Genomic DNA, 72,089 nt, shown 5'->3' on the forward strand with positions numbered 1-72,089 from the left:
CACCTTTATTTAACCAGGTAGGCTAGTTGAGAACAAGTTCTCATTTACAACTGCGACCTGGCCAAGATAAAGCAAAGCAGTTTGACACATACAACAACAGAGTTACACATGAAATAAACAAACACACAGTCAATAACACAATAGGGAAAAAAAGTCTATATACAGTGTGTGCAAATGAGGTAAGATAAGGGAGGTAAGGCAATAAATAGGCCATAGTGGCGAAATAATTACAATTTAGCAATAAACACTGGAGTGATAGATGTGCAGAAGATGAATGTGCAAGTAGAGATACTGGGGTGCAAAGGAGAAGAAAAAATTATAATAACAGTATGGGGATGAGGTAGTTGGATGGGCTATTTACAGATGGGCTATGTACAGGTGCAGTGATCTGTGAGCTGCTCTGACAGCTGGAGCTTAAAGTTAGTGACGGAGATATGAGTCTCCAGCTTCAGTGATTTTTGAAATTCGTTACAGTCATTGGCAGCAAAGAACTGGAAGGAAAGGAGGCCAAATAGTTTCAAATAAGAGTTTCTATTGGACAAATTCAGGTATGTTTATCCCTGTTTCATTCTGTTTGATTCCTTTTAAGAAACATTTTTCAACAGAATCGGCGGAATTAATACTTTCATAGCAGCCACATACAAACACCATGATAATTTTGCTCGTTGTATAAATTCTTTCTCTCATCTACATTCTCTCCTCCTCTTACCGTTTCCCTTTGCTTGTGGACTTCAGTGCACAACACATCAGATCTCTATGACCAGGCAAAAAAACCTTTCCAAGCCAAACCTTCATATCATCATCGCTAACCGCTACACACAGCCTACATCGCTGTCACCATATTTGCTAACATCATAGTAAACCCGCTACAATCATGCAGTACAGTGTACAGTCAGCAAGCAGTTTAGCAGTTACACTGGCAAGCCAAGTGGCAATAAATTAATAAAAGCTTACCTTGACTTGGAAGAGTTCCAGTGTTGGATAGCCATAGCCATCTAGCTAACATAGCATCCCTCTGTGTTCAAGCCAGCTAGCTACATTTGGTAGCTAAGTGAAAGTGGAAGTTAAAAGAAATACTATGAAATATAGCTATCTCTCTCTCTCTCTCTTGCTTCCCCTTCATTTTTTAAGAAATGTATTTGTTCAAAACTGTTTCTTTGAGAGATTTGATGCACTGCAGGGCTAGCCAGCTGTAGCTTATGCTTTCAGTACTAGATTGATTCTCTGATCCTTTGATTGGGTGGACAACATGTCAGTTCATGCTGCAAGAGCTCTGATAGGTTGGAGGACGTCCTCTGGAAGTTGTCATAATTACTGTGTAAGTCTATGGAAGGGGGTGAGAACCATGAACCTCCTAGGTTTTGTATTGAAGTCAATGTACCAAGAAGTGGACGGAAGCTAGCTGTCCTCCGGCTACAACATTGTGCTACCCTACATACAGAGTGCTGTTAAGGCTACTGTAGACCTTCAATGCAAAGCAGCGTGTTTTAATCAGTTATTTGGTTACATTAATATATTTAGTACAGTTTTATCTAAAAAGGATATATTTTTTCATGTTTCACTATTTACATTTTTATGAAATTCACTGAGGAGGATGGTCCTCCCCTTCCTCCTCAGAGGAGCCTCCACTGACACACACACACACAAACACACACATACAGATTGAAATTGAATGTAAGTGAGGTAACACAGCTCATTTCGCTACATACTGTATGAAACACACCCCCGGAAAGAGGAGAATGTCAATTTTCTTGCTTATCCACCCATGACATCGTATTGTAATGACACCTTGCATTTCCAAGGTGTCACTGTAAATTCAAACCACAAAACATTACCAAGGACCTATTAGAGGACAGATTTAAAAAATGCAGTAAAACTAAACACGTTTCCTGACAGCTCAGTATGAGTTTGAACCTGAGGTACAGTTTGAAGCTTGGAGTTGTTTTTCTTCCCAACTCACCCATACCCAAGCCCTCTCTGTATGTCAGGCAGGCAGACTTCCTTCCCTAGTTGGCACACTGGGCAGTGTGGGCACAATGAACTCAGATGTCCTCACCCTGGGTGGCATGGTTGCGTGTGCTGGGTGCCCAGACAGTGCCTTGCATGCCCACGGCGTGTGCTGATTACTTCCTTGTCAAGAGCCAGTCACCCACAATGCCCTCTGATAGCATCAGGACTGATGGGAATCTGGTGAGATTTTTCCCGGCTCCATGCTCCTCTATGGCATTCCTCTTTCCTAAAGAAAAGGCTCTTTTTAGGTTTGTTTAAGAATTGTTCAACGCAGTTGTTCCATGAGCAATGTTTTCTTTGTCGTCAAAAACTTGTTTAGAATTGCTTTGTGATAATGACGTCTCTGTGTGTGTGTGTGTGTGTGTGTGTGTCCTCCCTCATTCTGTAGTATCTGTGTGTGTGTGAGTGTAGAATGCAGGGCCGTATAGAGAGCTGGGGAAAGGGGGGGGAGTCAGGAGAACCTGGGTGACTGCCAGACGACCTTGGAACGACCCCTGACTACATCAGACAGAGAGAGCAAGAGGGAGGAAGAGAGAGAGGCAATTCAGAGCTTCCATTCTACTCCCCTCTCCCTCGTCACCTTCTCTGTGCCACACACGTGTTGTAGCCTTGTAAGTCTGGCGCCTTGTGGGCCCGGGTATCAGGGCATTAGGGATGAAAGGGCAAGGGCCGCCACCCTGACTCCCTTTATTTGAGTCTGTGTGTCTCTCTATCATTGCCTCAATCCAGTCTGTCTGTCTGTCTGTTTGTCTGTACCTCTCTCTCGCTCCCTGTCTCTCTCTCCCTCTCTCTCTCTTTCTCTCTCAATTAATCAAATTCAATTCAAAAGGCTTTATTGTCATGGAAAGTATTACCACATACATTGCCAAAGCAAATATATAGAAACGTATCAAATAAATGAGTAACAACGATTAACAGGACAACACAGTAATATTGAATGTGGACAATAATTCAGTAATGATCGAGGCAAAGGCAGCAATGTTATTGCCCTGGCTGGTCGTTCCACTGGCTGTCCCTTCACTCACAGGGGAAAAAATGCTATCTAGAATCTAGAAAGAGAAGCCGTTGAAGAACACATGTTGGTTCAGGGTATAACTTTAGATTTTTTTGTAGAACATATGACCCAAAAGAGCTCTACCTGAAACCAAAAAGGGTTCTACCTGGAACCAAAAAGGGTTCTACCTGGAACCAAAAAGCGTTCTCCTATGGGGAGAGCAGCAGAACCCTTTTGGAACTTTTTTGTATTAGTGTACGATTGTGGCAGGAAGCTACTTATTTACATATACTCTCTCTGCTCTCTCTGTAACTCTTTCTGGCACCACTCCCCATATTGGGACAATACAGTTCTATCTGCAAAAAAAATATTCTAAGATAATTGGCTTTAATGTTCCGAACCCTCATTGGTTTGAGTAACGTCAGCAAATTCTATATCATATTCTTTTGAATTTAACAATATGAATTGGGGTATTTAGCGTACTTTATAGAACATTGAACAGAACAAGGTTATGTAAATAAAGCCTTCTTCAGACTGCAGGCCTTAATTCTCAAATCAGTTTTTCTTTTTTTATCCGTTTTGGAAAACGGACTGTCCAAAACAGCAAGTTAACAAGTGACCACATTGGATGTGTGTTCAGACATGGCTACGCTAGTTGTCATAGTAACGACTGGTGTGCGCGCAGTGGTGTAGGCTGATTGGTGGTGGTGCTCTGCTTCCTATCACTCAGCAGTTATGTAGCAAGCTAAGCTGAGAACAATGCCTGCCATAGACGTTTCCTAGTTGCTTTGCATGTTCAAAGTCATAGTGTAGGAACACTTTTAAAACCTCAAAGGATAAGATGATCCGTCTTTCAAAGTAGTTATTTTTGGCAAGCCACAGCGGTCACTTAGCTAGCTAGGTAGCTGATTACCTTTCGAGTACATTCACTAATTTGTCTGTAAATAAATAACAAGCTAGTTAGCTACCACATATCCTTGTCAAACTGTCAACAGAGTAGCTAGCAAGCAACAATCTATGCCAACAGTATAGAAACACCTTGAGGGCAAATAAATCAGATTTGACCTTTCAGACACAAGTCACATGGCCAAGAATCAGATTTGTATCTAACTTCAAACCACCTACGAAGGTGGTTTAAAATGTGGCTTGAAATAGCCAATTCCATGTGCTTTTTGACTGTTCAGACTGCAGGAAAAAGAACAGATTCGAATCAGATATGCAAAAATGTTCAATTTGAGTCAAACTGCCAATGTGAAGAAGGCAAAAAAAACAGATAGAACCGTATAGTCCCAAGCTCTTGCATTGGCTCTCACAGACTCTCATCTGTGATTCTGCCCCCTCGAACACCTACCCTGTGTGCTTTTGAAACCACTGTCCCACTGTCACATTCACTCACTGAAAGAACACCATCAGTCATAAATGACAGTAAATGGACAATTACGGGATGGACATAACCAGAAGTTCAGTTCCCTGCTTGTCAGCTGCTAGCTATCTATCGGCTCCATAGTTAGGGGTCTGTCTCTGGGGACACACTTGCTCTCTCCCCTCCCAAGGTGTTGACAGTCTGTTGTTAACACAGTGCACAGTGGGGTTCCTGGTAAGAGATCTCTCTCTCTCTCTCTCTCTCTCTCTCTCTCTCTCTCTCTCTCTCTCTCTGCCAGGCTGTGCTGGCTTGCCACACTGTCAGCTGAGCTAGACTATACCCCTTAGGTCTCTGGCTCCATGTCTAATGCAGCCAAAGTCTGTTTACATTGGTTGTGAGTTAGTCACATGATATGTGGCTTGTTCTCCTATTGGATAAAGTCTGTCTCGTTTTGATTACATAATATTCCAGATATGTAGAATGGCTGGTGTGTGTTTTCTACTCGGTGATGAGTATGCCTATGCCTGAGAACCACAGTAAAGTACACCACATCCGGTGTCTCTCTGTCTCTCTTAGGTTTTTACCGTTGTTACAGACTTCTAAATCCCTTTAAAGCTACCGGTTGAAGTGAACATGTGTAATAGTTTGGTAGTTGTGTAATCAGGTGGATTGTTTATGAGGAGAGATTTCTTGGAAGTATAAACAGTCATTAAAGTGCTAAGAACACACTGTAGAACTCAGAGCTGGCCAGTAGCAGACCACAGGACGTTTCATACCTGCTTCTGGTTCTGTGTTTCTTTTCTCCCATCAGAGATTCTAAGAGCTTCCATGTGAAGCGGCAATCCAGATAATTAGCCTTTGCCCAAGTGTGAGCTGAGAAAATAAAGTGTTACTCAGTGGAAGCTACTCAGAGGAGGAAGGGGAGGACCATCCTACTCCTCTAACATTAAAAAAAGTTATCCTTTTTAGATAAAACTATACTAAATACATTCATGTCACCAAATAACTGACTAAAACACACTGTTTTGCAATGAAGGTCTACAGTAGCCTCAACAGCACTCTGTAGGGTAGCACCATGGTGTAGCCGGAGGACAGCTAGCTTCCTTATTCCTCTTGCCGGTACATTGACTTCAATACAAAACCCAGGTGGCTTATAGTTCTAACCCCGTTCCATAGACTTACACAGTAATGATGACGACTTCCAGAGGACGTCCTCCGACCTATCAGAGCTCTTGCAGCATGAACTGACATGTTGTCCATCCAATCAAAGGATCGGAGTATGAATCTAGTACTGAAAGCATAAGCTACAGCTAGCTAGCAGGGGAGTGCATAACATGTGGTGAGTAGTTGACTCAGAGAGAAAGAAAGACAAAAGTTGAACAGTTTGGAACAAAATAATATCTTCAAAAATTAAGAGAGAGAGAGAGAGAGAGAGAGAGAGAGAGAGAGAGAGAGAGAGAGAGAGAGAGAGAGAGAGAGAGAGAGAGAGAGAGAGAGAGAGAGAGAGAGAGAGAGAGAGAGAGAGAGAGAGAGAGAGAGAGAGAGAGAGAGAGAGAGAGAGAGAGAGAGAGAGAGAGAGAGAGAGAGAGAGAGAGAGAGAGAGAGAGAGAGAGATTTTTTTTTTTATTTTCTTCTTCTTAGCCTGCTTGTTATTTACTTAGCTAGCTAATGCAGCTAATTTAGTCTACTCAACAACCTGAATCAAACAGAGGGGAATTCTATTTATGTTAGATAGCTGGCTAAGGCTATCCAACACTGCAACTCTTCCAACTCAAGGTAAGCTTTCGGTTTTATTCATTTAGTGCCACCGGAGCCCACCGGTGTAACTGCTAAACTGCTTGCTGTACACTGTACTGCGATTACTCCAATTTGTCTCTCGACCTGTGTGCACCTACGTTATAAACGTTCATTTGTAGGCTCGGTCGTAGCAACCTCATGATGGGTATAGGAAACATTTTAGCGTCATATAGTGGCATAAACCTATGGATGTTCCATTTCGCTGGGTGAATGGAATGTGAATGACTGTCATCCAATATGCTGTCATAGAAATGGTCATAAATGCTGTAACAGATCATGCTCATAAAGAATAGTCTTAAATGGCACCGACCGCCACTGGAGTTACTGGTTCTTGGAAGTGTGTGTGTGTACGGCGGGGGTGCAATGTGCGTGCACGCGCGTATGTATGACAGCGAAAGAGAGTAAGTAAGCGAGTTGAAAGACAGTGCAGGTAATACCACTTTCCTCTATATCCCTCTATCCCCACTCACCTCCAGGCCACTTGATGCCTAGATTGAATGTCATGTCCAGACGTTCACATGTAGTCACCACCAACAATTGCTGCCATTGTTGCCTCTCTCAACACGGCTAGAGAGAGACACAGGATAGCTGAGACAAAGGCAGGTTTTGAGAGCCCCTGTGACAGAGGACAATGCTGCTACTGTTGTCGGCCCTTAGGGCCACAGTTGGGCCTATGGGGCAAGTGCAGCCAGCAGCCACTGTGAGGTGCAAATCAGTGGAGGCTGCTGAGGGGAGGGCGGCTCATAATAATGGCTGGAACAGAGCAAATGGAATGGCGTCAAACACGTGGAAACCATGTGTTTGATGTAATTTATACCATTCCACTCCAGCTATTACTACAAGCCCGTTCTCCCCAATTAAGGTACCACCAGCCTCCTGACACACACATGCACACACATACATGCATGCAGGCACCCACAAACATATAACACACACACTCTGACTGATGTTCTGCATTGAAGTGTGATTCATATGGTGATCTGCAACAATACCATCGCCCAATGCCCAACTTGCCTCTAGCTCCAACCTGCCTATAGCTGCCATGTCCCTGTCTGTCTCTGACATATCTGTCTGTCTCTCGTTAGCAGCCTTTAGCCCCGAGGAGGCCCTCTGGCCCTCCCTGCCCCTGCCCCTCCAGCCCCACTCTAGTCCCCCCTGGCCCCCAGGCTCCACCCCAGGAAAGGCCCTTAATCCCCCAGGCCAATAAAACACAGATGCTGCACCTCTCTCTGGAGACACTCCCCTCGCTCTTCCTGTCCCTCACACAAAAGACGCTAGGCTAGGGATAAGTCTCTCTCTCGCTCTCCCTCCTTCTCTCGTTCCCTCTCTTTCTCTCTCCCTCTGTCTTTCACTCTATCCCTCTCCTTCTCCTCCCCCATTTTTAACTGGCACCAAAGCAACAAAAAAAAAATCACTCTAACATGAAATCAACCAATTTCAGACCTGTCCCTCTTGATATGAAGCACATGGCAGGTGTCTTCTTATTTGTTTTGTGTCCAGAAGAAAGAAAGCGGTCTTCCCACTAGCTTATAATAAACAGCAATCACACACATTCATGCATCAACAGCCGCATACAAGCTAACACATACAAGCCCAGATAGACAGACATTCTCTAAACAAACCGTTAGCGTCACCACACGCACACGCACACGCACACGCACACACACACACAAACACATGTACAGACACACAGTCTCTACACAGACACATTTCGTTACATATTATGCTGGTTGGTTTGTTTTGGAGCGATGGTTTTTGGGGATGGCTGGTCCTGGTTTACTGGACTCCCAGGCTGTCTGTTATATGGAGAACAGCTGCTGGTACACTGGAACACACCAGTCTATTAAACAGTACAACCAGTGGTTCCAGTCCAGGGGGGACTACATGCGTGACCACAGGGTCGGTGGGGAATGTGTGAGACCGTGAACGCATATGATTAATAATGTCTACCGTGTATCTACTCACACTTATTTACTCACATTGCTCCCCGGGAACAGGAGAGGTAGATGAAACAATAAGGCCCAAGGAGGTGTGGTATATGACCAATATACCACGGCTAAGGGCTGTTCTTAAGCACGACGCAACGCGGAGTGCCTGGATACAGTCCTTAGCCGTGGTATATTGGCCATATATCACAAACCCCCGAGGTGCCTTATCGCTATTATAAACTGGATACCAACGTAATTATAACATAATTTTTTTTAAATGTTTTGTTATACTCGTGGTATATGGTCTGATATGCCACGTCTGTCAGTCAATCAGAATTCAGGGCTCGACCCACCATGTTGTGTAACTCTGTCATTAACATGAGTAGACCTGCACATTCACTTTAGTGTGTTGTTTCAGTAGATCGCTCCATGCTTTATCAAGACTCCTCCCTGCCCCTCTTCTGAAAAGGTCCTCCACATTTTGTGTGTGTGTGTGTGTGTGTGTGTGTGTGTGTGTGTGTGTGTGTGTGTGTGAGTAAATGTGCATATGCTTGTCACTCCCTGTATTCCTGCCCCAGTTACCCTGTGACCAAAATCCCCACTGATTAAGTTGTAGAGAGTATGTGTGTGTTGACACAAGCAGCCTTTGAACACTCAATGGGAAAAAGGATTCCCCTCTATAGGATGCTCCCAGTCCCATGCCTCCCTCTCTCACTGTTTAACAGCCTTTCCCTTTGTCCTGCCCACTCTGAGGTGAAAAGGTCAGGGGCCAAAGGTCACACAGACTTATTTCCACTGGAACGTCAGACAAAGAGCCACACACACACACACACACACACACACACACACACACACACACACACACACACACACACACACACACACACACACAAACAGGCCCTCCCTACACGCACACTTCATGAAGAGTTGGGGGGAGTAAACCAAAGAGTGTGTTCTCTTCATTAAGATGTTGTTTTCTTTCCTGGGTGCTTGAAGGGCCCCTTCAGGACTTCCATTGGGGGCCCTTAGCCCCACAACCAGGCCCCCACTCCCCCAGCCCCTTGGCTCTCTGCAGCTCTTTAAGCCAGTGACCCAGGACCGGTCCAGATGGGCTGCAGGCACATGCCAGCTTCAAGGGCCTCTTTAACTCGCACTCCGTCCAAATAGTTCCATGATTGTAAAATGATGTTTGTTCTCAAAACACACACACTCTCTTACTCCTTTTTTTGCAGACTTTTTCCCTTGCATTATTCCCTCTTGCATTTTTCCGTCTCTAGAAGTGAAGAATGAGAAACACATCTCCATGTGTTTGTGTGGTTTTTTTGTTTTCACAATGGGCCAGTACTCTGGGGTGATTCCAGAGAAATGTGTCCTCAATCATTTCATCAGATGACAGGTACATTTCATCAGATGACATCAGATGACAGGTACATCAGATGGGATGGGCATTCACTAGGCCAATCAACACCATCACAGGCTGTACTGTACCCCTACAGTAATAACCTGTACTGTTTACTAAACAATTATCTACTATCTATATACAGTGCATTTGGAAAGTGTTTCCACATTTTGTTACGTTACAGCTTTATTCTAAAATGGATTCAATTGCCCCTTCATTTTCCCCCTTCATCAACCTACAAACAATACCCCATAATGACAAAGCGAAAACAGGTTTTTAGAAATGGTTGCAAATGTAAAAATAATATTATAATTAAATATCACATTTACATAAGTATTCAGACCCTTTACTCAGTACTTTGTTCAAGCACCTTCGGCAGCGGTTACAGACTCGAGTCTTCTTGGGTATGACGCTACAAGCTTGGCACACCTGTATTTGGGGAGTTTATCCCATTCTTCTCTGCAGATCCTCTCAAGCTCTGTCAGGTTGGATGGGGAGCGTTGCTGCACAGCTATTTTCAGGTCTCTCCAGAGATGTTCGATCAGGTTCAAGTCCGGGCTCTGGCTGGGCCACTCAACGACATTCAGAGATTTGTCCCGAAGCCACTCCTGCGTTGTCTTGGCTGTGTGCTTAGGGTCATTGTCCTGCTGGAAGGTGAACCTTCATCCCAGTCTCAGGTCCTGAGCACTCTGGAGCAGGTTTTCATTAAGGATCTCTCTGTACTTTGCTCCGTTCATCTTTCCCTCGATCCTGACTAGTCTCTCAGTCCCTGCCACTGAAAAATACCCCCACAGCATGATGCTGCCACAACCATGCATCAGTGCCAGGTTTCCTCCAGACGTGACTCTTGGCATTCAGGCCAAAGATTTCCATCTTGGCTTCATCTGACCAGAGAATCTTGTTTGTCATGGTCTGAGAGTCTTTAGGTGCCTTTTAGTAAACTCCAAGTGGGCTGTCATGTGCCTTTACTGAGGAGTGGCTTCTGTCTGGCCACTCTACAATAAAGGCCTGATTGGTGAAGTGCTGCAGAGATGGCTGTCCTTCTGGAAGGTTCTCCCATCTCCACAGAGGAACTCTGGAGCTCTGTCAGAGTGACCATCGGGTTCTTGTTCACCTCCCTGACCAAGGCCCTTCTTCCCCGATTGCTCAGTTTGGCCGGGCAGCCAGCTCTAGGAAGAGTCTTGGTGGTTCCAAACTTCTTCCATTTAAGAATGGTGGAGGCCACTGTGTTCTTGGGGACCTTCAATGTTGCAGAAATGTTTTGGTACCCTTCCCCAGATCTGTGCCTCAACACAATCCTGTCTCGGAGCTCTACGGACAATTACTTTGACCTCATGGCTTGGTTTTTGCTCTGACATGCACTGTCAACTGTGGGATCTTATATAGACAGGTGTGTGCCTTTACAAATCATGTCCAATCAATTGAATTTACCACAGGTCGACTCCAATCAAGTTGTAGAAACATCTCAAGGATGATCAATGGAAACAGGATGCACCTGATCTCAATTTTGAGTCTCATAGCAAAGGGTCTGAATACTGTAAATAAGGTATTTCAGTTTTCAATTTTTTATAACTTTGCTAACATAAAAAAATAAAGTTTTTGCTTTGTCATTATGGGGTATTGTGTGTAGATTGATGAGGGGAAAATCTATTTAATCAATTTTAGATAAGAATATAACGTGACAAAATGTTTTCCAAATGCACTGTATATACTACATAGGGTATTCTGTAATTAAATAAAAAGATCTGTAACTCAAATAATCACAGAGAGAGAGTGAGAGAGAGTGAGAGAGTGAGAGAGAGTGAGAGAGAGAGAGAGAGAGAGAGAGAGAGAGAGAGAGAGAGAGAGAGAGAGAGAGAGAGAGAGAGAGAGAGAGAGAGAGAGAGAGAGAGAGAGAGAGAGAGAGAGAGAGAGAGAGAGAGAGAGAGAGAGAGAGAGAGAGAGAGAGAGAGAGAGAGAGAGAGAGAGAGAGAGAGAGAGAGAGAGAGAGAGAGAGAGAGAGGTCTCATTTGCCACAAGTTTTGTATTTTTCCATATAAAAATAGCCATCTCATCATTATCATCATTATATACATCAATGAACAGCCTACACAGTGTTAAATGAACAGCCTACACAGTGTTAAAGCTTTTGTAAAATTCACTTTTGGTCATTTTTTTCCAGAATGTTCTGCTTTCACTGAAAGCAAGAGCTCTTTGATACTTGTCTGATTATTTATCTAAAGGTTCGTGTCACATTTCCTTAGGAAATTAGAATAGATGGAGATTACTTCCTGCTGTGTTTTCTCTAAACCTAGGGTCATATTCATTAGGGCAAAGCGTTTTGCAACAGAAAACGAAAATGAGAATTTCTTATTGGACAAGTTTGGGTAATCCCTTCCTGTTTTAGTCCCTTTTCTTCCGTTTGGTGCCTAATGAACGCGACCCAGGAGTGGGACAGGAACCAACACACACTGTCCTCAATAAATACAAAATGATCAAAAAAGTGACCCTCTCAAGGAGGTCACTACGCTACATTACATTTGGTCAACATGCAAAATCAACAATGACACAATATTCCAAATAAGTCCTTGATTTTCCCATACGAGAACAATTTCTTTGTTTTCATCAACATAGGATTGAAATAGAAGATATTTGATCTGATAACTCAGCTGTTACAATCCTCTGTTCTATAAGAACAGATTCTTCAGCCACCAAGACGTGGAAATCAATCACTTATTGAGTTGCTTTTTGAAAGCATAGAGAACCCCTGTTTGACTTAATCGAAAGTGCTGTGGATCTAACACAAGACAGAGAAAGGGAAAGGAAATAGAGAAAGAGAGACAGGGTCGGGAAGGAGGGAGGGAGAAAGTCTGAGCAGCACTCAGCGTCAGAGAATAAAAAAACAAGAGCTTATTCACTGACTAAGACGTCACAGTAACACTGGAACATCAGTCCTTTGCCAATACCTTTGTTTCCACCTAGAATAAAGCCTGAACATTGCATGAAGACGCACGATTGAACTAGTCCTAGGGCTCGATTCAGTCTGTATCGCTAAAACGTCACATTGCACAATCGAAATGTAAAGGTCATTTCCGATTCAGCCGACATACGCAGCCTTTACCGGGAATGCAATCTCCGCTCACGCGGGAACATTGCCTTTAAATTTAAATCACGCTATAACACTGACCTTCAGCGATACAGATTGAACCCAACCCTAATTTGGACATTTTTTGGGAATATGTTTGAGTACCTTTCCTATTGTTTGATGATTGGCTGATGGTTCATACTGAGGCCGCCTCGAAGCCTTCACAGAACAATGATTAAACACTCTACAGTACCAGAAGGAGATCCTTCTGACCAGATATGTGAAGGTAGTTTCGGGGGCACAGGAGGGGCATCTGACCAGAGGGATACATTCTCACCCCTCTTAGCTAGGAGGGTAACCTCAGCATACCCTGAGCTAAAAGCCTGCACAACCGAGAAATAGTCACGTTTAAACATTGAATGGAGGACAGATCATCAACATCTATGTTACGATAAATGTTCTCCTTGAGTTATTATTGCACTTCAGCGGGAGCTGGTTTGGGTTAGCCTTCTTTACGGCCCGTGGAGGTTCACACTGGAGGGTGTGGTCTAGGATCCATCTTACACTCCCTCTGCCCGACCCATCCAATGGGGTGGCTCACTATGCCGTGAGGGCATGCCCCAGGATCAGGTTAGCCAATCAGAGGAAGGTTTGGTAGTTAAGTCTCCTCCCTCTCCTTTGGTTCAGCTGCCCACTCTGACGTAGGTGACCCGTCCCTTGGCAGACTTTAGACTGGCAGGGCCCGTCTTGAAGAATACAAGCTGGTGACCTGTAGACAGAGAAGAAGAAAAAAAGTAAACACGTGAATAAAAAGTAGAAAAGTAGGAGAGACCGTAAAGTTGAAGACATTATGTTAAATGAGCGGAATGTACCCTATAGCACGTGCTTCCCTTCTACAATGTATTACTGGTTCATTGCATGAATGCAATGACAATCGTACAATGCCAGAGATGTACAAAATAATTGAAAAAGACTGAAAAGAAAGAACTGCGGTGAGAGATATACTGTATGACAGGGGAGGAGAGGATGAAGAGTGAAGAGAATGAATGTGAAAGTACTGGCCTGGTTCAATTACGATTAGTGATTGCCATGCTGATGTGCTCCCTTCAGACTGCGCTACAATTAAGTGTGTGTGTGTGTACAATACAATGATAACACTGTAGCGTGAACACATTAATTTAACTCTTACCTGTCCAGGTTGTCTGATTGGTCAGTACAAATGCTCGGCACTGGGCGTGGCTCTCACATACACCAATAGCCTCTGTGATGCTGTAGACTGACAGCAGACATCCATCGTGCTGATAGGATGGCCAGCAGCGGTAGTTCTCCCCAGGAATAGAGGCATCCACTACACGCTTATAGTCTGGAGAGGAGAAGGAATTTAGTTAGCAAGGAAGGGTGTGCGTGTGTGTGTCTGTCACTGGCAGGGTGTAGATGCACTGAGGGTCCTGCACGCGTGTAATGAGGTAGGTCATTGTGTGAGCGCGGGGGCTCTGTTTTGTCTGTCTGTCAGAGGGAGTGCCATGGAGCTATTTGGGAGTGAGAGGCTGACATGTCTTCTGTGATCCTCGACGCCACCCTCCCACTCACCACCCCCCCCCCCCCCCACACACACAGACACGGCACACACACACGGCACACACACACTCACACTCCCCTTTTCCTCTCTCACCCTCCCTTTGCCCCACTAACTGTCTGACACACATTGTAAAGGCCACTTTTCTACAATGGTTGCCACGGCAACCGTGACCCCAGGCAGACTGAACTCAGGATTGACAGAGAGGGCAGAAGAGAGAGAGAGGGGGGAGAGAGAGATAAAGGGAGAGTGATCTGAAGGGCCCAGGAATGAGGACCACACTAGAATACCTCCACAATTCTTTCTCTTCTCTCTATTTGTTTTCTCTGTTTTTATCATTCTAATCCTAAATCTTAAACGGGACCACTTTAAAATATTATTATATATACTGTATATAAATATTTTTTTACCTTTATTTAACTAGGCAAGTAAGTTAAAAGAACAAATTCTTATTTACAATGACGGCCTACCCCGGCCTAACCCAGACGACGCTGGGACAATTGTGCACCGACCTATGGGACTCCTGATCACGGCCGGTTGTGATACAGCCCGGGATCGAACCCGGGTCTGTAGTGACGCCTCTATCACTGCTATGCAGTGCCTTAGACCGCTGCGTTACTCAGGATCCCTAAAATAGAAAAGGGCGATTGATTTAAAACATACAAATCAAATGAGATTACATTTCGATGTAATACATGTGTAGACCGAAGTTGCAATTTAAATGTACGTTTACCATGGCAATATAGTAACATAACTTTCATCAAATTGTATAATAGAGTGAATGAAAAAAAAAGATCAAGATTGTTTTAACCAGATTCAGAGTTCCCCTGAGGATCCACTAACAATATACAGATGAAGTCGGAAGTTTACATACACCTTAGCCAAATACATTTAAACTCAATTTTTGTCATGATCATCGTAAGAACATTCGGACCAAAGCACAGCGTGAAATCGGTTCGACATTTTTTATTATAAGTGAACCGCACAACAAAACAATAAAGAATAAATTACACTTGAAGCTATGGAGTGCTCACAGGCAACTACATATAAACAAGATCCCATAAAAACCAGTGGGGAAATTGCTGCCTAAATATGATCCCCAATCAGAGACAACGCTAAACAGCTGCCTCTGGTTGGGAACCATACCAGGCCAACATAGAAATAAAACAACCTAGATTACCCACCCTAGTCACACCCCGACGTAACCAAAATAGAGAATAAAAAGGCTCTCTATGGTCAGGGCGTAAAAAAAAATCACAATTCCTGACATTTAATCCTAGTAAAAGTTCACTGTCTTAGGTCAGTTAGGATCACCACCTTATTTTAAGAATGTCAAATGTCAGAATAATTGTAGAGAGAATGATTTATTTCAGCTTTTATTTCTTTCGTCACATTCCCAGTGGGTCAGAAGTTCACATACACTCAATTAGTATTTGGTAGCATTGCCTTTAAATTGTTTAACTTGGGTCAAACATTTCGGGTAGCCTTCCACAAGCTTCCCACAATAAGTTGGGTGAATTTTGGCCCATACCTCCTGACTGAGCTGGTATAACTGAGTCAGGTTTGTAGGCCTCCTTGCTCGCACATGCTTTTTCAGTTCTGCCCACAAATGTTCTATAGGATTGAGGTCTGGGCATTGTGATGGCCACTCCAATACCTTGACTTCGTTGTCCTTAAGCCATTTTGCCACAACTTTGGAAGTATGGTGGGGGGTCATTGTCCATTTGGAAGACCCATTTGCGACCAAGCTTTAACATCCTGACTGATGTCTTGAGGTGTTGCTTCAATATTTCCACATAATTGTCCTCCCTCATGATGCCATCTATTTTGTGGAAGTGCACCAGTCCCTCCTGCAGCAAAGCACCCCAACAACATGATGCTGCCACCCCTGTGCTTCACGGTTGGGATGGTGTTCTTCGGCTTGCAAGCCTCTCCCTTTTTCCTCCAATCATAATGATGGTCATTATAGCCAACAGTTCTATTTTTGTTTCATCAGACCAGAGGACATTGCTCCAAAAAGTTAGATCTTAGTCCCTATGTGCAGTTGCAAACCGTATTCTGGCTATTTTATGGTGGTTTTGGAGCAGTGTCTTCCTCCTTGCTGAGCGGCCTTTCAGGTTATGTCAATATAGGACACGTTTTACTGCGGATATAGATACTTTTGTACCCGTTTCCTCCAGAATCTTCACAAGGTCCTTTGCTGTTGTTCTGGGATTGATTTGTACTTTTCGCACCAAAGTACATTCATCTCTAGGAGACAGAACACGTCTCCTTCCTGAGCGGTATTGTCACGTTCCTGACCTGTTTTCTCTTGTTTTGTATGTCTTTATTGGTCAGGGCGTGAGTGTTGGGTGGGTAGTCTATGTTTTGTATTTCTATGTTGGGTTTTGTGTTCGGCCTGGTATGATTCTCAATTAGAGACAGGTGTGTATCGTTTGTCTCTGATTGAGAGTCATACTAAGGCAGCCAGGGTTTCACTGGGGTTTTGTGGGTGTTTGTTCCTGTGTCAGTGTTTGGGCCACACAGGACGGTTGAAGGTTAGTCACGTTTGTTGTTTTGTAGTTTTGTAGTGTCTTGTTTGCTGTTTTCATTAAAAGTATGATTAATCACCAATCCGCATCTTGGTCCGATCCATGCTCCTCCTCGTCTGAGGAGGAGAACAACAATGACTGCCTTTACAGAAACACCCACCACAACAGGACCAAGCGGATTGGAGCCGGAGGAGAGGAACTAAAGCAATGGAGAGAAGAGGAATGGAGTTGGGAACAAATATTCAACGGAGAAGGACCCTGGGCTAAGGTTGGTGTGAATCGCCGCTCGCGGGAGGAGAAGAAGGCAGCCACAGCCCAGGAGCGGTGGATTGAGGAGGCAGCACGTATGAGAGGCTGGAAGCCCGAGAGGCTCACCCAAAAATTTCTTGGGGGGGGGCTAAAGGGGAGTGTGGCGAAGCCGGGTTGGATACCTGAGCCAACTCCCCGGGCTTGCCGTGGAGTAAGAGGGCGTCGTACTGGTCAGACACCGTGTTATGCGGTAAAGCGCACGGTGTCCCCAGTACGCGTGCTTAGCCCAGTGCGGGCTATTCCACCTTGCCGCACTGGGAGGGCTAGGTTGGGCATCGAGCCGAGTGCCATGAAGCCGGCCCAACGTATCTGGTCTCCAGTACGTCTCCTCGGGCCGGCGTACATGGCACCAGCCTTACAGGTGGTGTCCCCGGTTCGCCTGCATAGCCCAGTGCGGGCTATTCCACCTCGCCGCACTGGCAGGGCTACGGGGACCATTCAACCTGGTAAGGTTGGGGAGGCTCGGTGCTCAAGAGCACGTGTCCTCCTTCACGGTCCGGTATATCCGGCGCCACCTTCCCACCCCAGCTCAGTACCACCAGTGCCTACACCACGCACCAGGCTTCCAGTGCATCTCCAGAGCCCTGTTCCTCTTCCACGCACTCTCCCTATGGTGCGTGTCTCCAGCCCAGTGCCTCCAGTTCCGGCACCACGCACCAAGCCTCCTGTGCGTCTCCAGAGCCCTGGACGCACTGTTCCTTCTCCCCGCACTCGCCCTGAGGTGCGTGCCCTCAGCCCGGTACCTCCAGTTCCGGTACCACGCACCAGGCCTAGAGTGCGCCACGAGAGTCCAGTGTGCCCTGTTCCTGTTCCCCGCACTCGCCCTGAGGTGCGTGCCCTCAGCCCGGTACCTCCAGTTCCGGTACCACGCACCAGGCCTATAGTGCGTCTCAGCCGGCCAGAGTCTGCCGTCTGCCCAGCGGTGCCTGAACGGCCCGTCTGCCCAGCGGTGCCTGAACTGCCCGTCTGCCCAGCGGCGCCTGAACTGCCCGTCTGCCAAGCGCCATCTGAGCCATCCGTCTCCATAGCGCCATCTGAGCCATCCGTCTCCCCAGCGCCATCTGAGCCATCCGTCTGCCCAGTGCCGTCTGAGCCATCCGTCTGTCCCGAGCCATTAGAGCCGATAGTCAGTCAGGAGCCGCTAGAGCCAGTCGTCAGTCAGGATCTGCCAGGGCCGCCAACCAGACAGGATCTGCCAGAGACGCCAACCAGACAGGATCTGCCAGAGACGCCAACCAGACAGGATCTGCCAGAGACGCCAACCAGACAGGATCTGCCAGAGACGCCAACCAGACAGGATCTGCCAGAGACGCCAACCAGACAGGATCTGCCGGAGCCGTCAGACAGTCATGAGCTGCCCTACAGTCATGAGCTGCCCTACAGTCATGAGCTGCCCTACAGTCATGAGCTTGCCTACAGTCATGAGCTGCCCTACAGTCATGAGCTGCCCTACAGTCATGAGCTGCCCTACAGTCATGAGCTGCCCTACAGTCAGGAGCTGCCAGTCAGTCCGGAGCTGCTGCCCCTTATCCCGGAGCTGCTGCCCCTTATCCCGGAGCTGCTGCCCCTTATCCCGGAGCTGCTGCCCCTTATCCCGGAGCTGCTGCCCCTTATCCCGATGCTGCCCCTTTATTTAGGTGGGTTGAGTTGGAGGGTGGTCATTGGGAGGGGGATACGGAAGCGGGGAGTGACTATGGTGGGGTGGGGACCTCGTCCACCGCCAGAGCCGCCACCGTGGACAGACGCCCACCCAGACCCTCCCCTAGACTTTGTGCTGGTGCGCCCGGAGTTCGCACCTTAAGGGGGGGGTTCTGTCACGTTCCTGACCTGTTTTCTCTTGTTTTGTATGTCTTTATTGGTCAGGGCGTGAGTGTTGGGTGGGTAGTCTATGTTTTGTATTTCTATGTTGGGTTTTGTGTTCGGCCTGGTATGATTCTCAATTAGAGACAGGTGTGTATCGTTTGTCTCTGATTGAGAGTCATACTAAGGCAGCCAGGGTTTCACTGGGGTTTTGTGGGTGTTTGTTCCTGTGTCAGTGTTTGGGCCACACAGGACGGTTGAAGGTTAGTCACGTTTGTTGTTTTGTAGTTTTGTAGTGTCTTGTTTGCTGTTTTCATTAAAAGTATGATTAATCACCAATCCGCATCTTGGTCCGATCCATGCTCCTCCTCGTCTGAGGAGGAGAACAACAATGACTGCCTTTACAGGTATGGTGGCTGCGTGGTACCATGGTGTTTATACTTGCGTACTATTGTTTGTACAGATGAACGTGGTACCTTCAGGCATTTGGAAATTGCTCCCAAGGATGAACAAGACTTGTGGAGGTCTACAAAATTATTTTTTTTTTTAGGTCTTGGCTGATTTCTTTTGATTTTCCCATGATGTCAAGCAAAAAGGCACTGAGTTTGAAGGTAGGCCCTGAAATACATCCACAGGTACACCTCCAATTGACTCAAATTATGTCAATTAGCCTAACAGAAGCTTCTAAAGCCATAACATAATTTTATGGAATTTTCCAAGCTGTTTAAAGGCACAGTCAACTTAGTGTTTGTAAACTTCTGACCCACTGGAATTGTGATACAGTGAAATAATCTGTCTGTAAACAATTGTTGGAAAAATTACTTGTGTCATGCACAAAGTAGATGTCCTAACCGACTTGCCAAAACTATAGTCTGTTAACAAGAAATTTGTGGAGTGGTTGAAAAACTAGTTTTAATGACTCCAACCTTAGTGTAGGTAAACTTCTGACTTCAACTGTAAGTTTGTCAACGAACAATAAATAAAAGCAAAAACATAAATCTAAAATACGAAACAAATGAACAGTAAAGTCAATAGAATTAAAAAGTTTTCCTTTGCCAAGGCCCATATCAAACTACTGCTGGTAGCCAACTGTTAATAGCTTTATGTTGTACAAATTCAAAGTCTTTTTCTCTATTAGAATAGCCTGTTTCGTGTCCTGGGTTTCATGCTCAGTAGAGCAAGTCTTATTTCTCAGAGTGTTCTCACGTGAAACAATAACTCCATAGACATACTGTGTAACCACAGTACATTACTGATTAAGCCCGACCAGACTTGGTTAGCTGGATCTGAGGTGGAAAAGATAATATTGAGTGCATGGCTACCTGTGGAACAGTCTTTGCAAATTAGATGCAACTAACCGTATACAAGTATCAGTAAGTAGTTTGAATGATCAGACTTCAACAATGTATATGATGCTTTGGAATATGCACATAACAACACAGTCATGCTCTGGATTTTAGCGTGCTAGGGTCTTATGTAGGATCATAGTTTGAGACAGTTTTCTACAGCAGGAAAATAATCCTGCAGCAACAGTAAATGTAAATTATTATGTGGATTAAATTAATGGACATTTTTGTAGGGGTTGATAAATTTTTTGTGAGGGAAAATGAAGTCTGAAATTTCTAAGTGGAAATTACAAACTTCAGAAGCCTTTTTAAACCTCAAATACACAACAAGTTTTAAATTCCCTGAAAGTTCTCCTGCGACAGGGTGATCAAATTAAGATCCTACATATGTAGCTTGATTGATGTGTGGCAATTGTCATTCTCACGAAGTTTAGTAAAATACAACAGAATTGTTCTGTGCTACTTTTTCTAGTGGTTAGAAACATTACTGACTATGATTACCGGCCATTGTTATGCTGGTCTTTGGATGCTAATAGTGAGGTTTCCCTCTGTCTCATCCCAAATGGCTATGATTACACTGTGGTTCTAATGGCTAGAAACCACACTCTACACAGTCCAGTCAGCAGGATAGCCGTGTGTGTGTGTGCACGTGCATATGTGTGTGAGTGCATGTGTGCATGTGTGTGTGTGTGTGTGTGTGCTTGTGTGTGTGTGCTTACATGCTTGTGCATGCATGTACAGTGCCTTGGATAAGTATTCAGACCCCTTGACTTTTTCCACATTTTGTTACGTTACAGCCTTATTCTAAAAATTGATTAAATATTCAAATTTTTTCATCAATCTACACACAATAGCACATAATGACAAAGCGAAAACAGGTTTTTATACATTTTTGCAAATGTATTAAAAATAAATAACAGAAATACCTTATTTACATAAGTATTCAGACACTTTGCTATGAGACTCGAAATTGAGCTCAGGTGCATCCTGTTTCAATTGATCATCCTTGAGATGTTTCTACAACTTGATTGGAGTCCACCTGTGGTAAATTAAATTGATTTGACACGATTTGGAAAGGCACACACCTGTCTATATAAGGTCCCACAGTTGACAGTGCAGGTCAGAGCAAAAATCAATCCATGAGGTCGAAGTAATTGTCCGTAGAGCTCCGGGACAGGATTGTGTTGAGGCACAGATCTGGGGAAGGGTACCAAAACATTTCTGCAGCATTGAAGGTCCCCAAGAACACAGTGGTCATCATTCTTAAATGGAAGAAGTTTGGAACCACCAAGACTCTTCCTAGAGCTGGCCGCCTGGCCAAACTGAGCTATCGGGGGAGAAGGGCCTTGGTCAGGGAGGTGACCAAAAACCCGATGGTCACTCTGAAAGAACTCTAGAGAACCTTCCAGAAGGACAGCCATCACTGCAGCACTCCACCAATCAGGCCTTTATGGTAGAGTGGCCAGACGGAAGCCGCTCCTCAGTAAAAGGCACATGACAGCCCGCTTGGAGTGAATGCCAAGCGTCACGTCTGGAGGAAACCTGGCACCATCCCTACGGCGATGCATGGTGGGGGCAGCATCATGCTGTGGTGATGTTTTTCAGCGGCAGGGACTGAGAGACGAGTCAGGATCGAGGGAAAGATGAACAGAGCAAAGTATAGAGAGATCCTTGATGAAAACCTGCTCCAGAGCGCTCAGGACAGACTGGGGCGAAGGTTCACCTTCCTATAGGACAATGACCCTAAACACACAGCCAAGACAACGCAGGAGACAAGTCTCTGAATGTCCTTGTGTGACCCGAACTTGAACCCGATCGAACATCTCTGTAGAGACCTGAAAATAGCTGTGTATCATCACTCCTCATCCAACCTAACAGAGCTTGAGAGGATCTGCAGAGAAGAATGAGAGAAACTACCCAAATACAGGTGTGCCAAGCTTGTAGCGTCATACCCAAGAAGAATCCAAGCTGTCAACAAAATCCTGATTAAAGGGTCTGAATACTTATGGAAATTTCAAATTTCAGTTTTTTGATGTTTAATAAATTAGGGGGAAAAAAACTGTGTGCTTTGTCATTTTGGGGTATTATGTGTAGATTGATGAGGGGAAAAAACAATTTAATACATTTTAGAATAAAGCTGTAACGTAACAAAATGTGAAAAAGGTCAAGGGGTTGAATACTTTCCCAAAGGCACTGTATGTGTATGATAATTAATGTATGTATGTGTGTACTGGTTAGTATGGCTCCATGAATCAGCAAATAAATCATTATTTCAATAACCTATAGGTTGTTATTTTAACTGAGACAGCATTCATGCTGTACATGAAGCAGTTTGAGCATCTGTACTTCCCCTACACAATCAGGATCCACTTTTCCTATCTTCTGTGGGTTTAATGAAGCTTCACAGGACTGTGACAATGGGCCTAATGAGAAGGGCAGCTTCAAAGCAAGTCCCCCCTGCTCCTTTAAAAGCCTCCCAGCCTATGAAGCATGAATCATTGAGTCCAGCTTTCTCTTTCTTTCACTTTCTCTCTCCGTTACCTACTATGTTTCTCTACTTCTCTTTTTTTTTTAAGTGTCATGCCTGGCTGGACCAGGAGTAGTCCTGGTGATTTACAGGGAGGGTTTACACGCCTGTTTGAAGAGGAGGAAGAAAGATGGCCTTTAAATGGAGGGAGGGGGGACAGGACAGTATGTCTCTCCGGACAACCTGTCCGCAATTTATTATGTGGAGGTACACATACGCACACACACACACACACACAAGCTGGCCCCCCTGCATGCGTGGCAGCAGACAATCAATAACTACAACTATCGGACACTTTATGGCCATAATAAATGCTTAACGTAGCTCTCGCTTTCTGCAAATGCAGGACTTAAAAGCTCCAGGAATGGCATGACGGGGAGAGGGAAGGGGAGGGATGGAGGAATGACGGGAAGGAGGGTGCAAGGAAGTAGGCATGTCCCTGTGTGTAATTGCAGAAAAATCACATGATGCAAGGCCACATTCCACAGGGAAGCCCTGCATGGGCAACACTTCCCCAGCTAACACATAACGTTCTGAGAACCATATGTTTCTTAGAGCTTGGTGAGAGCGTGGTTGTCCTATGGTTAGTTTGCATACAACTAGGGCTGTAGCGATCACAAAATTTCGTCAACTGGTGATTGTCAAGCAAATAACTGTCAGTCTCATGGTAATTGACCCTTAATTAACATAAACACATTTAGCATCTCCTGGCTTCCACCTCAAGCCACTGATGCAGACCTTTGGAACATCTACATTTTAGAAAGTCTAATAAATCCATGTAATGTAGCCTACACATTCATAATAAATCCATTATTCATTTTAGACAGATCTAAAGAAACATGATATAAAGAAAATATAGTATATTTCAGAAGAACAGAATAAGATACTGTGAGTTGTCCTTATGTTAGGTCCTGATCTGGCTATGCCATATGGCTGTGGGCTACACTGGCTCATTTAGCAGACAAGATTTGCTTCGAATGCGTGGCATTATTTAATATTATTTTATAGTATGAGGAATACAGTTGAACATAGCTGAATAAAATAGCAAGGATGTTTTCTCCAAACGATTTGAGGGAATGCGCACGTGGCTATTCTGTGTTGAGCGGTTAAAAAATAAATAGGTATTCCAATATGCTTAATTTAGAGTTATTAATGTAACTTTAGTTGGGCTATATGTTTTGATTTTTAATACGTTGTAAGGCTGCATAATGATATTCTTATGACGATTTGATAAAAGTCGCTTGAAAGGCATGAGCTCTGCTTAGTTTTTTTGCGCAGGCTGTACACACTTCATCATTCTTTCATTCACTTATTGAGAATTTCCCGGCGACATCCCCTTTGTGTGACCGTAATGCACCCCAAAAACATCCATGCCTTTTGCAGCCCTTCTCCCTGAGGGTTGCCCCGAAGCACCTCTCACTCACATGGCTCCCCATCACGTGTACGGGTCTTTCTCACAGGCTACAAGTGAAGACAGACACATCGGGAACGCAACTGTGCGCATCCTTATCCAATTCCGAGGTGCATATTGAAGATACTGGAAGAACTGTCCACATTTACTTTTCGTCAGCCAACAAGATGAGTAGGCCTAATGAACAGCAAAAACACTAGTCTATGTCAATCTACTATCCCCCATAGTACAAAGGTTGACCTATTCTATTCTGTGGGAGAAATAAAAATTTCCAAACATAGTCTGGGACAGTTGTGGGATGCGATAGATGACAAATTAATACAACCACAAGCATCAAAAACCTTTTTCAAGCAATGAGGCTGACGCAACAGATCAGAACGTTTAGCTTAAAATGTTGATAAACTGTTAGGCTATTTATTCACATTATAAGCGCAAACACAAGCGTGAAAACACTATTATCAAAAGTGACTACAAATGTGATTATGCATGTAATGTTTTTATTATAAAGGTGCATTTTTAAGGTGAAAATGATCTTCCCCAAACTTGAAACTCACACGCTGCTTATATATGCCAGTTAGGCTCTACACCCCTTGTAAAGCGGATTAATGTGCTTAAGAAGTTATTTGGCCACTTTAGTTGTGATACAAACCTTATCAAAACATATAGGCCTATGGTCTAGGCTACATGAGTTGTGCAACTATGATTCGATAAAGTCACACAAAAAAAATTCATTATTTCTTGCCTTACGCTGGTCATCATTCACAAGCGATAGGCTAATATTGTCACCCATCACACTATTCTTGATGTAATCTTGTCTTTACATATACTAAATAATAGATTTAGAATGGACCATTATCATGCACTTGTTTAGAAACAGGGGCAGGGGAAAAAATACATGTCATCTCTGCATTTAAATAGCAAACGGAGGACACTTTTCCCATGGTTTATTTTCATGCCAGCCAGGTAGGCTATACTCCTGTTGTAAATAAAAGCAATGTGCTTAATATTAGGAAAGTTGAGAAATAAATATAGTAGGCCAGGCCTATAGAAAGCTGATGGAATCCTCCTATTTTTAATAGAGGCCATCAACTGTTTTGTTGCGCAATTGCATAACCTATAGAAATGTTGCACAACATGAGCTCATGGGCTCTCATGAAGTGTTTGATTAGATTTCCGATCATATTTGCATTGATGTCAGAGTGATTAGAGAGTGCTGAGTGCCAGGCAGTTAGCAAGTTCGGTAGGCTACTAATGACCAGCAGCAGCATCAGAGCTTGGAGAAGCCTAATTACCGTCACTAAACGGTCAAGTAGAATTTGACTGCCTTCAGGTGTAGCAGTGATACGGTCACCACAACAGCCCTACATACAACCTTCCCACAACATTCTGGGAATGGTGCAGGATAGTTGCTTGGCATTGGAACATTCTCAGTTTCTCTGTATTTCATTGCTTTAACACAACGTTTCCTAAAAGTTCTAGGAATGTTCTCCAACTGGTTTGGCATTGGGAATGTTCTCAAATAGTTCAGAGAATGTTAAGGAACAACGTTCTTCTGTGGGAATTTCAGTTCTTCAGCATAACGTTTCCTACATGTTTCCTCATGGTTCTATTTAAATTCATGTTCTGAGAAAATATACAAATGTCCATAAAAACCATAAGGAAACATTAGTAACTTTCAGAAAATGTTCGATGCATGTTATTTAAAAACATAAACATACTTTCTCCATCTTGTTAAGGGTGTTCAAGTGTGTTGGCCACACCTGATCTTAATGAGCACTTTTTTCATTTGAAATGGGTTCTGTTTGAATAGACTAAAATGAACAGCATAAAATCATGGCATGCTAGCTCCATCCTGGTGGCGCACTGGACTAATTACATGGATAGAGAACAGAAGATTATAGGTTTGAATCTCACTGATGCCATGTAAAAAATAAAAAATAAAATGTGTTTGCATGATGCCTAAGGAAATGAATTTCTATGTGTCCTATCTGTGAGTTCAAAAACGTTAACCCAGAATAAGATAGCAGTGTTTTTAAAAGTCTTATTGAAACATTCAGTTTAAGGAAGTTATTAAAAAACCTCCAAATAACCTATAATTAAGTTTTCAGAGCGTTAATAAAACCTCACCGGAAAACGTTCAAGGAACCAAAGTAAAACATTCTCAGAACCTCCTGGCAACCTAAAAATATCGTTCCCAGAAAAGGCAAAATTGTCACTTCTGTTCTCAGAACGTTTTAAAAACATTCCATTTTACCAGTCAGTAAAATAATGGCTTTGTCCCCACAACCAATGTGAAACCAAAAGAAAACGTTCCCCCAACTTCCAAGGAACCAAATGTGATAGCTGGGTAGCCACTGAGAAAGACCCTACCGGTGTTCCTGTGTAATAGTTATAGTAACAGTGAGAGAAACCACAGCACTTTGTTCTGTGTCAGTGAGAGAGGAGCTCAAGGTGGGGACTGGGGAGTGAGAGGCCTACTGGAGCAGCAGTGTCTTTGTGAATAGCTAAGCAGACCCAGTTGTGTTCGGCCCTTAGGCTGCGAGCACTCGTCAGTCAACAACTGTCTGAATCTGCTTTACACTGCCAATGGAGGGAGGCGATTCGACTCGAAGGAATGGGGAGAGAAAGAACATGTGAAAGTAAATGAAGAAGAGCAAGGGACACCAAGTGAACATTAGAAAGTGAAAACTGACTCCTCCAGATAGAGGAATGGAGAAAGGTGAAAGGATAGAGAAGGAAAGATTTCGAACATACAGTAGATGAGAGCTGAGCGGAAGAGAGGGAGAGCTCACTCAGTCTAACCTCCTCCCCCCCAAATGCACCCTGGGATTACCAGAGCTGTCAGTCTCTCCCATCCCCCACTGAGTTCCCTCCCGTTATATGAAGTGTAATCTTTTTAATCTCATTCCATTTGTCCGGCGCATATCTGATCAGACCCTTCTTTCTGTCCCTACTTCACCCTCCTGGGCCTCTAGGTGTACTCACCTACACACACACACACACACACACACACACACACACACACACACACACACAAACACACACACACACACACACACACACACAAACACACACAAAAACACACAAAAACACACAAACAAAAGCCCCCCTAAGGGCAGTCCATATATGGCCATCTTCATGGGCCCTCCAGTCTGTTATGTGGCGGTTCCAACCCCAAACTTAGTGTGTCAGTCGAGGGGATAAATGCCAGTAGCCTAGACATATAGCCAATTGAAAGGGGTAGTCCAGGACACAGAAAGTCCAGGGGAGACAGCCAGTTATGTAACTATATTACCGTATGAGCTGATATCTAGCACAGTGTGTGTGTAGGATGCACTGCTGTGTTTAATTACATTAGACTGTTATCTTACACAGGAATGCATGGGAACAGAGGAATGATGTACTGGATTTGCTGTGGTATGACAGTGTGTATGCGTGTGTGTCTGTGTGTGTGTGTATGCGGGTGGGGGTGGGTGTGTATGTGCATGCGTGCACATGTGTGTGTGTACTGTATGTATGTATTTGTGTTTGCATGCATATGTACCTGCTCTGTGCGTCTGTGTGCTGTTCTGTAGGTAAAATCCATTCCTGTACAGGTACAACACTTCCTCCAACTGAAGTAGTGTCTCATCTATCCCCCATATCAGCTCTCCTGAAACCAACACAGGAAGAAACATTCAGATACTGCAACACAGTTTAAACTCTACACCTTCAAACAAAATGTCACATAACAAGGTTAGGACTCATTGTTGTACAGATATTAAAGCATACAATTGAACCAAAAACTGGTTGAAACTAGTGTACAATAGCACAAACAAAACAGGCGCCGCTCAGTGTTTCAACATCAAGGGACATGGGGCAGTGTCTGTGTTGGCTATTCTTATAGCAGGGGTTCTCAAAGTGGGGTCTGCGGAGGTACTGCAGGGGGTACGCAACCAGATCTGAAATATACTACTAACAACAACAGATTAAACCAATTTTGGCCAAGGGATCCATGGAATAAGTTTAAAGGGTGTAATACAAGACAATACAATGTAATATTAATCTAGAATTTATGTTCTTAACCCTGGGCAACATGGGCCTGGGAAGCTCACAGGGATATTGGTGTCCACACCTATTACGCACTCAAAACTTCTTGACAAAAAAACAAAAAAAATCAGAATGGACTATAATTTAAGGTTTAAATAAAACTGCAAAGTTTTCACTCTGCCTCATGGCAAAATGTGTAGAATTGCAGGATATTAGCTTTCAAGCTGCAACAATGAAAAAATCTCTCTACCCCATGACAAAATGTGTAGATTTGCAGGAAATTTGCTTCATAACTGAAAAATTATCTCTCTGATGCCAAGAGGCGTGCCTTTTAAATGTTCCTTCCCGGGGCTCGAGACTTGGTTCATCAGGCCATGGACTGCCAAAGTCATAGTAAAGTCTTCGTAAAAATCACTTTGTGCACAAAAAAAATATCTCACTCGAGTTTTGTTCTGATTATGAGGAGATCCCTGATGAATTTGCTATCACAAAATGGGTCCCTGGCCCCAAAACGTTTGAGAACCCCTGCCTTAAAGGAAAAGCTGCTCAGAGGTCGTGAAGCTGTCTGTCTGATAGGCTGACTGGGAGAGATAGGATCACCTGACTCATCCTCCAGTTGGCGCACACATTCACAAACACACAGATGCATGCACACACACGTGCACACAGACAGAGACACACACCGCCCGCCCACGCGGCCTGCGCCTTCACGGCCTGTTGTGTCCCAGAAAAACAGATCTCAAACACCCGGCTGACATACCATTAACCTGAGGAGAAGCCAGATAGGGAGGAGGGAGGGAGGGGAGAATGGAAGAGGGAAGGGTAGAGAGAGGGGGAAGCAAAGAGAAAGGGAGAGAGAGAAAAAGAGAGGGCAGGGTGGATAGAAGGGGATCCAGCTTAAGCAGATAACGTAGAGAGCACTGAGGCAGACTAGGTATACTGGTAGCTAAAGTGGCTTAATCCCTAACCCAAACTGGAACTAGTGAGAACTAGAAAGAGAGAGAGACCAAACACCCACTAGGCACAAACTGGTTGAATCAAGGTTGTTTCCATGTCATTTCAACAACAACAAAAATTGTGATCACGTTAAATCAACGTGGAAAACTGATTGGATTTGCAAAAAGTCATCAATGTACAGGAATTTCAGGATTTGGGGTATTTTTTTCACCCCCTTCAATGACATGGTTCAAAGTTCACGTTAGTTGACAACTCAATGAAGTGTATATACAAAAAATGTAAGTTGAACTGAGGGCACTCACCTGTAGAGTTAACTATCTTGTCCAGTAGGGGTCTTAGAGTGGGCGGGGCACTGTGAGGCAGCAGGTAGGTGAAAAAGAACCTGGAAATCAAAATCAAATGCAGTTTCAAACACCACAGCCAAGATTCCTTAGACTCCAACAAATCCACCCCCACATTCTGAAATTGCATTTTTGTCCCCCACCAAGTTTTATAAATGGAATGTGATACAAACGAGGCCCGGTGTGCTTAAGGAACATGCAGAAGCCTCAGAGCGGTCGGGTAGGCTGTTTGGAGTGTTTACCTGACTAGATAATAATTTTTATTTTATGCGCCCCTGACTCTCATCATACGATGACGTAACTAATTCAGAGGAGGCTGGTGGCTGCTAAAATCGGAGGAGGCACTCATTGTCATGACTGAAATGCAATGAACCCAACCAATCCTCGGATTACTTCCCCACCAGTCTTCGCTGAACTAATTGGATGATCCTCTAAAATGGCGGGGGTCTTGATTCTTCTGTCAAATGGCCAAACGCTTGCTCCTCACCTATAGGCGTTGTAGAGATTGCGCTTCTCGTTGATGCCCAGGCAGCGGCCTCTGCTGCAGGGGAGGGTGAAGTTGCGGGCGGGAAACTCCATGACGCAGTCTGAGGTGGAGGAGGGTGAGCAAGGGGCCTCCTCGGTGCTGGCGTCGTCCAGGTCGGTGACTTTGAGCTCTCCCGCCACCAAGACAAACTGGCGTGGTCTGAAGTCCAGCAGGGTGACAGAGCCTAGAGGAGAGTGGGCCAGGTAGTGGAGAAGACGTACCAGACACAGACAGATCTACAGCAGAGAGAGGAGAGAGAGAGACAGAAGTGATAAAGAGAGGGGGGGAGAAATCAAACGTTAACACACATTTACATCACATCGTTTACAAACCTTTGAACTCATCGTTTATGCAAGCAACTGCACTTTCTTTATGTGGTAATTCTCTAAATCCCTGAGAAAATCACTGAGAGGACCCTGTGTGTGTGTGTGTGTGTGTGTGTGTGTGTGTGTGTGTGTGTGTGTGTGTGTGTGTGTGTGTGTGTGTGTGTGTGTGTGTGTGTGTGTGTGTGTGTGTGTGTGTGTGTGTGTGTGTGTGTGTGTGTGTGTGTGTGTGTGTGTGTGTGTCCCTCTCTCATTGTGTGTGTCCAGGGGGCAAGGGTAAGGTCTGAGAGTAGCAAGAGGATGTGTGAAAGGGGGACTTGAGACCTATAGAAGATATACTATAAACCGCACAGAGAGGGGGATTGAGACGGAGAGAGAGAAAAGAGGTGAAGAGGAGGAGCTGAACAGCTAATTTATTTTCAGGCGAGACAAAATCGTTTTTTAATGTACTGTGGATTATTAGTGAGTAGGAGAGGTCAGACTCAGAGCACTGAGGCGTGAAGGAAGTCTCTTTCTTACCCTAGTGAAGGAAGAGTAGTGCTGGAGGGATGCAATACTATGTCAGACTGTGCTTAAATGCTGGGTCAAATGCACAGGTCCTTCCCTGTGTACAATGATGAGGCTAAAGCTGGAATTTAATCCGACTAGTCATAGGGTTGTTGCAGTGTCTTTGCTTACAAACTTCTCATAGTTTGTAATCAGATTTTTTGGAATGATTGATTTGATTTATAGTCATAGGTTTTTTTTAGTAGCCAAAACTAATTTTGTTTGACCATGGTAAAAAGTACTACTGTGTATTGTAAATTCTACAATACGGGTTTGATTGAATTCAGCCATTAGTTCATAATATCCATACATGTAAATGAGCCTGACCTGAAGGTTGACAGACTGCTGGGTGGGAGTGGTTGGTGAGGGAAGGGGAGGGGCTAAGGGGGATATGGGTGTGTCTGTCTCACTGACAGGGGCTGCAGGCCGAGGCCATCAAAGCCTTCATCAACGCTTACAGGAAATGGCTACAGACTTAACGGTAAATGGAGCGTTTGAAATTCAGTGGGTTTACAGCGGGCCTCCCTAGAGTCTATTAATGTCTCATGCAAATTGCAAAAAAAACGTATTTTCTTTTCATTTTCCACTCCACATTTCAAGGGAAGGATCTTGGGTGAGAAGAGGGAAAGATACCTGACAATTATGTTATGGGGAAACAAAGGAGCAACCAAAAACAGCACACACTGATGCCTCCATGAACACACACATCAAGATCCATAGACAGTATGTGGTGATACTCCAGTCAAATATTATTATTATATTAAAGCTGCAGTATCTCATTTTTTGGGGCAACCTGACCAAATTTACATAGAAATGTCAGTTACAGATCTGTCATTCTCATTGAAAGCAAGTCTAAGAAGAGGTAGATCTGTTCTATATGATCTTTTCTATGCTTCCCACTGAGCCTCAGATCCAGTGAGTGAACCGCAAAGACATTAACAGAGCCATTTGGAGAAAAGCAAAAATGTTATGTGCAAATGAAAGTTATTTGAACGCTGTTGCTATCCTACTTACAAAAAGGAACAAGCACGAGGAAGGAGTCTTAAAAAGCAGGTATTTCATGGTCGCTGTTTAAAAGGGGGAATTTATTTCACTTTTACTTCAGTGGCTTAGAAACATTTCCGGCTATCATTCAAGGCCCAGGAAATCAGTGGAAAGTTACCTCGATGTATTTACCAGAAGGCTGATGTATTTGATGTGTCTAACTACACTATGGAGCTCCGAGAGGGAGACAGCTCTGACTCTGGTTAACATTTTACTGCAGTGGGCTAAATCATTGTCACAGAGTGTTTCTTGGTAGTCTTAAACAAATCTACTCTGAAACAAAAGTATACACCTCACACACATGGTTATGGGCATAAAGAGAAGACACCTGTACCATGTCAGATATGGAGTTGAAATGTATTCAATGTTTTTGTTTGCATCCCAATATTACACTTTATATACATCACAGAAAACTGAACTATAACAAAACTTTTGACATAGAAACACCGGATTTTGGGAATAAAAAATGTATTTATATGTTTATTAATTATGAAATTATGAAAAATATGAATAACATTCCACCCATGAGGCCACGAGGTCATTTGACTGCAGGAAAAGGTTCAAGTTCGCCTCTCCTCTATAAATACAGTGTTGATTAAGGGATGAAACAAATAATGCTTTATGAGGCCATAGACTAGTGTGATGACATGTAGATGGGCGTAGTGTGTAGTGTTATAAATGACAGTGATGACACATCCAAGAACGTGTTGAGCCGTGCATGTGTCAATGGTTACACTGGGAACTCTACAACTAACTCTCCCATGCCCAGTTCCCAATCCACCCCTAGCCCCTACACCCTAGTCCCTACCTCCCAGGCACTTATTCAAATCTGAAAATATTGGATAGATGTAAATGATATGGAAGCCCAAGACACTTAAGGAAGCCCAATACCTTTCAGAGGGCAAGGTGAAGCTAATAACACATTTTGTATATCTATCCATTCCTTTCAGGTCCATAAGTGCCTACAGCTATTGGTTGATTTGGAATTTAGCAAACAATCTCCACTGAACTTTCCCGCCCCGTATTCATCACTACACTTTTCCGTTGAAGGAAGTCTCTCAGTAGAAGAGCTGCCTGTCTGAGGGAATCTCCTCCGGTGTTGCATAGCTGCCTGTCTCAGGGAAGGCATAGAAGTAGAGAGCACTTGCTGGTGATTTCATGCGCTAGAGCTCTTCCATCCTCTGTGTGGCAGGCGGGTGGACACTCCCAGGCCACAGGAAGCAATAGGGAATAATTAGAGTGTGGCGCTGTGGCGATAGTGATCGGCAGACCCAGCAGACCCAGCGGCCCAGTGGCACACAGGCTCATGCTGCTAAGCTAGGGAGGCAGGAAACTGGGCAGGCTGTGGAAATACCATCTACTATACCAGTAGTGTCCCTATAAACCAAGTCAAGCCAGCCAATGCTACAGCCAATTCGCTCTGCACTCAGACAGCCTGTAATGGGTTTGAGTCACAGGAGGCTCAGTAAGGCCTTAGTATCCATTCATGCATGTGATCCACCCTCAGTCCCTCAGTAACCCCAACCAGCCTACTCTGCTGACTCAAACATTTTGCACTCTGTTCAGTGAGAGACAGAAAAGCACAAGAAGCTCACAAGAGAAGTGTTAATGTTAATGTGGCATGAGATGAAATGCTGGTAGTGCTTTAAGTGAGGGTCTGTGTTTAAGTGAAGTGTGTGTGTGTGTGTGTGTGTGCGTGTGCGTGTGCGTGCGTGCATTGTAACACTCACCCTGAAGCGTTCCTCCCAGGAGGTCTGCAGTAGTTGAATCATCTCCAGAGGACTACCGAGCTCTGTAATGGCTGTCACTGTGTCCTGGATGTCATTGCTGTCCTGGTAGCAGTAACCATACAACTGGAGGGGGACAAAGAGATACACTGGTTATTCATCTATACATACTGTACATGGTATAAATCTGAGCAGTCAAATGCAAACAATCTCTATCAGAAGATGATGTTTTTGTATGTCAATTGCATGCATTCTGATTCTGAAAAGGCAATGACACATGAGATAGCTTTGGCACTGATGAATGTTTCTTTTGGTCGATTCCAGTTGTTTACTCTACTCTGTATTACCATGGCGACAGCCTCCTAGAGAATCTGGCTGGCCCTTTGCTTGCAGAAACATTTACATAAGATCATTTGTGCCAGAAGAAGTAGTTTGAAATTAGAGGGCATGAAATTCAATCTAAAAAGCTGAGCAACCGACATCGCCGTCAACCATACCAGCAAACCAAATCAAGGGAAAACACTGACTACGCAAAACAGAGAAGGTGGCATTGCGTGTTGTTTTTTGGTTAATAAAATGCTTCACAAGTGAATGATGTGAGAATGTAGCGTGTCGGAGAGTAAAGTAAAGGGTGCATACACTTGGAGTCTGACTAATGTTTGTTAGCAGTTTTGGTGCATCTGCGAAGAGCAATGTGAAGAGGGATGCAGAGACATTTATAGCAGTGGTGTGTGATAGGAAATGTGAGGTGCCCAGTGGGTGCCAACCCTGTGGGAGGAAAGGAAGGGCCTGTGGGCAAGGCTGGCAGAGTGCCCCCTCACCCCTCTCATGGGTGCTGCACGAGAAATACATGGAGAAGACTTCACCCTTGCCTTCTTTGCACTCGCACTTGTCTTTTCCTACCAGCACTAACTTTCCTGATAATTACTTTATTAAGGAAAAATGTACACTATGACTGTGATATGTGGTTGTCTCATCCTAGCTATCTTAAAAAGATGAGTGCACTAACTGTAAGTCGCTCTGGATAAGAGCGTCTGCTAAATTACGAAAATGTAATGTAATGTAAGTGTATACTTCTAGAGCTTTATTCAGGCCTCCAGGATAAGTCCGATTCAATATTTTCCTCGTGCAATGAGAATTGCATGTTTGAATTGAGTTTAGTTTAATAGAGTTGAGTTTTCTAGTTTTGTGGTCTCTTTATTACTCTCTATAAATAGTGTTTAGTTGAGTACATGAATCCAAAGTGCATTTTTGCAGCAAAGATTTGCTATCTGAGATAGAAATGCACATGAATGACTATTATCACCCTACACCATCTCCCTCTGATTCAGAGGGGGTTGGGTTAAATGCGGAAGACACATTTCGGTTGAATGCATTCAGTTGTGCAACTCCCTTCCCAGATTGTGTGTGTGCACCACATCTGCAGCCAGTGCTGAAGTTGTTGGTATCGTGCAGCAGAGGCTTTCTTATGCGAATATGACTGCATCTGGGCAGTGTTGTTCCTCCATGGCAGACTAGACTCATCGGCAGCTCAGCATGCCCTGAGTGAGATAGCAGCTGTACGCCTGCTGGGGCAGTGTTTGTGTTTACTCTGAATGTGGTGCCATTTTGTCTGACTGGAGTTCAGAGGTCACTCACCTCGGTAGTTTCTTTCTACTGAGAAAGGCATCACTGAAATATTTTAGGGAAATGTTGTTGTTTTTTACTGTTCTGTTGTGAGTTCAGGTTTTGATATGTGTCGGTTTTTTTCTGGAAGAAGAGGTTTATCTATGTGCGTTGTTGGACGGGTGTATATGGAGCATGACAGAGCGTGGCTTACAGTGAAAAGGCTGAGAAACTGTGAGGTGAGGTAAGTATCAAAAGGCAGGTACGTTAGGAACAAAGCCTAGTACGCCAATCCCCTGGCAGTTCTCCCCCTTCCTGGCCGCAGGCAGGAGTGAGTCAGCATGGCACGGCTCAGCATGGCCTCACCAGGAACAGAGAGGGGACCAAGGGCCAGGGCCACAAACACACACCAGCCCAGGGACCAGATACACTCACACAGGCCATACCCTGGGGTTTAACCCCACTGGCCAATTGGCTGTACACACAGGAAGGAAGTTGAAGGAAGGAAGTTCTCTCTGTTCTTACTAAACAGAATGTAGGGTAGTGGGAATGAACATTTCAACTGAGACAGTCGTATAGAGATATTATCGAGAAGTGAGAGATGAAGATGGACAAAGAGAAGGAATCCATGTAGGTTCTGCTTGAGGTGGGACTGGGTAGTGGTCAAAGTGAGACGTTTCAAGCAGCCAAGAGGGGGTGCTGCTGCTGGAACAGTTGCCCCGCTCGAGAAGCAGATGAAATAGTCGAGAACATATGCTATACGAGTCATAATATGCCAACACATCAGCGCTCCACAAAAGCATTTCTGTGTGGGACATTATTAATGTGTAAATAAACGCGGGGGCCGGCAGGGCAAGCCGAGCTGGCTGTTACCCCATTCACCACACTTTCTTTAACGAGGGCCTCCTGGTCCCTGATCAAACCGGCCCCGGGGCGGACATGTTTGTCCAGAGATGAAATCCCCAGCATCTGCCAGAGCCCAGAGCACACTGCTGCTATTCTGTTGGACAGGGTCAATGCAGGACTGAGTGTCAGGCAAACAAGAGTACCTCTATCATACGAACAGGATTCTCTCTGGATCTCTGCTATGGGCTGGTGGCGACTTACTATAAGCCCAGGTCAGGTAGTAGACCCAATAAAAAAGTTGAGATTTTAATTTCACTCACAAATCATGTAATAAGGAACATACTTTTGATTATTATTCATGTGGAATTCATCAAATCCATGTGTGAAGCGTATTCATGTAGAGTATACGGGATTAACTTAGCGCTCCTGTGTGTGTGTGTGTGTGTGTGTGTGTGTGTGTGTGTGTGTGTGTGTGTGTGTGTGTGTGTGTGTGTGTGTGTGTGTGTGTGTGTGTGTGTGTGTGTGTGTGTGTGTGTGGATGTAAGCCTGTGTGTAAGCCTGTGTGTGTATTGTGTGTGTGTGTATCGCATGAAGTTAATGGTTGAATTTCTTATGCCTTGTTTTAATCAGAGACTTGGGCCAAGTGCCACTGGCAGAAAAACCTCTAATGTCATTTTCATTTTCCATGTGAATTGATCCTAGTACATTAAATGGATTTGAGACTTATAATGCATTAAATAAAGGAGGGTGAAATTGTTAAAACCATACGTTTGGGTGCATAAAGGGGTTTAAAAGTTTTGAGTTTCGATGATTAGACTCCGTTTATTACATTTTTCCCCTTATATAATTTGCATGACTTCATAGGGTTGAAAATACAGAGTTTGGGAGAAAGTGTTCCGGCAGCAAAGACGTATGACTGCTAACTTAGTTACGTTATTTATAATGAGGGATACCCGGAGAAAATCGGACCTCTGAAATGAAAATGGATGGCCCACCCTTCAGTAAAATATATTTTTATCCGACCATCCCTGAACGCTTAAAAAACTAAAAAAACATAACGTGGATAGCAGAGAACATGCCTACCATTTACCCTCACTCCTAGGACAGACCAGAGCCTTAGATATGCAGTTTTAGAAACTGTTCTTCGTTTTGTAAGCATTACATGGCAAAGTAGCCAAGAAGGTTGTGGATTCGCAGACCACCGCTGACAAGGGTAGGGGTGAAAAGATATTCATTCAAATAAAAGCACTTCTTGAATCTATCAACTTATTTGCGGTCTGAGAAAAAATGTCCTTTTATAAACGCATTTCATGCCATTTTAAGTCATTTTTACATGATTGGAGACAAGCAGAATCTTTTTTTATACCACGACAGAGCATGACAACAAATGAGTGTATGCTGCAGCAGCGGAGACGTTTTGATTTCTATACAGGCTAGTCTAAGTTTGGAACAGTGTTGAAGTCGTCTGTAAGCTGTAAAAACGTTGCGCAACAGAAGCGTTTACAACTGACGTATTTCTGATCGTCAGTGGTTGTTTACTACAGCAGCCGCATATCATCAGGTAGACCTATATGCATTTGGGAAACTATCCTTGTGTTGACTGTGATTAGGGCCTGGGAATACAAGAGCAGCTGCTACGGTAAATGAACAAACTAGGCATGCATAGCTCACTGCATGATCCTCAAACCAATGACTGGCCAAACTCTTGTTTCTAAACGCGATTTCAAAGGCACTGTAGAATGACTGTACAGCCTAATAAGGCATTTTCCGTTTCATTATTATGTCATTCGAAGTAATGATGTTTTCGATGACATTTTATGCAGCCTAAATGCGACATGTATAGATAGGCATGTTGTTGAAGTGCGGTTGTTGATGTGTTGTTGAAATGCTGAGCGCTCGTGCCAGCCGGTAGCGTGTCACAATCGATTTCACAAACGGCAGGCTATAGCCTTGAAATAATAACAATATAGTCTAAATAATACATGTTCATTCCTTCTTAGGCTACCTGGCTTGCTCCTGACTGATTTAGAGTTAGTGTGTTGTTTAATGGCCTGTTGAAATGTCGAACGTCAATTGATAGTGTCCGAATCACACATCACTTCCAAAGCGAGGTTACATTTGTGTCTCCTCGGCTATAGAAGGTTGTAGTGCAGCCTCTGAATGTCATAGAGACAAACCAAAGATATCTCAAAAGATATTCCCCAACATTTTAGAGCTTGTTTCTAGTGTAAAGCATTGCGGACAAAAGCGTTGTTTTAGATCGCTGTATATAATCAGGTCCATTAAAAGCTTAAGCTAACAAGGGGTAGGCCTATACTTTTAGCCATTTTCTTTAACAAAAGCCACAATACCCTCACATACCCCCTCAATTTAAGCCCTGGTTTTAACTTAGCAGACCAAGCTCTTCAGTGACACAGATATGTAAGGAGTGCATGGTGACTGAAGGAATTGTCTGACAACATCTATGGATAGTAGACTATAATTTCATCTGTCAAAAAAGTAGGCCCATCTCTTATTTCCTGAATAGGAAGAAATAGGCTCAAAAATAAAGCCCTCTTGTTGTTAGAAGCCTAAAGTCAAATTAAGATGAAGACTGTTTAAATGAATTAGGCCTTCTCGAATTAGCCTACTTTCAGCACCCATGCGCTGTCTATTCCCGCGGCTGCCGCTTCATAGCAATGTAAGTTGTGTAAATGACTTGAATATGGCTTGTTGTGAGTTCAACAATTCTAATAAATAGACTTCATTATGGGCTACGAAACATATTGTTTTTATTCAAATAAATTATAACAGTAACAAACTTACATCCGGTCCACCTCATCTTCCGCGCTTTCCCTCTCAAACTGAACAGGACATCAGTAGGCCTAGTCCACGCGCAGAGATATTGCAATTTGGTTAGGCAGCACAAAAGGGTTTACATCATCAAGAGCAGGGCAGGCCAGGGCTCATGATTGTGAACGCCTATCCATTTCAGTGTGTAATGCAGTGTAACCTACTTTCATATATACCATCCCAGCAGCGCCCAGCAGAGAATCAGGGATGAGGGGCATCATGGGGGGGGATCGAGATTCTACAATAAGCAAATCATTCTCAGCACCTGAGCAATACAAAAAAATACAAATCAAATTGTATATGTCACACGCGCCGCATACAACAGGAGCTACCTCTCTGTCCTAAGCTACCTCTCGGTTCGGAGCTGTCTCCTCAGTCTGATGGGGCCCTTTGTGAGGGTTCCTAGGCCAAGGTCGGCGGCGAGGGTCGCCACTCAAAGGACGCTAAGGAGGGGGACAAAGACAATGGTGGAGTGGTGTCCTCGTCCACCACCAGAGCCGCCACCGCGGACAGATGCCCACCCAGACCCTCCCCTAGAGTTTTAGGGGGTGCGTTCGGAGTCCGCACAACAGGAGGGGGGTACTGTCACGTTCTGACCATAGTTCTTGTGTGTTTTGCTTGTTTTAGTCAATCAATCAATCAATTTTATTTTATATAGCCCTTCGTACATCAGCTAATAAGTGTTGGTGTTGGTCAGGACGTGAGCTGGGTGGGCATTCTATGTTGTGTGTCTAGTTTGTCTGTTTCTATGTTTGGCCTAATATGGTTCTCAATCAGAGGCAAGTGTGTTGTGTTGTCTCTGATTGGGAATCATATATAGGTTGCTTGTTGTGTGTTGGGATTTTGTGGGTGGTTGTTTCCTGTCTCTGTGTTTTGTCTGCACCAGCTAAGACTGTATCGGTTTGCCACATTTTGTTATTTTGTAATTGTTGAGTGTTCACTGTTTATCGTCTTCATTAAATATGTTGAGCACCAACTACGCTGCGTCTTGGTCCGATCCCTGTTACACCCTCTCTTCTCGTGAAGAGAGGGAAGGCTGCCGTTACAGAGTTGCAGCAGTGTAAAAACAAAGGGAGGGGGGAAGGGGGCACTCTGTGACTTGGGTGACTGGAGTCTTTGACATTTTTTCGGCCTTCCTCTGACACCGCCTAGTATATAGGTCCTGGATGGCAGGAACCTTGGCCCCAGTGATGTACTGGGCCATACGCACTACCCTCTGTAGCGCCTTAAGGTCGCATTTCATACCAGGCGGTGATGCAACTGGGCAGGATCTTCTCGATGGTGCAGCTGTAGAACTTTTTGAGGATCTGGGGACCCGTGCCAAATCTTTTCAGTCTCCTGGGTGGGGAAAGGTGTTGTCGTGCCCTCTTCACAACTGTCTTGGTGTGTTTGGACCATGATATGTTGTTGGTGATGTGGACATCAAGGAACTTGAAACTCTTGACCTGCTCCACTACAGCCCCGTTAATGTGAATGGGAGCGTGTTCGGGCCTCCTTTTCCTGTAGTCCACGATAATCTCCTTTGTCTTGCTCACGTTGAGGGAGAGGTTGTTGTCCTGGAACCACACTGACAGGTCTCTGACCATCTCCCTATAGGCTGTCTCATCATTGTCGGTGATCAGGCCTACCACTGTTGTGTTGTCAGCAATCTTAATGATGGTCAGTGGTGGAAAAAGTACTCAATTGTCATACTTGAGTAAAAGTAAAGATACTTTAATAGAAAATGACTCAAGTAAAGGTGAAAGTCAGCCAGTAAAATACTACTTCAGTAAAAGTCTAAGAGTATTTGGTTTTAAATATAGTTAAGTATCAAAAGTAAAAGTACAAGTATAAATGATTTACAATTCCTATTATTAAGCAAACTAGACAGCACCATTTTCTTTTTTATTTACGTATAGCCAGGGGAATACTCCAACACTCAGACGTCATTTACAAACGAAGCATGTGTTTAGTGAGTCCGCCAGTAGGGATGACCAAGGACGTTCTCTTGATAAGTGTGTGAATTGGACCATTTTCCTGTCCTGCTAAGCATTCCAAATGTAACGAGTACTTTTGGGTGTCAGGGAAAATGTAGGGAGTAAAAAGTACATAATTTTCTTTAGGAATGTAGTGAAAGTAAAAGTAAAAGTAGTCAAAAATATAAATAGTAAAGTACAGATACCAGAGAAAACTACTTAAGTAGTGCTTTAAAGTATTTTGACTTAAGTACTTTACACCACTGATGATGGTATTGGAGTTGTGCTTGGCCACGCAGTCGTGGGTGAACAAGGAGTACAGGAGGGGACTATGGTGTTGAACGCTGAGCTGTAGTCAATGAACAGCATTCTCACATAGGTGTTCCTTTTGTCCAGGTGGGAAAGGGCAGTGTGGAGTGTGATTCGGATTGCGTCATCTGTGGATCTGTTGGGGCAGTACGCGAATTGGAGTGAGTCTAGGGTTTCCGGGATGATGGATTTCAAAGCCTTTCAAAGCACTTCATGGCTACCGACGTGAGTGCTAGGGGTTGGTAATCATTTAGGCAGGTTACCTTCGCTTCCTTGGGCACAGGTACTATGGTGGTCTGCTTGAAGCATGTAGATATTACATACTCGGTCAGGGAGAGGTTGAAAATGTCAGTGAAGACACTTGCCAGTTGGTCCGCGCATGTTCTGAGTACACATCCTGGAAATCCGTCTGGCCCCGCGGCCTTGTGAATGTTGACCTGTTTAAAGGTCTTGCTTTCATCGGCTATGGAGAGCGTGATCACACAGTCGTCCAGAACAGCTGGTGCTCTAAAGCGTGCTTCAGTGTTGCTTGCCTCGAAGCGAGCACAAAAGGCATTTAGCCCATCTGGTAGGCTCGCATCACTGGGCAGCTCGTGGCTTGGGTTCCCTTTGTAGTCTGTAATAGTTTACAAGCCCTGCCATATCTGACAAGCATCAGAGCCAGTGTAGTAGGGTTCAATCTTAGTCCTGTATTGACGCTTTGCCTGTTTGATGGTTCGTCTGAGGGCATAGAGGAATTTCTTATAAGCGTCCAGATTAGTGTCCCGCTCCTTGAAAGCGGCAGCTCTAGCCTTTAGCTCGGTGCAGATGTTGCCTGTAATCCATGGCTTCTGGTTGGGATATGTACGTACGGTCACTGTGGGGACGACATCGTCGACGCACTTATTGATGAAGCCGGTGACTGAGGTGATATACTCCTCGTTGTACGCATCTCTGTGTGTGAAGTAAAAGTAAAAGTGATTTAAGTTTGCCTGCATAAAAGTCCCCGGCCACTAGGAGCGCCGCTTCTGGATGAGCATTTTCTTGTTTGCTTATGGCCTCATACAGTGCGGTCTTAAATTACATGACCCTCCTATGGACTAAATGAAAAAAATACAAAATCCTCCCCCTGACTGAAATTGAAAAAGCATGACCCTCCCCCCATTTTCCTCTGGGTAACAATTGTGTATATTTCGACCGCTCCCTTTTCACTCTTTTGATGACTGTAAAATGGGCAGAAATATGTTTTTGGTGCCTTACTTCTCAGTTAAATATAGAGAAGGCAGCATATTGAAATATAAACAAGTTTGATGAGTTAGAACTCTCAACAACTTGTTTTCTCCAGCCGTTCAGCAAAATAAACAACATTTCAAACGGTGTCAGGGAAGGAGAGAGACGGAGATGACACAGAGGGCTGCACACGAGGCGTTTTGCGGAAAGAATTTACTCCAGTACTCTGGAGTTATCTTCTCATGTCCTCGTTAAACACATCAAATGGTTTCTCTAGGCACAAATCAATACCTGAACTTCAGATTACCAGTTAACAGGAGCTGAAGATGTTCTCAGGGGGAAATAAAGGGGAGATGTTACATAGCTTTAACTAATGCAAATGATGTGGGAGACTCGCTGGCCCTATCAAATAGTGTTCCACACAAATTGATCTTCATCTGATCAACTCATTTTTCATGTGTCTGTTTTAAGACTGGGGAGATATCCATAGATATTCTGTGAGCACTTCTAAACGTATCTTATCTTTCCTTTACTTCAACTATTACTTTTGAAGGGATGACATGTATGTATTGCATATTCTTTGAAAGTTTCAGAACAGGAAGAGAAGCAGAAATGGTGAGGGTCTAGGGGTCTTGGGGGAACCCTGCTCTCCCTGCAGAGTGCGGGGGCTGCAGGGCTGTTGAGCCCCAACAGACCCAGATTCACAGCAGGGGTTGATCAGAAACAGGGCTGAGGGCTGAGAGAGGTATTGCAGGCAGAGGAGGCATTGGACCACATTTGTGTGGCGTTCCATCCCCCCCCCCCCCCCCCCCAGCTTCCTTCCCTTGGAAGTCGGAGGTTAAAGTGTTAACCCTGGCTTAATTGCAACTCTGTCTCCAGCTCACGCCCCCTCTGCACTCCCCCCACCCCCCTCATCCTCAAACTGACCCCAGGGCCTCTGTGGCCCGGGACACCCAGCTTTCACATTAACACAACCTGGTTACTGATTCCCCAACTAATGGAGGAGATCTACAGAGCAGGCCCTGGGGGAGAGAGGGAGAGGTTGACAGAATGACACGCTCGTGTAAATATAATCCAACTACATGGCCAGAAACAGGCCCAGACCCCTGCAGCAGCCCAGAGGTCCCACCACTCTCAGATCATCTGTATCCACCATACACACATGCAAGCGTGCGTACGCTAACACACACACACACACACACAATTTCTCTGAGGGATAACCCTTACCCTTCCACCTCCCTCTCCTCCTCCCCTCCTTCCCTCCCTCACCCTACACACACTCAGGCAGGCAGGCCGATAGCCCCTCTCGTTATCTTACTCTCTGATCAGCTCAAATTCATCTTGTTCACACTCGCTCTAACATGGACGAGGGGAGAGAAAGGCGGTCCGCGCCTGCCACGTGTGCTGGTGTGAAAAGACGTGTCCACAATCCACATCCAACTTCACCGCCCAGTCAGTCACCTACCCCTTCTCTCCTCTCCCAAGGAGCGTCCCCCATCTACCCTGGACAAGCAGTATCAGTCAACATGGCTATTGACACCACAAGTGTGCTGAGTTAGGAGAACAGAGACGAACTGCTTTGGTTTCTACCTCTGATCCCATCTGTGGTAGTTTAAGGGGTGTGAGTCCAATAAGATCCCACTCTCTCTAGTGAGAGAAAGCATGGGCCTCTGTCTCTCCTCTCATAGTGAGGGACTGGCCAGAGGCAGACACTAACCAGACAGTGTGTTGGAGACTGTTTTGCTCAGACGGAGCCAGACTTCATCACTCTAACAGGATGTATTGGATCGGCGGAGCTGGACATGAATTGCTCTTTGTGACATTAAAACACGCTAAATAACGGTTAAAAATATTGTTATACAGACAGATTTCAAGTTGTGATTCTAGTAAGTCAAGTTAATGTGGACCTAGGTCGGTTAAAATAAACATTCCTTTTTTCGAAGTGAGATGCCGCTGTAATTCAGTTTTAAAGTTAGTATATTGTTGATTTCTACAGGTAGTAGAGCATGTCAATAGAATTTACCAGAAGTCATTCAGGCATTTTTTCCTGGTGCACAAAAAAAGTGCCTGGATTAGCCTTAAGGCCAGTGTGCTGTTTTAAATTCCTTGCATATTCCTCATGTTCATAGAGGGATGAACAATTAATAATAGTTTCCCTATGATTAGAGAGAGACATCTCAAACCCTTTTCAGTTTATGTTAACATGTTCTAAAGCAATTCCAGTAATCCTTCAACATATCTTCCATGCCAGAAAATGAATTTTGTTATTTTTTTAATGTTTATCCTGAAATAAATAATATTGCTATTATTTGCTTATGACAACGATGAGAGAGTAGGATAAAGCCAAAGTCCACTTTCCAGTCACGCAATGCTAGCGTGTACATGTGTGTGTAGAACTACGTGTTTATATATAGGTGTGTGTGTGTGTGTGTGTGTGTGTGTGTGTGTGTGTGTGTGTGTGTGTGTGTGTGTGTGTGTGTGTGTGCGTGTGCGTGTGTGCGTGCATTACGGCATGATGGACAGAAAAGTCTGAGTGGACAGAGGGAATATGTGTCACCTCTGACCCTGACCCAGTCCACTCCCACACCAACCAAGATGCCAGTATCACAGTCAATATCAATGTAAATATATACCTAGAAAGTACACTATCACAACATGGACTAGTACGACAGCGATGAGAGATGGGCCGCTGCTATTGGCTCTGCTCCCCCTTGACTCCACAATGGAACTTATATAAAGAAAATAACTTCCCATCAATGAACAAACCAAGTAAAAGTAGAAGACACGTAGAAGAAAAACAGCCCATGTAAAAGTAGTGCTCTTTAATGCTGTTGTCAAAAAAATGATCTCTGGTTATAGTTAAGTGGTCATCAAGTTTTGATGAGAGTTTTGATAGAGTTAATATTTTGAAATATCCTAAATATTTCATGCAAATCAAATTACACATTCAGTTATTGCAACAAGTTTTTTGTTGTTTTTATAGTTTTTTTGTTTAACTAGGCAAGTCAGTTAAGAACAAATTCTTATTTACAATGATGGCCTACACCGGCCAAACCCAGATGATGCTGGGCCAATTGTGCACCGCCCTATGGGACTCACAATCACAGCCAGTTGTGATACAGCCTGGATTCGAACCAGGGTGTCTGTAGTGATGCCCCTAGCACTGAGATGCAGTGCCTTAAACCCCTGCCACTCGGGAGCCCAAGTTAAAATATGTATTATTTTCAATGACATAAGCCTAACTTCCAATAGCCTTACTAAAGTCTATACATTTTATGTACATTATCATCTTGGTTTTATACTTTCATTTGGTATTTTAATTCAATATTAATGTAGGTTTAACATTGTTTGACAATGATATGTCCTTTGCAATACTACACATAAGAGAGGGATATTTCTTTATTGTATGCAATTTAAATCTTGATAAGAATGTAAGCTACATGTAAAGCTTTAAAAAGGGGAAACCACTTGATTATTGCCAGATATTCTCTTATATCCTCGGTTATCATACATTATTATCTTAAAATTGTTGTCCATTCACCATGCACAAAAAAAATGTCAAGGCTGATAGAATTTATTCAAAGTAAGTGTGACACGTTTCGTTTTCTCAATGTTTAAACAGATAACTTCCCATTCGAATGTGGTAACCAAATACTGATGTGTAGAAATTCTGATCAAAAGGTCACAGACGTATAATATTGTCCAGAAAATGATTTAGGGAGTATAATTGATTACATTTGCACACACTGTACATAGATCTTTCTATTGTGCTTTGACTGTACGTTTGTCTATCCCATGTGTAACTCTGTGTTGTTGTTTTTGTCGCACTGCTTTGCTTTATCTTAGCCATGTCGCAGTTGTAAATGAGAACGTGTTCTCAACTGGCCTACATGTTTAAATAAAGTTTAAATAAAAAAAATACACATTTTTTGTATATATATTTTTTTTTCTGTATAGACTATTTGGCGGCTGTCTTGGTTCCTTTGTACCGTCCTAAAAACAGTATAGGCCTATCTTTAAAACATACCACTTTTTACTTGGTTAAAGTGCAACACTATTTCTTACCTTAAATTACCCCATATTTATTAAGTTATAATAACTATCCTAAACTTTATTTCAGAACATAAAGGCGCGTTTTTCACTTGTTTGGTGGCTACTTATCTATCCATTCAGCAAAAGTTGCATTGAAGGCATGAAGTTCCCTCAACAACATCGTTTGGATATTTTAATTGGGCCTCATGCGGTGCATATTACAAGCACTAATTTAGGCTTATACTGTAGCCTAGAAATGCCACTGTAACCAGTACTTCAAGGCCCTATATTTTTCTCAAGTATTAGCAAAACATGTGAAACATTAGAAGAGCATTTTTCAATATATGCCCTATAGGCTATTGTAAAATTGGACATTTGTGAGTATAAAGGCTTGCAAATTACATGTTCTAGGGATACTTGTACAGGCATAACTATTTGTAGACCTGTATTGTAGGCTTGGATGAATTATAAATGATTCGTGTGGATATTGATAAGGTAATTTGGCCGACTTATCCCGGTTTGAATTGTAAAATCGTCCTTTACGCATTTATTTAGAATATGTGGTACAACGTTACCTGGCGCTTCATGAAAATACATGAACAAAAAGGGCCTAGGTGTAGAAAGACTAGCTTTTATATAATTACATTAAAATGCCTTCTTTCTTGTTTACAGAACTTGTCTAAATGCTAATAAATACGAGGTAGAATGCGACAAAGCCTCGGGCATCTCACCGGCTGGTGCGCCATGCAGAGCCAGCAATCTGCTGATCGGATTTAAGCTACAGGGTAACAATGGAGCGATGGCGCTCATTCAACTGTTTAGCCACTAAACGCACAGCACATCATCCAAATAGCACTATTAATAATAGGCCAATCATGCACTTATTTCATGCTGACTATTTTGTTTTCACTGCACGCAACATGAATTGATTTCTCAAGGAATCTCATGGAAATGGAATACACACCAGTGTTCCAAGTGTTCAGCCCATGTGTCACTTTTGAAACGCTGAGAGTAAAGTTTCACACCTATGGTTATTCAGTCATTAGGGAAAGAATGATTAATGGTTTGGCTGTTGGTATAAGACAAAATGGCTATTAACTGTAACTTCGATATGTATAACAAGCGCAAATTGGGTTAAATTTGAAGTCAAACTGAAATGATTTATAAGGCCACTGCTACTGTTAGTTATAATGACGTTATAATTAAATTAATGGACTTCAGATAAATATCCTGTCGTTTTTGGTCTGTAGGCAACATAACATATAGGTTGCATCTTAAATGTGTGTGGAATAGGCCTATAGCTAAATAAGTAAGTATGTGCTAATAATTTACAGAAATAGGCTAAAACACAGATTTAGAACATAAAACATTTAAATCATTCATCATCAATTTGTTAGCTAGCCTAGATATATATTACCTTTAGAATGTTGGGGTGCTGTAGCCTTTCCATTAGCGTCATTTCTTTCACTATTTTGAAGGACGCCAGTCTGTAGCAGTCTCCAGGTGAACCATATTTCTTTACGCAATTTTCCATATCGTGTCCCCCGAAATCCACCGATTTCAGAGCTACGGACAAGCTGTTGTTGAGAGCCGCCTTGTAGACAGCCTTTGTGTAGCCTGAGCCGAGGTACTGAATATTGGTCACGTTGTCTATGCTGCTGCAGTCAAGCATCGGTGTACTGTTAATGCTCCTCGAATTCATAGTTAAATCTTTCCGTGATTTTGTTTGCATGTATGTAGAAGGTGAAAGCCGATTTTGAAAATGCGTCTGTTGGTTATCGGTTCGCTCAATGACTTTGATAGGGTCCCAATTGTCCCCTGGCTCTGAATCCATGAGTCTCCTTCTCTCCAGCGGGCGGACGGGGTCCCCGGTCCCAGACCCATGTCCTTGGCGCCGACGGTACCGCACAACCTCATCGAATCTCTCTCGTATCTGCAGTAATAAGTCCTGGTGATGCCTGCTTCCCGCGGCGTTTTTACTATTGGACTCGGCCACATCTTTAGTGTCCGACTCGCCGACGTGAAGCTGTGAATCGCCTGTAACCCGCTGCTGTTTTTTGTGGTAGTACCGATGTACTCTATTGTCGTGGTTCTGATGGTGCTCGAACCCTGGTATGTACAGCAAATTCATCAGCGTACCGAGGAAGAAAGAGAGGCAGAAACCTGCTGCAACCACAATCTTTCTTCGCTTCATTGTGATCAGTTATATTAATAGCATAAAATATATTTGTCCGTCTTCGGCTCCAGCCCCCGCCTAAGTGTCTACCACCTCTGCAGCGGTGCCCGGCGTTCAAGGTTCTATCGTGCGCGACAGAATTTAATGATATTCCGATGCCGAATGCGCTATGATCACGTCTTCATCTTGAATTATATGATTTATGCAGCCACGCAGGTTTAAGATCCTCCCCATATAAGGTTGACCATGGTGACACTTGCCTTCACACACTGCAAAGCCCACCACTTCTGTAGCCTATGAGCGCATCAGGCAGGGGTCCTCTAGCCTACTAGAAGCCCCCTGAGCGACTAAACAGCCGTGACGCCACTGTGATTGACAGCATACGTAGGTCATGCATCTGTGAGCACTGTAGTTTTCAGGAAGTCCATTTCCCATTAGGGTACGTTGAACATAGAAATTGTAAAAACCACACTACCCATGGTGCAATGTAAAAATCCAGACAATTCCAGCAAACCAGCAGCTGTGGAACAGTGTTTGAGGTTTCTTAGAACTGCCGTTTCAAGTAGACCTAATGGCACGCGCAAAATCTGCCCACTGAGGTTAGTGATGAAAGCGCATGAGTTGATGGACATGAATTATAATATCTACTATCTAATGTTGTTGTATTTAAATTTTTTGAATGGCCAGGCTTATATGTGTTTTAAATATAGCCTTAATTGAATGTTTGCTAAGCCTTTCTAATAGGCCTATACGCACTTAATATGCCAATTGGTTATGTCATCCGGATGATTAATTGTTACCATTGCGCATAGTAACATTATGTAGCCTAGCCTATATCCAGTAGATTTTCTGCTGATGGTATATACACAACATGGAAAGTAGGATCATTGAAATGTTTCCAATGAATAATGAACATTGCGCTATGAGACAACTGTGCATACGCATAAGAACGCTTCATGCTTTCCGCAAGTAGGGTATTCCATTTAGCTAACACTTTTGGATTGCATTAAATCTTCCACCTCTGTTTTAAATTGGTTGAGAAGTCCAGACTCCTTGCAGGCTGAAGTTCTGCGAGCCCCTCTGTTACTTGGAAAGAAAAATGTGTATAATTATGTCTCTGGGGTCGGAGAAGTAAAACTCTAAATTAAAAGCAGACATTACGAAAAAGGGAGTATAAATAATGAAATAATAGGCTCCAGTAGGGCTTTGTTAAACTCGGCCGAGATAAGCATTCCTTGACTGGAATCTCATGTTAGCCAGCACCCCCGTCCTCCCAAATAAATCCCGTCGTGTTTATCTGCTGTAAATGCACTATAGCAGTGCCAGGGACGTTTAAAAAATGAGCCACCACGACCCCTTTTAAGCGGACCCAAACAGAGTTCACCACGGGGTCTCTCTCTCTATTGTGGTAGGCTAAATGATGATGAACTTTAAAATAATGTTATTAATGCTCTCATTGTTTATCGGATTACTTTAATAATGACACATTAGTTATTTCTGGTGCAGCTGAGGCAAGACCAAGCGGCCTCTATACCTTCATTAAGCCAACAAACCAGAAGAATGACGCGGGGAGCCCGGCCTGAGCCCTGCTTGAGATCCGGATAGTGTAGACCTGAATGCTAGTGACATGGCTATCCATCAAACCGACATTACCATGTAGTTAGCAACTAATTAACAAATACAATCAACCTGGAAACTGAACAAACAAAGCGGAGACAGCGGGGCGCAGCCGCACGACGGCCTGGGGTCGAGGGGCCAGACGCAGGGAGAATTTGTACACGAGGCGCGCGTCCACTCCTTTTAATAGCTTTGGTAACATTTTTTAAAAGGTCAAAGTAGTGTAAATATAATTATATTATATTAGCCCTATATTATATTATACTACTGGAACCATTTTATTGGCCCTTTTTGACAGGAAGGATCTTTTTGGATGGAACTGCTTTCGAGCAGAAGCATTTCAGTAGCCTAACTATAGCCTACCCCTCGCGCTGAAATGGCCACTATATCCCACACCAACTGTTATCATATCTGGAACCGCTCCTGTCACTTTGAGACTGTTTTATGTCCACACATTTGACAAGTGGCAAGTGGGATGTGGAGAAGCTTAGCTCCATCTCCTGGACAACAGTCTTTGATGATGATGATTATAAATTGTGACAATAATAATAATTTATTATCCGATAATTAACCATTTGTTTATTTGGCGGTTATTTTTCTTTAATTTTTAAGCACGATGATTGTATTCAATCATTGTTATCTCTGCATATTAATGGTCATTAGAGTTGATTGTCCGTCATTATATAGTCCAATAAACATCCGAATGATTGACTACACTTATCTTGCCCTATTTAGCAAGTTATCTATACATTGTGGTGTAAATTATATAATATAAATATTTAGGGTACTTTTGCAATCCAACTGTCAAGAAGTTTTGACAAGATAGCCTAACCCAAAACGTAGAATTAATTATTTGGCTGCATTTTTTAAAGTAACAGAAGTGATGTGTAAGGAAACGGAATTTGCCTCGTCAGTGGTGCAACTGTTGCTTTCATTTCCGATTTCTTACTATGAGAGTGGAGTGGTCATTTGCATGGCCTAGTTTGGGGCGGACAGCTCTGCGGGAGGGGAGGCTCAATGCGCCTCGGGGGAGCTAACACGCATTAATCCCACTTAAATAACTTCATTTTCTCTAGGATTATTAGGGACAATAGGCAAACAGTGTATTCTAACCACTATGCTGGGGCCTTTCCATTTGACCAGCCGTTTACATGGAGAATCCGGGAGTGGCAGTTGGCTGGCTCGCGGGTAACGGATTAGCCCGCTGCAGCGCAGGAATGTTACCTTTGCTGTGCCTTTGTGATTGGCTCAACCTACGGCGGTATATGACTGAACAAATCCTTTTACACTTCTTTTTTCTGAGGGGGATAATTATATGCCTTTGTTACTGGAAACCACACATGAATTAAAATGGGGGCGTAGGTTGGCCATTCATTGGCAATGTGCGCTTTAGTAGGCCAAATACATTATGTCACCCGAAGTAATGAGGTGTCAATTAATCAAATTTGAGCTGAAAGTATTTATGCAATTTGCAACCTGCCGAAGTGAATGCCGCGGAGAGAAGGTCTCAATATACAAGTTGTAAACTTGTGCATCCATTTTATTGTAAGGACCAAAAGGCTCAAAAGAAATTGGCTATATATCTTGAATAAGACATTTTTAGTCAGAGCCATTTCTGAATCAGAGCTTAAAATTACATTGGAGTCAGTCAACTTGAGATGTTTTTAATGAACTAAAGACATTTCTGAACTGTATCTTGATGTCTCCCTGACGAAGGCCATGCAGCCGAAACGCGTCGGTTTTTAAACAACTTTGTTTCTATTGAACATGCCATACTAATAAAGGCATTTTAATTAATTATATGAAGTGTGCCTTGGTCCTCCTTTCTTTTTGATGACCAATTTACACCTTTTACCAAAGAGCACCTTCTATCTACCAAAATATACTATAGTGTACCTTAGTAGCGCTTCCCTTCCTCCTCTTTCTACTGTATCTTGATGTTGTCCAGTATCTATTAAATGTGCTGTGCATTGTGGTTTTGATTTTGTAAATGCACTGTTCATGTATTTAATTTCCCACTTAGGTGCCAAGCTTTTTTATGTTCCGTTTAAGTTGAAATGGACTCTTTTTCCATCTGAACCTTTAGTCAGGAGGTTTGTGTGGTTTCTTATTCATCCTCTCTTGCTGGCTGCTATAGAGAAGTGGAGTAGACCCATATCAGTGTCTGAGACAAATGGGTGATAAGGAGAGCGTTCTCTACCCCATAAGAGTTATGTTTCTAGAGAGGAACTTCTGGTTCTGTTTAGTTGAGAAAGGAGGGAGTTGGCGAGAGAGGAGGAGAGAGAGAAAGACTGGGGGGGAAACCTCAATTGCATACTCCTCGCGTCCTCTCTCCTCTCTCCTTATCTTCTTCTCAAAACCCATTGGAGGAGAAGGTCAGAGGGTAGGGACGAGGAGAGAGGAGTGGAGGAGAATGCAATTGAGATCTTCCCTTGGAGGGAGGCCTGTGCCGCCAACAAACACTCAGTCACACTTTGTGAGTTTATGAGCCTCAGACTAGTGTAGATATGACCTTGAAACAAGCACGCGCGTTGGTTGGAGCCATTAGGAAACATGTCAGTGTGGCCCAGGCTCGGGCCACCGTATGCCTGCGTGTGTATGTGTGCGTGTGTGTATCTATAACCTGCCTTACCTAACAGCCCTGGCTATCAGTCAGATGTTAAATGCAATGCAGGTGATGACAGTGCAGATGTATGTGTTTCATAAACAGTGCTACTCCCCAGGACTACTACCAGCTACGGGGGCCAGATACACCTCACCACATTTATCCCATTTAGCCCTGAATAGAAGCTGCATGCAGCACTCCCGTTTTCTCTCCAATCTTCCAATTTAATGGTACATTAGCATATCTAATTAGTTGTGAAGTGGATCATGGCTTGGAGCACAATGGGACACTTGTCTGCGTTTTGCCAATACGATGCTAATTAGTTTGAGAAATCTTGTGGCCGGAGAGGTGAAATACAGTTGAAAAGAGAAAACAAAATTCCTGGACTGGGTCTTACTGTGAGATCTCAGGGGCCAGCAGAGAGAGAGAGAGCACTGACATTTGGGTGTGTCTATATCTGTGTGTAGTGGTACAAAAAGTACCCAGTTGTACTTGAGTTAAAGTAAAGATAGAAATAGAAATTTAGTAATAGAAATTGACTCAAGTAAAAGTCACCCAGTAAAATACTACTTGAGTAAAAGTCTAGAAGTATTTGGTTTTAAATATACTTAAGCATCAAAAGGAAATGTCATTGCAAAAATATACTTAAGTATATACTTAAGTAAAATTATAAATAATTTCAAATGACTTACAGTGCATTCGGAAAATATATTCCGACCCCTAGACTTTTTCCACATTTTAAAATTGATTTTTTTTAAAGCCTAGTCAATCTACACACAGTACCACATAATGACAAAGCAAAAACAGTTTTTGAAATATTTTTGAAAATGTATTAAAAAAAAAATTATTATAAATATCACATTTACATAAGTATTCAGACCATTTACTCAGTACTTTGTTGATGCACCTTTGGCAACGATTACAGCCTCGAGTCTTCTTGGGTATGTCGCTATAAGCTTGGCACACCTGTATTTGGGGATTTTCTCCCATTCTTCTCTACAGATCCTCTCTAGCTCTGTCAGGTTGGATGGGGAGCGTCTCTGCACAGCTATTTTCAGGTCTCTCCAGAGATGTTCGATCGGGTTCAAGTACGGGCTCTGGCTGGGCCACTCAAGGACATTCAGAGACTTGTCCCAAAGCCACTCCTGCATTGTCTTGGCTGTGTGCTTAGGTTCGTTGTCCTGTAGCAGGTTTTCATCAAGGATCTCTCTGTACTTTACTCTGTTAATCTTTCCCTCGATCCTGACTAGTCTGCCAATCCCTGCCGCTGAAAAATATTCCCACAGCATGATGCTACCACCACCATGCTTCACCGTAGAAATGTATCCAGGTTTCCTCGACGTGATGCTTGGCATTCAGGCCAAAGAGTTCAATCTTGGATTCATCACACCAAAGAATCTTGTTTCTCATGGTCTGAGAGTCCTTTAGGTGCGTTTTGGCACACTCCAAGCGGGCTGTCATGTGCCTTTTACTGAGGAGTGGCTTCTGTCTGGCAAGTCTACCATAAAGGCCTAATGGTTGTCCTTCTGGAAGGTTCTCCCATCTACATAGGGGAACTCTGGAGCTCGGTCAGAATGACCATTGTGTTCTTGGTCACCTCCCTGAACAAGGCCCTTCTCCCCCGATTGCTCAGTTTGGCCGGGCAGCCAGCTCTAGGAAGAGTCTTGGTGGTTCCAGGCCACTGTGTTCTTTGAGACCTTCAATGCTGCAGACAGTTTTTGGTACCCTTCCCCGGATCTGTGCCTCAACACAATCTTGTCTCGGAGCTCTACGGACAATTCTTTCGACCTCATGGCTTGGTTTTTGCTCTGACATGCACTGTCAACTGTGGGATCTTATATAGACAGGTGTGTGCCTTTACAAATCATGTCCAATCAATAGGATTTACCACAGGTGGACTGTAGAAGCATCTCAAGGATGATCAATGGAAACAGGATGCCTCTGAGCTCAATTTCGAGTCTCATAGCAAAGTGTCTGAATACTTATGTAAATAAGGTATTTCTGTTTTTTATTTTTAGAACATTTTAAAAAATGTCTAAACACCTGTTTTCGCTTTGTCATTATGTGGTATTGTCTGTAGATTGATGAGACAAAACATGAATTTAATACATTTTAGAATAAGGCTGTAATGTAACAAAATGTGGAGAAAGGGGAAGGGGTCTGAATACTTTCCGAATGCAGTGTGTATTAAACAATCCAGATGGCACAATTTTCTTGTTTTTTAAATTTATCGATAACAGGGGCACACTCCAACACTCAGGCAGTAGAGATAACCAGGGATTTTCCTGTCCTGCTAATCATTCAAAATACTGTACTTTTGGGTGTCAGGAAAAATGTATGGAGTAAAAAGTAGATTATTTTCTTTAGGATGTAGTGATGTAAAAGTTGTCAAAAATATAGATAGTAAAGTCAAGTACAGATACCCCAAAAACTACATAAGTAGTACTTTTACCTAAGTACTTTACACCACTGTGTGTGCGTTTGCCATGCAGCTGAGCAGCCGCATGCCAGCTATGCCTTGGAGTGGAGATCTAGTATTCTGCACTCCTTCTGTGTTTCACATCCGTCTGACATCAGCCTGCTTGCACATCACCGCATTCCACCAAGATATTCTTCATCAGATCAAAATATCTACTTCCTGGACAGAGTCACATGGTAGGCAAGCAGGTCACATGTACTGAGTCAGTATTTACACATTGATTCAGTGATTCAAAAGTAAGAATATCAAAAAAGTACAATATACAATTGTAAATTCAATCTACCTTCAATCCTGTTATACCTCTCCTCTCTAGGGCTCTATTCAGAGGTGTCATGCCCATAGGAGGCACAGGGGCACATGCCCCCTCAGATTTGCCCTGTTTAAAAAATATAAAACATTTAAATAATAATACGATTTTTTTGGTTACATTTTTGGTTGTTTCTTTGTAATACTACTAGCCCCCTAGCAATTTTATGAAGTTGGCTTTAGCTAGCGCAGATAAGATCCCAATCTCCCAACCTCATAATCAAATCAAATACAGTTCTATTTGTCACATGCTCCGTAAACAACAGGTGTAGGTAGACTAACAGTGAAATGCTTACTTATGGGCCCTTCCCAACAATGCAGGGAGAAATATTTACATTTTGGGTAAAAAATAATGACACATAAATACACACAATGAGTAACATTAACTTGGCTATTTACACAGGCTACCAGTACCGAGTCGATGTGGAGGGGTACTAGGTAGTTGAGGTAGACATGTACTGTGCATATATGTGTAGGGTGCCGTCTTTCAGATGGGACGTTAAATGGGTGTCCTGACTCTCTGAGGTCATTAAAGATCCCATGGCACTTATCGTAAGAGTAGGGGTGTTAACCCCGGTGTCCTGGCTAAATTCCCAATCTGGCCCTCAAAACCATCACGGTCACCTAATAATCCCCAGTTTACAATTGGCTCATTCATCCCCCTCCTCTCCCCTGTAACTATTCCCCAGGTCGTTGCTGTAAATGAGAACGTGTTCTCAGTCAACTTACCTGGTAAAATAACGGATAAATAAAAAAAATAAAAAAATATAGGTAGTGACTAGGCAACAGGATAGACTAGGCAACAGGATAGAAAATTAACAGCAGCAGTATGTGTGATGAGTCAAAGGATTTAGTACAAAAAGGGTCAATGCAGATAGTCCAGGTAGCTATTTGGTTAACTATGTATCAGTCTTATGGGTAGGAGCTGTTCAGGGTCTTGTTGATTCCAAACCTGGTACATCGGTACCGCTTGTTGTGTGGTAGCAGAGAGAACAGTTTTTGACTTGGGTGGCTGGAGTCTTTTACAATTTTTAGGGCCTTCCTCTGACACCGTCGAGTATAGAGGTCCTGGATGGCAGGGAGATCAGCCCCAGTGATATACTTGGCCGTGCTCACCACCCTCTGTAGTACCTTGCAGTCGGGTGCCTTGCAGTTGCCATACCAAGCGGCGATGCAGCCAGTCAAGATGCTCTCAATGCTGCGGCTGTAGAACTTTTTGAGGAACATGCCAAATCATTTCAGGCTATTAATCAAGTTAGAGTAGCTAGCTTGTCTAGCTGTCTTGGCTGGCATGCCTGATGGCGAGGTTGGTAGACTTTAGCAATAACTAAATGTACTGAATAAGACTCACATTCATTTCAATCTTTCACCCAGATCTTTGCAGAGCTGTAGAGAAGAATATTTGGGTTCTTTAAAAAATAACCAACGGTCAGGAGGATACAGAGAGCAGAAGAGGTATGCTTAGATAGACAGAAAAATTGACATATTTTAACATAGAATTAAGCATAATGATTATGGCTCTAGATTGCAGGAAGAATCCCTAGTCCCTGTCTGGACGACACCCCAACCATCCACATGTACTTTGTGGTCCCTCAGACCTTTGGGGTGCGTGACACCCCTGGCTCTATTCAATCTGCGTCTGAGCCAACATATGCAGCGTTTACCGTGAATGCAGCCTCCGCTAACGTGGAAACATTGTCTTTACATTTTAATCACGCTGTAACGCTGAACTCCCACGATACGGATTTAATACTGTTTAACACACTTTTTATGGCTGTGAAAAACAGCAGATTAAGCAACACTAAAATGTGACCTTCATTAAGCAGAAAGGACATGGGAAATAACATCAACCAACAGACCCTCAAGGTCTTGACTTAGACGGATAGCCCTTAGTGCACTGACTTGGACGTGCTCCAGTCATGACCATGGTTTGTAAACAGTGATGACCGAGCCATGTTTGCCATCTATTGATAGCCCAGCTGGCTGGCATATAAAGACACATCAGTTGAAATGCTGGGGGCTGATCTGGATGGCTATTTAGCCTCAGCAGTAGATGAGATTGATATGTAAGGAGAGCAGGGGTTAAACTGATTCTCTAGCACCTGGCCCTGTGTTGCAACACAATCTTCGTGCAAATATGTACAATTGTATGTACAAATATGTACAATTAGTGCAAATATGTACAAAAAGTATTTCAGCAGATTTTGTGCTTTTTTGTACGTGTTTGTGTAGCTTAGTTCATGTGAAAATACACACATTTTTGTGCGACTTAATTCGTAGGACACAAATTCATAGGAAAATACAACTTCGTCACAATCTTTAGAAAATTATTGGAGAAATGCATTTTGCCTTTTTTGTGTCCCACATTTATTTATATATATACACTGCTCAAAAAAATAAAGGGAACACTTAAACAACACAATGTAACTCCAAGTCAATCACACTTCTATGAAATCAAACTGTCCACTTAGGAAGCAACACGCCAAACGTCCTGCACGGTGCTGAGCTGTAAGCACAACCCCCACCTGTGGACGTCGGGCCCTCATACCACCCTTATGGAGTCTGTTTCTGACCGTTTGAGCAGACACATGCACATTTGTGGCCTGCTGGAGGTCATTTTGCAGGGCTCTGGCAGTGCACCTCCTTGCACAAAGGCGGAGGTAGCGGTCCTGCTGCTGGGTTGTTGCCCTCCTACGGCCTCCTCCACGTCTCCTGATGTACTGGCCTGTCTCCTGGTAGCGCCTCCATGCTCTGGACACTACGCTGACAGACACAGCAAACCTTTTTGCCACAGCTCGCATTGATGTGCCATCCTGGATGAACTGCACTACCTGAGCCACTTGTGTGGGTTGTAGACTCCGTCTCATGCTACCACTAGAGTGAGAGCACCGCCAGCATTCAAAAGTGACCAAAACATCAGCCAGGAAGCATAGGAACTGAGAAGTGGTCTGTGGTCACCACCTGCAGAATCACTCCTTTTTTGGGGGTGTCTTGCTAATTGCCTATAATTTCCACCTTTTGTCTATTCCATTTGCACAACAGCATGTGAAATGTATTGTCAATCAGTGTTGCTTCCTAATTGGACAGTTTGATTTCACAGAAGTGTGATTGACTTGGAGTTACATTGTGTTGTTTAAGTGTTCCCTTTATTTTTTTGAGCAGTGTATATATATATACAGTGGGGAGAACAAGTATTTGATACACTGCCGATTTTGCAGGTTTTCCTACTTACAAAGCATGTAGAGGTCTGTAATTTTTATCATAGGTACACTTCAACTGTGAGAGACGGAATGTAAAACAAAAATCCAGAAAATCACATTGTATGATTTTTAAGTAATTAATTTGCATTTTATTGCATGACATAAGTATTTGATCACCTACCAACCAGTAAGAATTCCGGCTCTCACAGACCTGTTAGTTTTTCTTTAAGAAGCCCTCCTGTTCTCCACTCATTACCTGTATTAACTGCACCAGTTTGAACTCGTTACCTGTATAAAAGACACCTGTCCATACACTCAATCCAACAGACTCCAACCTCTCCACAATGGCCAAGACCAGAGAGCTGTGTAAGGACATCAGGGATACAATTGTAGACCTGCACAAGGCTGGGATGTGCTACAGGACAATAGGCAAGCAGCTTGGTGAGAAGGCAACAACTGTTGGCGCAATTATTAGAAAATGGAAGAAGTTCAAGATGACGGTCAATCATCCTCGGTCTGGGGCTCCATGCAAGATCTCACCTCGTGGGGCATCAATGATCATGAGGAAGGTGAGGGATGAGCCCAGAACTACACGGCAGGACCTGGTCAATGACCTCAAGAGAGCTGGGACCACAGTCTCAAAGAAATTCATTAGTAACACACTACGCCGTCATGGATTAAAATCCTGCAGCGCACGCAAGGTCCCCCTGCTCAAGCCAGCGCATGTCCAGGCCCGTCTGAAGTTTGCCAATGACTATCTGGATGATCCAGAGGAGGAATGGGAGAAGGTCATGTGGTCTGATGAGACAAAAATAGAGCTTTTTGGTCTAAACTCCACTCGCCGTGTTTGGAGGAAGAAGAAGGATGAGTACAACCCCAAGAACACCATCCCAACCGTGAAGCATGGAGGTGGAAACATCATTCTTTGGGGATGCTTTTCTGCAAAGGGGACAGGACGACTGCACCGTATTGAGGGGAGGATGGATGGGGCCATGTATCGCGAGATCTTGGCCAACAACCTCCTTCCCTCAGTAAGAGCATTGAAGATGGGTCGTGGCTGGGTCTTCCAGCATGACAACGACCCGAAACACACAGCCAGGGCAACTAAGGAGTGGCTCCGTAAGAAGCATCTCAAGGTTCTGGAGTGGCCTAGCCAGTCTCCAGACCTGAACCCAATAGAAAATCTTTGGAGGGAGCTGAAAGTCCGTATTGCCCAGCGACAGCCCCAAAACCTGAAGGATCTGGAGAAGGTCTGTATAGAGGAGTGGGCCAAAATCCCTGCTGCAGTGTGTGCAAACCTGGTCAAGAACTACAGGAAACGTATGCTCTCTGTAATTGCAAACAAAGGTTTCTGTACCAAATATTAAGTTCTGCTTTTCTGATGTATCAAATACTTATGTCATGCAATAAAATGCAAATTCATTACTTAAAAATCATACAATGTGATTTTCTGGATTTTTGTTTTACATTCCGTCTCTCACAGTTGAAGTGTACCTATGATAAAAATTACAGACCTCTATATGCTTTGTAAGTAGGAAAACCTGCAAAATCGGCAGTGTATCAAATACTTGTTCTCCCCACTGTATATATATAACATTTTGTTAATCATCCAGGTTGTCATGAAATACTTATAATATAATAGGAGCCTTACATTTGTTTTTGTTTTTATTAATGCTAATGCTGTTTTCTATGCTTGTTTTCGCCACATACTTCGGAATACTGTGCTATGACGGATTTTGAGGGTTGCCAGATTGGAGTAAAAAGCTGTATTTGTCTGTTTTTGTGTGTGGTATCGATGAAGGTATTTGATAGGGGAATGGGGATACATTTTCATAATGGGAAATGAATTCATCAATAAATGAATTGATTAGTGTGTTGATTAGTTATTGCTTTCTTCAGTGGAAATACAGAATATGTACAAAAATGCCAAATATACCAAAGCTAAATCAAGCAGGGATTTACAACTATTTAACCATGTTAATCATAACTGAAACCAGCAAACTACAAACATTTAAACAATTAAAGATAATGAATACATGACAAATAGATACAAATCTTTAATAAAAAATAATTCATACAAAAGTCAAGAGTTGGCTGTAACATGAGTACAAAGTGTTTTTGTGCATCTGTGTGTATTATGGTGTGTATTATCATTTCCCATCTGTCACGACTTCCTCCGAAGTTGGTGCCTTTCCTTGTTCGGGCAGCGTTCGGCGGTCGACGTCACCGGCTTTCTAGCCGCCACCGATCTACGTTTCTTTGTCCATTTGTTTTGTCTTGATTGTACACACCTGGTTTCCATTACGTTATAATTTATTCCCTATTTAACCCTCTGGCTCCCACGTGGTTTTGTGCGTGTTTGTTCTTTGTTAAGTGGTCGCTCTTTTGTGTCGAGCTGGATTGTTTTCCCTGTATGGAATTAGTTTGTGATTTATTCGAGTAAAGTATGTTTTTACTCAGTTCTGTGTCCTGCGCCTGACTCCGTCCTACCCGCTGCACACTGACACTTGACACCATTTTAAAAATGTATCCCCATTCCCCAATCAAATACCTTCACCAAAAAATCTATATTTTTCTCCAATCTGGCAACCCTCATAAAATTCGACATAGCCTTGTATAAAATGCATTATAAAATAAATGGTGTAATGTACACAAAGTGGAGCCTTGTATTAAATGCATGATGAAGAAAATTATGTAAAGTAGGCTCCACGAACTATGAAAAGCGTTATGAAGAAAATTGTGTAGGCCTACTGTTGCCTACACAAAAAAGGGCTTTTCTGCACCAGTATCCCAAAGTATTAACTGAAAAAAACTAAAAAACAACATAAGACAACTATTATATTATCATTATTTTGGTGACAACCTGGTTAATTAACTATATTGGGTTGTTAACAAGTTTTATTTTTATATATAAATAAATGTGGGACACAAAAAAAGGTAGTGTAGAACACCATTGCCCATCATGCATTGCTCTAATAACTTTCAAAAGATTGTACCGAAGTTTACCCCCCAAAAATGTATTTTCTTATGAATGAAGTCACACAAAAATGTGTATCTTCTCCTACGAATTAAGTCGCAAAATTTTGGGGGTCTTTTCACACAAATTAATTCAATCTGCTGAAATACTTTTTTTACATATTTGCGCGAATTGAGTGTGAGATTGTGTTGTGTATTATCAGTAGCTAGCCAGCTAGCATTAGCATATCCCCCTGACAACCCCACTCAGCACCATGTAGACACCACCCAGAGTGGCCCAGCAGAAAATGATCTGGCCCGAGTGCTGAAAGACGGACGCGGTGCACTTTATGCTGTCAGATGGCCCTGATCGCTGGGCCGCGTCGGGGGCCTCCGTCTTCCTGGGACAGTGGCTGGTTGGAGGACCGGGCGGCGGAGAGGGCGAGGGAACCCGATCTGGCGGGATGCTTTCCAGTGTGGAGCGTGAGTGCGGGCGCCTGGAGAGCAGAGGCCTCACAATGGAGCTGTTCAGTAGAGAGATGGGAGGACGTTCCAGCCCAGGGCCCAGGGAGAGAGAACCATTGTCACCCAACGCACAGGCACTCAGAGAGAGAGAGAGAGCGAGAGAGTGAGAGAGACAGAGAGAGAGAGGAGACTAAGGAGGGAGGGAGGAGAGAGAGGGTGGGGTAATGATCACAGGTTCGTAGGGAGCACTTGTGATGAAGACATTGGGTGAATAAGCATGGATGAAAATAATATAATATTTAGAGAGATACCAAGAGAGAAACATTATGTGAAGTATGATTGGTCAAAGTGAGAGGCATCACAAGGATAATTAATCTGTCCGTCACTCTGTCGCTATGGGAGTCAGTGTGGGTAAAAGAGCAGGATCAGGGCAGGCAGATGGCCCCTTCTAGCTCATAGTCTATATAGAAGAGCTCTCCCAGCTAGCACATAACGTTCTGAGAACCATATGTTTCTTAGAGCTTGGTGAGAGTGTAGTTGTCCTGTGGTTATTTTGCGTACAACCTTCCCACAACTTTTTGGGAATGGTGCAGGATAGTTGCTTGGCTTTGGAACATTCTCAGCACATTTAAGGAACTTACTTTTCTTGGTATTTCATTACTTTAACAGAACGTTTCCTAAAAGTTAAAACATTGTTACATTTCATTTCATTTCAATTTTGGTAATTGTCATGTCTACTCCCGCTCTCCCGCTCCGGCGATCAACGTCGCCGGTTTACTAACCAGCGGTCCTGGCAACCCATCATTATGTACACCTGGCAACCATCATCACGCACACCTGCACCCCATCATCATGCACACCTGGACTTCATCACCACCTTGATTACTTCCCCTTTATCTAGCACTCTGTAGCCTCTCTCATCAGGCAGTATTGGTTCTGTTTTCATGTTCAGACACTTCTCTTCTCTTGTCTTGTATCGCGCCATGTTCATTATTATTAAATGCACCAACTGCACCTGCTTCCTGACTCCCTGCGTCTCCATTACAGTAATGTTCTAGGAGTGTTCTCCAACTGGTTTGACATTGGGAATGTTCTCAAATAATTCAGAGAAGGTTAACACCTTTCAGTACTTCAGCGTAACGTTTCCTACAGGTTTCATCATGCTGCTATTTAAATGAGAGATGTACAGTGTGGTATCTCTCAGGGCAGTTGCCTCGGGGCTGTTACTCTTCTCTATTTTTACAAATGATTTGCCACTTGTCTTACAAGAAGTTCAAATTGCTATGTATGCTGATGATTGCACACTTTACACTTCAGCACCTACAGCCAGTGAGCTCACTGAGCCTCTTAGCAAGCAGTTACAGTCAGTGTCCGAATGGGTAATTATCAATAAACTGATCTTAAATACATCTAAAAGCATTGTAAATGGTTCAAAGCATTCTCTTAGAACTAAACCTCAACTGGAGTTGTGTATAAAGGGTGCGACCATTGAACACGTTGAAGAAGCTGAACTCCTAGGAGCAACATTGGATGGTCAGTTATCGTGGTCGAGTCATTTTGACAAAGTTGTTGTGAAGATGGGGAGAGGTATGTCTGTTACAAAAAGATGTTCTGCGTTTTTGACATAAAGATCAACTGTACTAGTGGTTCAGGCTATGATCTTGTCCCATCTTGATGACTGTCCGGTAATATGGTCAGGTGCAGCTGTCTCAAATCAGTGCAGCACACCTTGCGCTTAACTGCACACACAGAACTAGCATCAACAACATGCACGATAGTCTTTCACGGTTGAGGGTTGAGGAGAAATTTACTACTTCTCTTCTAGTCTTTAAAGAAACATTTGTATGTTGAAAATGACTACCCACTTATATAATCGATATACATTCTCTTCAGACATACACACCCCACCAGACACACCACTATGGGTTTCTTTACGGTACTCAAACCAAAAACAGATTTCATGTGTCGCTCAGTTATATATAGAGTCATGTCATTGTGGAATGCTCTGCCACCAGAGGTTACTCAGGCAGAAACCAAATTAAGCTTTAGAAAAAGGGAAAAAACCCATCTTGTGTCACATCTTGTATTTCTAAAGACCTAATTTAACTGTACTGTGTATAAGAAAATGAATATGTATTTATGAAGTGTATTCTTTTCTATTTTTGTTGTCTCTTGGTGTCTTTCATATATACATATACAGTGCATTCGGAAATTATTCAGACGCCTTGACTTTTTCCACATTGTGTTACATTACAGCCTTATTCTAAAACTGATTAAATAAAAAAAAATGTCCTCATCAATCTACACACAATACCCCATAATGACAAAGTGAAAAATAAATAAAATGAAATACCTTATTTACATAAGTATTCAGACCCTTTGCTATGAGCCTCGAAATTGAACTCAGGTGCATTCTGTTTCCATTGATCATACTTGAGCAGTTTCTACAACTTGATTGGAGTCCACCTGTGGTAAATTCAATTGATTGGACATGATTTGGAAAGGCACACACCTGTCTATAAAAGGTCCGACAGCTGACAGTGTATGTCAGAGTAAAAACTAAGCCATGAAGTCGAAGGAATTGTTCGTAGACCGAGTAAAGTACAGAGAGATCCTTGATGAAAATCAGCTCCAGAGCGCTCAGAACCTCAGAATGGGGTGAAGGTTCACCTTCCAACAGGACAACAACCCTAAGCACCCAGTCAAGACAACGCAGGAGTGGCTTCTGAATGTCCTTGAGTGGCCCAGTCACATCTCTGGAGAGACCTGAAAATAGCTGTGCATCGGCGCTCCCCATTCAACCTGACAGAGCTTGAGAGGATCTGCAGAGAAGAATGGGAGAAACTCCACAAATACAGGTGTGCCAAGCTTGTAGTGTCATACCAAAGAAAACTTGACGCTGTAATCGCTGTCAAATGTGCTTCAACAAAGTACTGAGTAAAAAGTCTGAATACTTACTTAAATATGATATTTCATTTTTTTTATTGTTTTATTTGCAAACATCAAAAAAACATATTTTTTCATCAATTTTAGAATGAGGCTGTAATGTAACAAAATGTGGAAAAGGTGAATGGGTCTGAATACGTTCCAAATTAACTATATATATATATATATATAGCTTCATGAGGAATGCTTTTCCAACAGTCTTGAAGGAGAACCCACATATGCTGAGCACTTTTTGGCTGCTTTTCCTTCACTCTGTGGTCCAACTCATCCCAAACCATCTCAATTGAGTAAGGTGATTGTGGAGGCCAGGTCATCTGATGCATCAATCCATCACTCTCCTTCCAACAAGCTTTCTCTACCCTTAACCTTGTTCTGAACACCTCCAAAACAAAAGTCATGTGGTTTGGTAAGAAGAATGAACAGTTGAAACTGGAGCAGCAGCACGGCCAGGTGGACTGGGGACAGCAAGGAGTCATCATGCCAGGTAGTCCTGAGGCATGGTCCTAGGGCTCAGGTCCTCCGAGAAAGAGAGAAAGAGAGAATTTGAGAGAGCATACTTAAATTCACACAGGACACCAGATAAGACAGGAGAAGTACTCCAGATATAACAAACTGACCCTAGCCCCCCGACACATAAACTACTGCAGCATAAATACTGGAGGCTGAGACAGGAGGGGCCAGGAGACACTGTGGCCCCATCCGATGATACCCCCGGACAGGGCCAAACAGGAAGGATATAACCCCACCCACTTTGCCAAAGCACAGCCCCCACACCACTAATCATGTTGTGTTGCTACCATGCTGTGTTGTCATGTGTTGTTGCCTTGCTATGTTGCGGTTTTAGGTCTCTCTTTATGTAGTGTTGTGTTGTCTCTCTTGTCCTGATGTGTGTTTTGTCCTATATTTATACTGTATTTTTTATTACATGTTTTATCCTAGGCCCCTGTCCCCGCAGGAGGCCTTTTGCATTTTGGTAGGCCGTCATTGTAAATAAGAATTTGTTCTTAACTGACTTGCCTAGTTAAATAAAAATTAAATCATTCTTGGTCAAATAGCCATGACACAGCCTGGAGGTGTGTTGGGTCATTGTCTTGTTGAAAAATAAATGATAGTCCCACTAAGCGCAAACCAGATGGGCTGGCGTATTGCTGCAGAATGCTGTGGTAGCCATGCTGGTTAAGTGTGCCTTGAATTGGAAGTAAATTACAGACAGTGTCATCAGCAAAGCACCCCCACACCATCACACCTCTTCCTCCATGCTTCACGGTGGGAACCACACATGCAGAGATCAAACCCCAAAAAATTGGGAACCAAAAATCTCAAATTTTGACTCATCAGATCAAAGGACAGATTTCCACAGGTCTAATGTCCATTGCTCGTGTTTTTTGACCCAAGCAAGTCTGTTCTTCTTATTGGTGTTCTTTAGTAGTGGTTTCTTTGCAGCAATTCGACCATGAAGGCCTGTTTCATGCAGTCTCATCTGAACAATTGATGTTAAGATGTGTCTGTTACTTGAACTCTGTGATGCATTTTTGGGCTGAAATTTCTGAGGCTGGTAACTTTAATGAACTTATCCTCTGCAGCAGAGGTAACTCTGGGTCTACAGTCAATCATGGACTACAAAAAGAAAACCAGCCCTGTCACGGACACCGATGTCTTGCTACCAGACAAACTAAACAACTTCTTTGCTCGCTTTGAGGACAATACAGTGCCACTGACACGGCCCGCTACCCAAAACCTGCGGGCTCTCCTTCACCGTAGCCAACGCGAGTAAAACATTTAAACATGTTAACCCTCGCAAGGCTGCCGGCCCAGACGGCATCCCTACCTGCGTCCCCAGAGCATGCGCAGACCAGCTCGCTGGTGTATTTACGGACATATTCAATCAATCCCTATCCCAGTCTGCTGTTCCCACATACTTCAAGAGGGCCACCATTGTTCCTGTTCCCAAGAAAGCTAAGGTAACTAAGCTAAACGACTATCGCCCGGTAGCACTCACTTCCGTCATCATGAAGTGCTTTGAGAGACTAGTCACCTCCACCTCCACCCTACCTGACACCCTAGACCCACTCCAATTTGCTTACCGCCCCAATAGGTCCACAGATGACGCAATCGCAACCACACTGCACACTGCCCTAACCCATCTGGACAAGAGGAATACCTATGTAAGAATGCTGTTCATCGATTACAGTTCAGCATTTATCTTCTTAGGGCTAGGGGGCAGTATTCGGAAGTTCGGATGACTGACGTGCCCAAAGTAAACTGCTTGTTACTCAGGCCCAGAAGCTAGGATATGCATATAATTGGTAGTATTGGATAGAAAACACTCTGTTTCTAAAACTGTTAAAATAATGTCTGTGAGTATAACAGAACTGATATGGCAGGCAAAAACCAGAGAAAAATCCATCCAGAATTATTTGTTTGAGGTTACCACCCATTGAAAATGCTTGTCTATGGGAAATTCAAAGGAAATCCTCCCAGATTGCAGTTCCTATGGCTTCCAATAGATGTCAACAGTCTTTAGAAAGGGTTTCAGGCTTGTTTTTTGAAAAATTAGCTGGAATTTGTAGTTTTTCAAGGTGGCTCACATTTTGACTGTAGTCTTGTGGCGCGCGTGGATGAGTGCGCGCACTTCGTTATTTATCTCCGGCGTTGAACACACTATTCTCCGTCTTAAATTTGATTGTTTATTTACATATGAGGGTACCTGAGGATTGATTAGGTACGTTGTTTGACTTGTTTGGACGAAGTTTATTGGTAACTTTTGGGATTCCTTTGTATGCATTTTGAAAGAGTGGAACAGGTGGATTACTGAATCAAGCGCGCCAACTAAACTGACTTTTTTGGGATATAAAGGACTTTATCGAACAAAACAACCATTTGTTGTGGAGCTGGGACCCTTGGGATAGCAAACAGAGGAAGATCTTCAAAGGTAAGTGATTTATTTTATCCCTATTTCTGACTTTTGTGACGCCTCTGCTGGTTTGGAAAATGTTTTTAATGCTTTTGTATGCTGGGCGCTGTCCTCAGATAATCGCATGGTATGCTTTCGCCGTAAAGCCTTTTTGAAATCTGACAAAGCGGCTGGATTAACAAGAAGTTAAGCTTTTAAATTATGTATGACACTTGTATTTTCATGAATGTTCAATATTACGATTTTTGTATTTTGACTTTTGCGCTCTGCAATTTCACCGGATGTTGTTGAGATGGGGCGCTAGCATCCCACCTTTCCTTAACACCATAGTACCCTCCAAACTCGTCATTTAGCTCGAGACCCTGGGTCTCGACCCCGCCCTCTGCAACTGGGTCCTGGACTTTCTGACGGGCCGCCCCCAGGTGGTGAGGGTAGGAAACAACATCTCCACCCCGCTGATCCTCAACACTGGGACCCCACAAGGGTGTGTTCTCAGCCCTCTCCTGTACTCCCTGTTCAACCATGACTGCATGGCCATGCACGCCTCCAACTCAATCTACAAGTTTGCAGATGACACTACAGTGGTAGGCTTGATTACCAACAACGATGAGACGGCCTACAGGGAGGAGGTGAGGGCCCTCGGAGTGTGGTGCTACGAAAATAACCTCACACTCAACGTCAACAAAACAAAGGATATGATCGTGGACTTCAGGAAACAGCAGAGGGAGCACCCGCCTATCCACATCGATTACTTGTTAGATATTACTGCACGGTCGTAACTAGAAGCACAAGCATTTTGCTACACTCACATTAACATCTGCTAACCATCTGTATGTGACCAATAAAATTTGATTTGATTTGGGTCTTTATTTCGTGTGCTGGTCCTCATGAGAGCCAGTTTCATCATAGTGCTTGATGGTTTTTGCGACTGCACTTGAAGAAACTTTCAAAGTTCTTGAAATGTTCTGTATTGACTGACCTTCATGTCTTAAAGTAATGATAGACTGCTGTTTCTCTTTGCTTATTTGAGCTATTCTTGCCATAATATGGACTTGGTCTTTGACCAAATGGGGCTATCTTCTGTATACCACCCCTACCTTGTCACAGCACAACTGATTGGCTCAAATTCAATAAGAAGGAAAGAAATTCCAGAAATTAATTTTTAACAAGGCACACCTGTTACTTGAAATGCATTCCAGGTGACTACCTCATGAAGCTAGTTGAGAGAATGCCAAGAGTGAAAGATGTCATCAAGGCAAAGGGTGGCTACTTTGAAGAATCTGTCTTCACTATTATTGTACAATGTAGAAAATAGTAAAAAATAAAAATAAAAAAAAGATTCCTTGAATGAGACGGTGTGTCCAAACTTTTGACTGGTACTGTATATACTCTTATTTTTATATATATATTTTTATTTAATGTAATATCTTATGTTCTTGTCTGCTACTGTTCTGTACTTGGTCATGTATTTGAATGTTTTATGTGGACCCCAGGAAGAGTAGCTGCTGCATGTGCGGTAGCTGATAGGGATCCTGATAAACATAAAGTAATGTTCTCAAATTGTCTGAATGTTTTAAGGAAGTTATTCGAGAGTAGTTCTCAGAGCGTTAATAAAACCTACCAGGAAATCTTTCACGGAACCAGAGTAAAACATTCTCAGAACCTCCCTGCAACCAAAAAATGTACCTCCCTAGAACAGAAAATGTTTAGTGGTCAGGAAACGTATGACTTCATTCCCATTACCAATGTGAAACTAATAACATACTCTCCCACAACTTTCAAATAACCAAATGTGCTAGCTGGGCTCCGTGTGTGTCAAGTCAGTTGGAGAACACAGGTGCTCAGAGGGAGTCTGATCTCTCACCCCCCCCCACCTCTTCTTTCTCCTCCCTCCATTCCTCCTCATCTCTGCCCCACTGCACCACTGTCTCTCAGCCTCTTTGTATGGCCCTCAGAATTCCTGGAGGAATGTCCCTCATTAAGACGTGCTGGTCATATGAGCATGGCTGTGGTTCCACTTCATGGCTAGAAGCTGGAGGCTCTGAAATGGCTCACACACACACACACACACACACACACACACACACACACACACACACTGAAAGAAATGCACGTAAGCACACTCGCACACACACAAGCACACATGCACAAGCACACACACAGAAGTGCACACTCAAGCACGCATGCACACACACAAACACACACGCACACACTGGAGCCATGGTGCAGGGTTAGTTTACCATGTAAGTTCTAGAGATCTGTGATGTGCATTGCAAGACCAAAAAGACACAATATGTCCCCATAGATGACTGGTTCATGTGTATGTTTATTCTCAATGCATTTTTTCCTATCACTATTTGTATGATGCATTCAGGTCATAAAAGGCACTGCACCTCAATGGCTGAATTTACCCACAAAACCTCTGCATGGTTTGCACCCCAATCACCAGGCCCTGGATGTCTGCGTGAACAGGCGTCTCAGTTTGAGGCCAGTACTAGCTGGCTGCACATCTGGCCACAACATGGTGCCCAAATCAGCCTAAGCCACCGTAGTGTGAGCTGTCAGGGCGCCCAGCGCGACGCCAAGCCCCCCTTGCATGCCCAATACAGTCTGTCTCCATCTCACCATTCATCAGCAGAGTGGCTGAAATGCTTAATGCCAGAACTGGGCTCAGTTTACAGGTCAGAGACAGACACAGAGACAGAGACACCTCTCTCCTCTCCTTTTCTCTCCTCTCCACTCCTGCCTTACTATACTGAACAAATGTTCCATACATACACAAAAAGCGTATTTCTCTCAAATTTTGGGCACAAATTTGTTTACATCCCTGTTAGTGAGCATTTCTCCTTTGCCGAGATAATCCATCCACCTGACAAGTGTGGCATATCAGGAAGCTGATTAAACAGCATGACCATTACACAGGTGCACCTTGTGCTGGGGACATTAAAAGGCCACTCTAAAATGTGGCCAACAGATGCATATCTGTATTCCCATTCATGTGAAATCCATAGATTAGGGCCTAATGCATTGATTTAAATTGACTGATTTCCTTATATGAACTGTAACTCAGTAAAATCTTTGAAATTGTTGCATGGTGCGTTTATATTTTTGCTCAGTATAGATGTGCTGGGCTGAGGAGGTCAGGGAAGTGAGATGATATGGGAGAGTGGGCTTCCCCACTGTGCAGGCTCAGCTGTTGGGATGGCACCAGCGCCACCACTCACTGTAGGAGCAGAGATCGAATGTACTCTGCTGTACTGTTTGCAGACTGCGTGACACACCAGGTTCTCAGCTCAGACAACACAAGGGCTTTTCTCGTGACTCAACTGTCTGTCAATCAGAGTTTAAAAACCTGTAGGGGAGACCGGGGTTGGTTGTCTCAAGGGGTGGGTGTCACAGTGTGCTGATTCGTGGGTTGACCCTGCAACCTGGACTCTCAACCCGCAGTCCCCGCAGTTATATCAGCGGAGCAGGCGGGTTTAGGGTAAATATTGTATGGATGAAGGGCGTGTTGAATAAAGAGAAAATATTACCTTAAAAAATACATAAATGTATAATTATTGTGGAATTCATATCTATAGGCTACATTGAGGTTTTTCGAGTCATTATTTTAGGCTATCTGGCATTAGTGCGTAAAAGCTTGCGCACCAAATAGCCTACACGCCAAACGCCAAATGCTTTTGAAAACAGGATGAAAAAGTGAGTTGATCCATGGTGGCAAAAAGGACAATGTCAGAGTTTAATTCAATAAGAGAAAAGCTGCAAAATGGAGAATTGAAAATAAAGAGAAGGGAGAGCCAGAAAAGTAATGTTGTCACGGATCCCTCCGGAACTTTCATCACGCACACCTGTCCCCTATTCCCACTGATTAGTATTTGTATATATGTGCCCTTTGGTTTCCATTGGGGGTGGATTATTTTTACAATGTCCGTTGGTGCGTGTGAGTACCTGTGCTGTGTGTTTTGGCTTTCGTGCCCTTGTGGATTGTGCAAATGATTACGGGTCTCGTCCCGTGTGTTAATCATTCTGCGCTTATGTTATTTATTCGAGGTACTCCTCGCTCTTTTGTTTGGTCTTCATCCCCGTGCCT

The 72,089-nt window shown here is 43.5% G+C and overlaps 1 protein-coding gene across 1 annotated transcript; it reads right to left on the bottom strand.

Annotated features, from left to right (window-relative positions):
* Window positions 1-11,496: 11,496 nt before the first annotated feature.
* Window positions 11,497-48,807, bottom strand: pkdcca (protein kinase domain containing, cytoplasmic a). Its single transcript, XM_071380087.1, has 7 exons — window positions 47,754-48,807; window positions 33,552-33,674; window positions 29,870-30,144; window positions 29,344-29,423; window positions 27,600-27,707; window positions 13,745-13,918; window positions 11,497-13,324 (listed from the first exon to the last, which is right to left on the bottom strand). The coding sequence occupies exons 1-7, from the start codon at window positions 48,528-48,530 to the stop codon at window positions 13,239-13,241; spliced, it is 1,623 nt and encodes a 540-aa protein (XP_071236188.1). The 5' UTR covers window positions 48,531-48,807; the 3' UTR covers window positions 11,497-13,238.
* Between the last annotated feature and the right edge of the window lie 23,282 nt (window positions 48,808-72,089).

The sequence above is a fragment of the Salvelinus alpinus genome, chromosome 32, assembly GCF_045679555.1.
Source record: "Salvelinus alpinus chromosome 32, SLU_Salpinus.1, whole genome shotgun sequence".
Taxonomy (NCBI): Eukaryota; Metazoa; Chordata; class Actinopteri; order Salmoniformes; family Salmonidae; genus Salvelinus; species Salvelinus alpinus.

Coding starts and splice junctions, on each gene's coding strand:
- pkdcca (XM_071380087.1), bottom strand. CDS start 48,530: ATGAAGCGAAGAAAGATTGTGGTTGCAGCAGGTTTCTGCCTCTCTTTC. Junction 33,675..47,753: donor AGCACCCCAACATTCTAAAG/GTAATATATATC, acceptor GTCCCCCTCCAG/TTGTATGGTTACTGCTACCA. Junction 27,708..29,343: donor CAAGATAGTTAACTCTACAG/GTGAGTGCCCTC, acceptor TGTTGGTTTCAG/GAGAGCTGATATGGGGGATA.